Source organism: Typopeltis vanoorti, chromosome 20, assembly GCF_054136105.1.
Source record: "Typopeltis vanoorti isolate ZY-2024b chromosome 20, IOZ_Tvanoo_1.0, whole genome shotgun sequence".
Lineage (NCBI taxonomy): Eukaryota > Metazoa > Arthropoda > Arachnida > Uropygi > Thelyphonidae > Typopeltis > Typopeltis vanoorti.
The window spans coordinates 69,584,418-69,638,551 of NC_143568.1; the positions used below are offsets into that span (position 1 = coordinate 69,584,418).

General features: G+C 36.1%; 1 protein-coding gene across 4 annotated transcripts; it reads left to right on the plus strand.

Annotated features, from left to right (window-relative positions):
- Window positions 1-289: 289 nt before the first annotated feature.
- On the plus strand, window positions 290-36,122 carry LOC150095547 (guanine nucleotide-binding protein subunit gamma-1-like). Of its 4 annotated transcripts, XM_090410146.1 has the most exons (4): window positions 290-458; window positions 19,372-19,452; window positions 19,771-19,869; window positions 34,970-36,122. In XM_090410146.1, the coding sequence occupies exons 2-4, from the start codon at window positions 19,438-19,440 to the stop codon at window positions 35,069-35,071; spliced, it is 216 nt and encodes a 71-aa protein (XP_090266272.1). In that variant the 5' UTR covers window positions 290-458; window positions 19,372-19,437; the 3' UTR covers window positions 35,072-36,122. The 4 variants fall into 4 exon arrangements, with proteins under 4 accessions (XP_090266272.1, XP_090266276.1, XP_090266275.1 ...); XM_090410150.1 differs by lacking the exon at window positions 19,372-19,452 and having other exon boundaries at window positions 290-480; XM_090410149.1 differs by lacking the exon at window positions 19,372-19,452 and having other exon boundaries at window positions 292-458.
- Window positions 36,123-54,134: the final 18,012 nt, after the last annotated feature.

Genomic DNA, 54,134 nt, shown 5'->3' on the forward strand with positions numbered 1-54,134 from the left:
AACAGCAGTGGACCCAAAACAGACCTTTGGGACACATCCCCACGTGTTTTTTTTTTTTTTTTTTTTTGTAAAGTTTTATTTTCTTTTGTTCAAATTCCTAAATTTTGGGTTACCGCAAAAGCAGGGTCACTGGAGTACTTGCACCCCGGCGCCTGAGATTATTTGTCATGTACACTCAGACTCACATTTAGAAAGATGAGAAGTAATTGTAATTTTCCAGGCTTGTTGTAGCTCAAGTTGGGCTACAAAAGGCGTTAGAATTACACTTTAGTGTTTCCTCCGTAACTTCAATAGTTGAAACTTGAAAGACTGAAACAAGTTTGGGGTTGTTCCTTGTTTCTTTATGTTATTATACTTTTATCATTTTTAAAGTATTTTTTGTGTATATTTGAAGAATTTTAGTCTGAAAATAGTCGTTTATTATTTAGGACTTTATTGGAGAATAATTTTAGCCCAAGGTATAAGGAGTTTTCGTTAAAAGTAATTTTGCTTATTAAAATTCATCAATGTTATCTGTATGTGGCATTCTAATTGTGTAAATTGCTAACCAATTGTCAAACTCATCATAATTTCCAAGTCTGTATAGAGCTATAAGGTATATCCGGAGAACTACTATAATCATGGTAATGGTTGTCACATCTCATCTTAAATTCGTTCTGTGTATTTCTACGTTTTTTTTTTTTTTTTTTTAAATTATAAATATATGATGACCCCAGATATGAAAGGTCACAAGGCGTAGAACACAACAGTTCCGTGTGTGGGCAAGTGATTAAGGAAAAAGAAGTATTTAATGATTCTTTCAAAAGTTTGGTGTTGTGAACATTGGAAAAAATAGTACTTAATACTATTTCCCTTATCCAAAATGTACATTTCACTCTAACTCTAAAAAAAGTTATATTTCTGGCAATGGTATTTCGTTCGTTCACTACCAGTCACCTCGTGAAAAATCTCCATTAAAACAACATACTTTGATGTTAAGAGTATTTTGTTTTAGATGCTGAATGAACTTGAAAAGTTATATTTGAAGGACAGCAACATTAAAATGTTCTTAATGATACGCATATTTGAAAGCGAAGAAAGTTGGTTTTTGTTTACTTGTAATTTTATTTTATTTTATTTTTTTGAAACATACTTTTAATTTCTTCCTATTATCACAGCCATGACCTGTCCCATATAACATGCCCACTTCCAAGAACATGTGCACTTTGTGAATAAATTCCTATTTTACCAAGCTCAGAAATTCACATGCCTTTCCTTCATAGTCAGTATTCCTTAATGTACATTCACAAACTCTCCCACCACCATCCCTCTCAACAATATGGCATTATTAAAACTCTTACCAAGAGAGCCCCACAATCTTTGTTCCAGTGGAACTGCTCTCACTACTGAGCTTAACTACATACACAACACTTTCCTCTCCAATGGCTACAGCGATCACAGTATCAAAAAAATAATCAGTTCCTCCCCCATTCCCTGTCCTTCCCGTCAACAAGAATTTAAAAATGCCATCACCATACCCTACATCCTTGGCACATCCGAAAAAATAGCCAAGATTCTAAAAAAGTACAACCTACACACAGCATATAAGCCCCACCGCAAACTTGCTACCCTTATTCGTTCTACGAAAGATCAGCTCCCTCCTATCTCTCTGCCTGGAGTTTACAAAGTACCCTGTTCCTGTAAGCTGGCATACTTTGGACAGACAGGCAGATCAGCATCCATCCACCTAGAGGAACACAAGTCTTACATCTGTAAACACAACTATGATCATTCAGGCTTGGCTGACTATGTCTTGGACACCACTCACAGGGTATTATGGAAGAAAACCACCATGCTCCATCACAGCAAATTCAAGAAAGAGAGACTATTCTTAGAAGCAGCAGCAGCAGCAGCTCTTAGAAATCAACCAAATCTTAATAAATATGGTTGCATTAAGCTTCCGAAGATTTGGGAAACACTCATCACCAGAGATCCCACCTTACATTCCAGATCACCTACAACTGCCCTTAGAGGGCGCTCCACCTAGATAGGAATTTAGTGTCACCCACGTGGTTGGGCTTAGTATTGTATGATATTTGTGTTATGTTACATTAGTTATTTTTGTAATCCCCGTAGATGTCCTAGTGACTAGGACAAAATATAGGAAGTATTAAATTCAATTTTAATTCTTTTTGAGTGTTGTAAAAAATCCATTAAGCCTCCAACATGATAACTTTTTCATCATCTGCAAACAACTGAATTCCTGATAGGTCCATTATACAGGGTGGCCATAAATTACCATTCCCTCTTTGGAAGTATTTGTAGCTAAAACTAATACACGGAATGAGACCACATTTTATATTGAGACTTTCAAAGGCATGGGGAGATGAATTCTTGAAAAAAAGATTTAGTACCAAAAGTCACCGATGGGGAAATTTTTGTGCTGGTGGAGCTGAAAGCAGTCAAATATTTGCAGTAAACGCAGGTAAAAAGGATTCATGCAAATTTTACTGCGTGTATGTTACAGCAGCACCACCAATTCCACTTTAAAAGGGATTGGGGACGTTCAGGCAGTTATTCGAATGACTGATGAATTGTGCTCAATATGCATCCTACCTTGCCTCAGCTTGCTTTACTTGTTGAGTTATTTTACCTTAAACAGTGCAATGCTGTAGCAGCCCTTCGGGAATTTAGAAGGCTTCATAACCTGCGTACAGGTCCTATGTCAGCTGTAGCACTGAGCTATGATTAAGAAGTTTGAAGAAACTGTATCACTAGGAGTTAGACCTGGCAGAGGACTGAAAGCAGTGCAAGAAGAGACAGTAACAGACATTGCTACTGCAGTGTTTGATGACACGGGGACCAGTACTGGTCCAAGTGCTTGTGCCATAGCTCACAAACTTTATATGGCTTATGATACAGTCTGGAAAATCAAATCTTACGGAAAATGCTTCGCTTCTATCCGTATAAGTTCATTCGTGTGCAGGCACTAACTACCACAGATTATGATAAGCGCATGACCTTTGCGCTACATTTCTTGCCCGAATGGAGATTGACAATGACTGGCCTTTCAGAATATTGTGCGGTGATGAGGCTCATTGTTTCTGAATGGGTCAGTCAACATTCACAACTGCAGAATTTGGGCATCTGAACATCCCCAAGCGATCCAGCAAGTACCACTGCATTCTCCAAAAGTAACCATGTGGTGTGGCTTCACAGCCAATTTCATAATAGGACCATACTTTTTTGAGCATATTACCCCTACAGGTCCTGTAACCTGCTCCATTACTGGAGAGATTTATCAACGAATGCTGGAAAATTTTGTCATTCCTGCATTGCAGCAAGGACAATGTTTGGACTCCATAATTTTTATGCAGGATGGAGCATGGCCACACATTGAACGTTCAGTACAGCGCTTTTTATGCCAGCATTTCAGTAATGAGAGGGTCATCAGTCAGTTCTTTCCGATGGCATGGCCACCTTGATTCCTGGACATCACTCCATGTGACTTTTGGCTGTGGGGGGTATTTGAAATCCGTTGTGTATGTTGGTGGCGTTCCCAACTTGCATATCTTGAAAGAGAACATAAAACAGGTTTTCATGAACATCCAACCGGCTCCTTATGCTCAGCTATAGAGCATGTTGCACACCAGATGCAATTTGTTGTATACAAGAAAAGTCAGCACATTGAAAATTGTGTGTGTGGTCCAGAGAACTATGATTCTGATGAATAAAACATTATTTCCTGTGAGTTCAATCACTACATTAATTTCTGTGTCTCTCACAAGTTGTTTTAGTTTTAATTATTATTATTCTTATTATCATTGTAACGTGCCACATATCCAGCTGGAATGAGTGAAGCGGCTGTCGCAATGTTATTATTCCATTTTATCTGCCTTTAATGTAATTATCCACTTGTTTTTGGCTCTGCCAGTGCCAAAATTTCCCCTATTGGCGATTTTTGGTACTAAATCTTTTTTTCACAGAAATCATCTCCCCATGCCTTCAAAAGTCTCAATAAAATTTGGTCTCATTCTGTTTATTGGTTTTAGCTACAGATGCCTCCAAAGAGAGAAAGTTATTTTATGGTTACCATGTATAATCAGGTCATAAGTTAAATGATAGTTGTCTAAACAGGATCCTCTGGCATAACTGCAGCTCACCTGTCTATAAAATTCTGAAACACCACAGAGCATGTGTTCTCCTGTCTCTTTTGAAAGAGGTGGTATCGTGTGTTGTAGGGAAACCTGTGTAATGGGGAAACATATCCATAACTAAAGGGAAGTGGTGGTGGGGGATTGAAAATAAAGAATATTCAACTAACTAAAGAAGAGTTAACAGATTTTGTGTTTTGAGGATTCAAAATATCAATGCATAAGATTGGGAATTTCTAATACAACTGATTGCTGTAAGAATGGTTAGCTGTTCCATATTTTTGTCAAAAAAAAATGTTCTGCACTATTTTGAAATAAGTAACCATAAAAATTTATCTGTTACAGTTCACAAATATATTTATGGTACAAATATGTTAATAATGAAATGATGATTGTGTGCTCATCCACTTTGGACTTAAGGATATGCAAAGAAATCTATATGAATAGAGATCTGAAAGTTGTCCAACTGAAAAAAGATCATGCAGTCTATAGAGGTGAGTATAGGGGAAAAAAGAGGGTGTTAACTTATGTCTGTACACAAATGCCAGCAGTATCATGCCTTGGTGAATACCTTGTGACCTCAGATTATTGGCATTATTGAGACCTCGCTCTCAGACAGATATACTAATTGGTATTAGGTGTAAATGACAGTATTTTTAGGATGGATAGACAAAATAGGAGAGCAGGAATGCACTGTTAAAAATATCTGATAATTTGAGTCCATTTAAGGCAGACACTATGATTGCAATACTAGTAACAATTTCTCCATGTAGCAGTGAGTTCAGGGCTATCTAGTATAAGTAATGTTATAGACCTAGCAGATCATTTCCTGGTTATGATGAAATGTATTATGAAATCATCCTGATGGGTACTAAACTAATAATCATTGTTGGTGACTTTGATTATCCAGACATTGATTGGGTAGCAGTGAAATCTCGTGAGAAGAATAAAGCTGTATTCATTGAGCTGTTGCAAGACAACTACCTTAAGCAGCATGGGACAAAGGCTAGGTCAAAGAGTATCAGACCTGATTATAGTGTCAGGGGAGTTTCCATCAAAGATGCAAGTGTTGTCCCCAGTTGGTGTAGTGAATATGCTGTACTGATTTGGGAAGTGGCTAAGTATATGGATTTTCCATTCAGTAAAATGTTATTACATGCTGAGCTAGGAAATTATGACCAATTGGGAATACTAGTTTGATCCCATGGTATCAGTTACCAGATGGGAAGGATATTGGCAGTACATGGGAAGTATTAAAAAAATACATCAATGATGTATTATTCCTTAGAGTTCGAAGAACAAATGAGGTAGGAGTGAAATGTGCAATCTTATTAAGCAAAAGATTTAAAAAAAAGAAAACAAAGAAAGAATATGGAAGGAATGCTGTGTGCATTAGGATGATATCAGTTATGAAAATTATAAGGTACAGGCAAAAAGAGTAAGTATTAGTATAAAAAAGAAACTGCCTTTAGAGACAGTCCAAAAGAATCAAATAGCTATGTTAGGTGAAAGAATAACTTAGGAATGCAGATGGTATGTTGGTGGCAGATGCAGAAGAAATTGTTTAACTAATGGGTGCCCATTTTGCTAAGAACCTCAACCTGGAGCTCTGTGCTACCTTTACACTGGATGAAAACTCTGGTGTATGAGGGGAGGGAGTACTAGTGCTGTTGCATAAAGTGAATAATAATTCAGCAGTATACTTGTAGATGGAATTTTTCATTTTATGGAGGGTGGGGAAGACATGCATCAGAGTTGAGATCGACTATTAGATCTCTATCATTTAATAATAATTATTATTATTATCATCAAGAGACTTCCACGGAGTTGAGAAACTCATCGTGGGAGCTCCCACTCTCACATGCACAGCTCATCATACCTCTACTTATATGCATTCACTACTTGCACTCATCATGCTCTCAGGCAGTGCATTCCAATCACCCACCATTCTCCATGCAAAAAATCAATTCCTCACACCCACCTTATACAGCTTCCAGGGATTGCCTCTCGTTTTCCCCCTGTCTTCAGATAGTCTATGAAAAATCTCATCTACACTAATCTAGTAATTATCTCTTACAATGCATACATCTTGACCATGTCTCCTCTCTCTTCCTTTTATCCACTAGGCTCTGTAATATGCATTCTCTCACTCTGTCCTCATATTCCAGAGACCAAATTAGTGAATCGTTTATGGACCCTCTCCAACATCTCATCATTCTTTTGAAAAAAAAAACTGGCAACTAAATCTGTGCACAGTAAACCATATGCGGCCGGATCAAAGTCTTGTACAATGGAATTAAAACATCCTGACTTCTACATGTCAGTGTTCTCTGTATCACTCCCATAATCCTCTGTGTCATCCTCACAATTTTAGCAAAATGTCCATGAAATTTCAAGTCTCTATCTGCCACAACATCCAAATCCTTTATCTTCTCCAAAATATCCCCACCAATCCTATATTCTGCATCCCATCTTTGCTTCCCAGTTTTATACTCGTCTATTCAGACAGTCTAGTTAGGTCCTCTTGCAAAATTACATCTGCTCTACTTATAACTCTCTCGAATTTTGCATCATTTGCAAACAACTGTATATCACCATTTAGGCCTTTTCAGTGTCATTCCACCCCTCCCCACCCCCCATATACAACCTGTTGTTACCTATCAGACAGCCAATCTCCAATCCAATGCACTAATCTACTATCTCACCCCATCTTTTTCAATTTAACTACTGGTTAGTCATGTGGTAATCTATTGAAAACCTTTGCAAAATCTAAATATACTACTGTATATGCATCCCCTTTGTCCAGTGCATTTATCACCTTGTTATAATAAGTAAGCAGATTGCTAAAACACAATCTTCCTTTAGCAAATCCATGCTGTCCATTAAAGAGTATTCTACTGCAGTCCACCCAGTTCTGAATCCATCTGCTCACTAGCTTCTCCAACACCTGACTACAATTCCAGACAAACAGATTGACCTATAATTTGAAGCCTTAGTCTTATGAAGTCCTTTATGAAGTGGAACCATTTTCCCATCTTTCCTCCATTCTTTTGGTACCTGGGCTAATCTAAGACGCGTTGAAAATGTACGTTTAATGTGTTAACTCCCTGGAACATTCCCTCAAGACACATGATAATATACCATCAAGTCCCATGGCCTTGTTGACATCAAGTTTACTCAATTCCTCATATATCTCCTGCTTGCTCACTATCAGTGTTTTCTCCCCATTTCTACTACTCTCAAGCATTATGCATTATGTTACAATCACAAGGATGGAATACTTTAATGAACTGCTCATTTAACACCTCTACTATATCCTCCTTGGTATTTATCATTCTTCCTTTTATTGGCCATATATCAAAAAAACTCCCTGGGATTTCTTTTAGTGTCATTTGCTAGCTGCTGCTCGTACCACACTTTTGTTACTCTTACTAAGCGAGTCACCTTCCTTGCTTGCTCTTGGTACTCTTCGTGTAACAGATTATCTCTACTCATCTTGTGCCATCTCCACAATGCCTTTTTCTTCCAGACTGACTACATGCTTCACCTCTTCAGTCATCCATTTCACACCTACTTTATTTAATCTCCTGACCTTTGGAATACACTGTCATTGCCTCTGCTAGATATTTCCTATGTAGAGACCAAGCAGCACTGATTTCCTTCCCATTCACTTCCTCATTCCATGATATTGCTGCAAGCTGCTTCCTGAGTTTGTCATAATTAGTAGCCTTATACTTCCACATATATATCACTTTCTCACAGAAGTCCTGAAATGGCTAGCCACCACGGAAGTGATCATTTCATAGTTACTTTTGCTGATTGGAGGGAAATTTGACACCTTGTTTACTATAACAGCATCTGATGAGATAATCAAATCCAAGATTTGCAATCTTTGTGCACCCTCTGTTGTGTACTACCTAAGATAGTTGACAAAAACTAAAGAAATCCATTCGCTTTGGTTTCAGATGCTGTCTCTTCATTCCAGTGTATATTACCATAATTGAAATTGCCCATAATGATCACCCTTCTTATTAGCCAGACCAATTTGTCTCAATGTGTCCTTCTCACTCTCTTCCACGTTACCAAGTCTGTAGCAATGCCCTACCAAATATTTCATCCTGTCCACCTCCACTTCACACCATACTGCTTGAAAGCCACTGTCAATATTTGCTCCTGACATCTCCACCCTAGTTGGGCACAACTCCTTTGCCATCATTAATAACACTCCTCCTCCTCCTTTTTGCTTTGTGTCTTTGCAAAAGACTACATATCCCTCCATCTCTATTCCTGTTAGAATGTCATCCTCTTTCAACCATGTCTCACTTATACCAACGATTTTTGGATGAACGAACTCTGTCAATGCTGCAATTTCATTCCCCTTGCTTTGAATATTTCTAGCACTTGTAAACATACACACAAGCTCATATATTTCTGTAACTAGTCCCACTAACCCCACTTCTTGGACATTGACTCCTCTACATTCTCCCCTGTCCATTCCTTTTTATCATCAAAATGTCATTCCCACATCTATGACTCATAATCCTTTCTTGTGCACTCACACATCTACTCATGAAACCATCATCTACACTTTTTATGCAGTGTCCCCTTGTTCACACAGTTTCTTCAACTGACTCACACCAAATCCATTCAAATATATCCCATCTCTTTTATACAGCTTTATCCGATCCTCACTCATCCCACACATTCACAAAATGAACTCCTTTCTCCTCTCACAACTTTTAGCATACCATTCAAAATCTTTGCTCACCTTCTCAACTCATCATTATCATATCTGAGCAACATGCTGACTACCTTACCTACCACACTGTTATCTATCACTCTCCTTAACAGCCTCATGCCATGCCTCCTTACATTCTTTTTGTTGCCAGTCAGATGATTTGTGCCAACTACTGCTACCAGCTCTTGTCTTACGGCTCATCACCTCTAACTCACCTCAAGCTTTCTTACCACCACTAACTCGCTATCATCTATGCATGCTGTCTTACCAATCAACATGGCTAACTCATCGCAACTTTCACCCACGGTTGTACTATTACAGGTCGAGCACTGAGCCGCACTGTCAACTCCTCTTACACTCCCCTAGCTACATCCATTCACTCATGCTCAAAGCTACACATAATGAGCAAAAAAAAAATAAAAAATATGGAATTATAACTACACCAAACATTGCCTACCGATCACAACTATCATACACAATATTTAAAAAAACTAACTATTGCTAATACCCCACACAATATCAAAATTTAAACTTATCTTTTCACAGCAATCTCAATGAACACAGCTTTCTCTTCACCAAGCAGTGGGAAACATCCAGGAGTTTAAAATGTCTGTATCAGTTCATAATTAGGATGCTACTCTCTGGATAAGTCATTTCGTGTTGGAGGTTTAATGGAATATTTCCAGCACTAGGAAAGGATTAAAAACTACTTTTAATGCTTCCAATATTTCATCTGCCACTAAGACAACTTCAGGGATTACAAATAATAACTCTTGTAATACACAAAGACAACACAATACTAAAGGAAACACGTGGGTGACTCTAAAGTTCTATCTAGGTGGTATGCCCTCTATGGGTTTGTAGGTGGCCTAGGATGTAAAGTGGGACCTCTGACAATTATTGTTTCCCAAATTTTGGGAAGTTTTATGTATCAGTATTTTTTTAAGTTGGGTTGATTTCGGAGTGCCACTGCAGATTCTAAAGACAGAGATCCTATGGGTTGTATCCAATACATGGTCTGCAAGGCCAGATTGACCAGTTGTAATTGCATATATATGATTTGTGTTCTTCTAAACTGATAGTCACTGATCTGCCTGTCTGTCCAAAGTAAGCCAACTTGCAGGAACAGGGTACTTTATAAACTCCAGGCACTGAGAGAGCTGATCTTTGGTAGAACGGATAAGGGTAGCAAGTTTCTGGTGGGGCTTAAAAGCTGCGTAGAGGTTGTACTTTTTTAAAGACCTGGCTATTTTTTCCGATGTTCTATGGATATAGGGGATGGTGATGGCATTTCTGAAATCCTTCTGAAGCGATGGCCAAGAGATGGGGAAGGAACTGGTTATTTCTTTAATTCTGTAATCACTGTAGCTATTGGAAAGGAAGAAGTATAGGCTCTATTAGTTAGAGTTTTAATAATGCCATATTGTTTAGAGGGGGGGGGTAGTGGGAAAGCTTGTGAATGTATCTGCCTGTGTAAGAGTGGATTTTCTATATACAGTGAAGGAAAGGTTATCATTAGGAAGGTGTGTTATTAAGGTGTCTAGGAAGGGTAAACTATTGTTATAGTTATGGAGCTTGCTCCACCTTGCTCCGAGTTGCCCTAGTGTTGGTACCACCCAGGTGTTGACTTCCACTTGGACTCACTGATAATTCTTTGGCATGAAACTCTTAGATTTTGATCTCCGAGTTTCGTATCCGGCTTTTAAAATAATGAGGGATTTATTATCCCCTTAACTTTATTGTTATTTTCCTTTTCCATTGTAAACTATTCTTGAATTGAGGTGACTGAGGTCTTTCTTAAAAACAATATCTTGTCCATTGCATGTAGGTTTACTTTAGTTTTTTGTTATTATTATTATTATGGGCTACTCAACAGAGTCCTTAGACTCATCGAGGGAGGCCCTAAACCTCATGCCAAGCACTATCCAACATTTGTGCAGTATCTATCATACTTTGCTTTGAACTCATTCACAGTCATGGCACCCACAACAGATTTGCAACCTATTCTACCCATTAACCACTCTCCAAGCAAAAAAAACTTAGTTCTCCTACCACCACCACCAGACCCGTTCTGGAAAATTTCCTCTGAATTAATCTTGTAAAAACCCTCAGTAATTTATGTCTCAATCATATCACCCCTTTTCCCCCTGTCTGTACCCTGTACCACACAAATCTTCAACCTGTTAAGGTTCATTCCATAGACCTGCTACCAACTTGGCTCTGGATCCTCATCACCAAGAAATCCTGACACCCAGATCTGTGCATAGTAGTTAAGATGGGATCTTATTAAGGCTTGATAAAGAGGAACAATAACCTGCTTGTCTCTGCTCGTCGAAGTATCGTCTTCATCTCATCTTTTTTTACTCTCTTTTACCTTGCGGTGTCGAGGGTTTATTAATCATCAGACCTCAAGCCATTCACAGGATAAGGTGGTCAGCCCTATGCCCCAGTGTATCCTATGTCCTGTTGTGTTGAGTTCTCAAGGCCGGATTGCCTGCTTTGTGAGATGAAAAACCCCAGAATAAACTGGGGGAAAAACCCTACTATCCACTCCCAAGACTGGATAACTTGGCTATGGCTGAGGAAGATCCTTCAGCTCCCCACATCACCGATGGGAATTGAACCTAGTACACTCCTTCCCCAGGCATATGGTTGCGAAGCGCACAGCCACTAGGCTAACCATGCAGACCTTGAAGTATTCTTCGATAACCAAGTAATCTGATGAGTTGCTTTAGCCACTTTTGCTATATGCCCTCTAAACGTTCACATCCTATCCATTAACACTCCCAAATCTCTGGCTTCATCAATTTCCTGGAGTACAGTTCCATCAATGTGGTATACAGCTGGTTATCTTTTCACCCCAAAATGCATAACCTTTCACTTCGCCACATTAAACTGACATCCATTCTTCTTTGCCTAGACTGCAAATCTATCCAAATCATCCTGCAAAATTTTAACATCATCTGTATTAACTATTGCTCTATTCAACTTTGTGTCATTGGCAGTTCCTCTCAGAACTTTTCCTATATCATTAATGTACAAATTAAACAGTAGTGGTCCAAGAACAGAGCCCTGCAGTTATGCCACTAGTTACAGGTCTTCTTCTGCACTCTACTCCTGAAACTGCTCTCTGATATCTCTTCATCAACTACCCTTTTATCCACCTCACCAACCCTATATCCATCTGCATGTGCTGCAGTTTACTACTGATTAGAATTCCACGTAGTATCCTATCAAACGCTTTTGCAAAGTCCAGCTGTATCACTGTAAACCCATTACCTTTATCCGACTCATCTGTCACTGTATTATAAAATGTGAGCAAGTTACTGAGGCATAACCTATCCTTCACAAAACCAAGTTGCCACCTATGTAGTATCCAGGGGCGAATGCTGGTCTTGAAATTCACGCTTGCTCTTGTTATCATTCAGGGAGTGAGAGGTGTTTGAAGTCTGATTAGCGGAATAATGAATTACTGACCATTTAAAACTATATATTTAGAAATTTATGTACATTTAATCATACAAATACAACATTTATTTTACAAATGCTATCTTTTTCAATTTACCTACTTGAATACGAATTCTACCCTATGGTTCTTCTTTATGAACTGGTCAATAACATCGTCATAAAAAGTTGGTTGTAACTTAATTTTCCCAAGCAACACGCACACTTGTGAAGGCTGGCTGAAGCTCACTGGCTAGAGCTACTTTCACTGCGTATGGCCTGTGTTTAAGACGACGTGTAGGGAGTGGAAATGGCTATGCGTGTGCATGAAATCATAGTGCGGTAGTGAGGACCTGGAAGCTCACACGACCAAGTAAGCCAAGATAGCTTTGACTAGACGAGCAAGCATCGGCCTTCAATACACAATCTTTCTTCTTCTGCAGCTTCTCCCACTTAAGTGGGGTCACTGTTGATGATGAGTCTCCTCCACATCCTTCTGTCTTGGGCTGTCACCGCATCCAAGTTCTTCATCCTCAAGTCCTCTTCTACCAGCTCCATCCATCTCTTCTTTGTCCACCCACACTTCCTTGCAAATCCATCTGCATGACCCTTCTTCCCACATATTCGTCCTCCCTCTTCATCACATGACCAAACCATCTCAACCTTGCCTCCTGTATCTTCGCTGCTAAGGTCGTAACTTTCACTGTTCCCCCTACATAGTCATTTCTCAGATGATCCTTTCTGGTCACACTGCACATCCACCTAAACATTCTCATCTCTGCTACTTCCATCCTGCTGATGTTATTTTTCCTCAGGGCCACAGTTTCTATAGAATACATCATAGCTGGCCTCACTACTGTCCTATAGATTTTGCCTTTCAGATTGATCGGCACCCTCTTATCGCATAACACTCCAGCCATCTCTCTCCAGTTCCTCCAACCCGCTTGTATCCTGCATCCCACTTCCTTCTCAGCTCCTCCATCTTCTTCCACTGTTGAACCTAAATATCTAGTCCCTCACCTTCCTGATGACATTTCCTTCCAGCTCCAGATCTGTCTCCTGGCCACCGCCCACTGTGCAACACATATACTGTGTCTTACTTCTGCTCAGTCTCATACCTCTCTCTTCCAATACTTTTCTCCATCTTTCCAGTTTAGTTCCCGCTTCTCTTGAATCAGCATACAACATTATCCAAGGCTTCTCTCACCACCTCCGTCACCACCTCCATTACAATGTTAAACAGAAACGGACTTAATGCTGACCCTTGATGCAAGCCAACTGTTACTTGAAAACTTTCTGTCTGTCCCAGACAGGTCCGAACACTTGTCTTCACATTTCTGTACATCTCCTGCACCAACCTGACATATTTTCTCCCTCATACACCTCCAGACTTCTTGCCTTGGCACTCTATCGTATGCCTTCTCCAGATCAATAAATGCCAGATGTAGCTCCCGTTGTTTCTCTCGAAACTTTTCCATCAACTGCCGTAACCCAAAGATAGTATCTGTTGTTGATCTACCAGGCATGAAGCCAAATTGTTCCTTTGCAATCTCCACCTCTTTCCTCAATCTTCCATCAAGAACCCTTTCTAGGATTTTCATTGTGTGGGACATCAACTTTATTCCTCTGTAATTTTTACAGTCTTGTGCATTCCCTTTACCCTTGTAGATGGGGACAAGGGTACTCTCCCTCCATTCCTCAGGTATATTTTCCTGTTGGCAAACTTTCATGAACAGGTCCCACAGCAGGTCGATTCCCTCTTCCCCCAGTGCCTTCCATGCCTCCACTGGAATCCTGTCGGGGCCCACCGATTTTCCATTCCTCATCCTCTTCATGACCTCTCTCATTTCCACTCTACTGATGTTCTGCACCATCCCCTCAGAAGGCTGCCCATCTTCTCTGTGAGTCCTTGCATTTTCCTCATTCAAAAGTCCCTCATAGTATATTCTCCATCTGTTTCTTATGTCCACATCCCTCCATAATACTCTTCCTTCAGCATCTTTGATCTGCCTCACATGTAAGATGTCCTTTGCTGCTTTATTTCTACATTTCGCTAGTTGGTAAATTTTTCTCTGTCCTTCCTTTGTTTCTAATTAATCGTACAGATCTTGATATGCCATGGCCTTTGCCTGTGCCACAACTCTCTTGGCTTCTTGCTTTCTCTCTCTGTACACCTCTCTATCCTCTTCCACTCTTGACTCATCCCACTTCTGCTTTGCCTTCCTCTTAGCTGTCACTGCCACTTGTACATTATTATTCCACCACCAACCCTCCTTTTGCTCTCTAATCTTTCCAGATGTCTCACCAAGCATTGCACAGCTCAGGATTACTTTTGAATTATGTTTCCACCAATCTTGTACACTTTCTAGTCCATCCGAAATCCTCTCAAACACCCTCTCCCTAAAACGATCCCTCACACACTCTTCTTTTAAGCGAAGCCACTTAATTGTCTTCATCCCATGGCTTCCAGAGGTTCTTATCTTCGATCTTATTTTAACGTCTGCACACAGCAGTCGGTGTTGCTGTGCCACTTGATCTATTGGAATTATTTTACAATTTGTCACAACCTTAAGATGTTTTCTTTTAGTCAAAATGTAGTCAATTTGTTAACTGTTGTTACCACTCCTAAATGTTATCAAATGTTCTTTCCTCTTGTAGAAAAACAAGTTCAAAATTACCAGATCAAACGCTACTGCAAAGTCCACAACCCTCTCTCCTTCCTGGTTCATCATTCCCACTCTGTGGCCACCATGCACTCTTTCACAGTCTCTATTCTGTTTCCCTGTGTCCGTTCAAGTCTCCTCTGACAATTACCATCTCATTTTCTTCCAGTTCCCTCATTTCTTCATCTAACACATTCCAGAACTCATCTTTCTCCTCTGCTGTACAGCCAACTTGCATGGCATATACACATAATACGACCACCTGCTCTTCTCCAAGACCATAATTCTTCAATACACAATGCAAAGCTCAATTATTGCTGTGCAAGCTTAAGGTGTCTTCTGTCTACAAAAATAAAAGTCTAAATGGAACGCTTATAAATGCATGCATTTATTAACAAATAAATATTACTTCTTTCTCAAGTAAAGAGCTTGTGTAGCAAGCATGGAGAATTCATCCCTGGTAGTATCCCATCTCGGTATCTTGACAACCATGCTGATCAGTCAGTAATTTGCTACATCAGTATTGAAGCCTACTTTATGCAATGGAACTATTTCCACCCCCTTGGGACTAACCCAGAGCTGCAACTTAGATTAAGCAATGTGGTCAAGGGTACTGACAATTCCCTAGCTTCTTCATGTAACACTTGAGCTGCTATACCATTTAATTCCATAGCTGTATTTACATTAAGGTTCTGTAATATGCTATGCACCTCCATTTCATTTACCTCTGTTCCCATATAAGTCTTTACCTTGCTCGTTACTGCAACATCTTCGCCTGGACGATATACTCTTGCAAAGTCTTCACTTAGTAATTCTATTTCGACTGATTCAGTTATCTCTACCATTAGTATTCATTAAAGTCTTTCTACCATAACCATTCTTCCTTTTACATGCTACAGCATATTGAAAGAACTGTTTGAGATTATCTTTGACCTGCATTGCTAATTTTCTTTCATACTCTGCTTTTTCATTGTTCAGTATTTTGGAATTTGCTAGAAAAGTAAATACTATTTTTTGTGAATTAGTTTTTCAGAATTTGAGAAAATATTTTTAGTATAGAGTTTTAAATTGCATCCTTCTGGTCTGTGCTTCTTACTGCTCATGTGCCTGCTGGTCACCTTTCTCCTTGAATTCTCTCCACAATTTTTTCTTTTTTTGCAGCTCCAGCTTAATGATAATATTCATCCATTTAACTCCCACTTGATCTACTCTTCTGACTCTACGTAAACAGTCTGCCATTACTTCCCTCAAACACTCCTTTACCACTTCCCATGCACTATCAACATCCATCCCTTGCAGTTTTACATGCCATGGCACTGATCCAAGCAATCTGCTAAGTTTGTCATACTTACCAGCCCTTTAATTCCACATATACTCCCTTTAACTGAAAATTCCACACATTTAGCCACCTCCCAGGTCAATTATGCTGTTCAGTATTTTGGAATTTGCTAGAAAAGTAAATACCATTTTTTGTGAACTAATTTTTCAGAATTTGAGAAAATATTTTCAGTATAGAGTTTTAAATCACATCATTAGTCAAAAATTTTGCTGTAATCACTATCAGTTGTGAAATAAGTTAATGAAGGTAGAGTAGTACTTTCTCACAATTAACTCTTTTTAAATAGTTCATCTGCACTTGCAGGTATTTTGAAATAGCTTCATGAAACAAGTTAACTTTGCTTAGGAATATCTTGCATCTCATCTTATTTTTTAAAGTTTTTTTTTTTAATTTATTTGTAATATTTATGTTCATTTTTACTTTTGATATTACTGTTGGAAAGTTTAACATTTGTGGGTGCTGACATCCCATAGTTAGTACTCCCAAAGTCTTTTTTTTGCTTTAAAATATATAGAACTTTAATGGCTCATATAACTGAAGATATTCTTTGGCTGAAAATAAAGACTGCCATTTAGTTTTGATATTATAGAAGTCGTCAGGATTCAGTTTTGCAGTTAGAAACTTCTTTTAATGCTTTAGTTCTTACTGTATAAATAGCAAAGTAATGTTTTATAATAATAGATTCTTGTCAGAAGGTAATCTGTTATTTCCATTATGAGCACGAATTCAAGACACTACACAGGACAGCTGACACAAGTTGGAGATTTTGTGCTGTTTTCAGTTTGATAAACACATTCTCAGTTTTCTTCTTGAGACCTGAATTGGTTAGTTATCCCCCTCTAAAAGCCACATTTTGATGCGATTCCATGTTCATTTAATACATCTAAAAATACTTATTACTGTTTCAGATATTTCATTTTGGACACTTTTTAATGCAAGCAAATGCACATAAGTTTAAATAATTACACCTTGATTACTCATATCAGTTTGAACACCAGTATATAAAATATTTTAATTTTATATAATTTTAAATACTGTCACACGTAGTAAAATATTTTACTACGTGTGACACTTTGTGAGTCCCACCAACCAAAGGTAATAAATTTATTGTTGTACTTATAGCACAATGGTTGGCTTATGATAGAAACATTAAATTCCTGAACAGAAATGAATATTGTCAATTGGATTAAAGTGATTGAATTATCAGTTTACTAGACATTGATGCAGTAGATTTTTGCATAATGACAATCCTCATTATCAGCAGTCCTGTGTTTTAGTTGTACCCTAATACTTTAGGTATTATAGATGCTAATTGCCTAATGACTTAGAAAATATTTTTGTGATAATATCACAGTGGCAGTAGACTTACATTATGCATCATTGAACTGATACATCACTTAAGTTAACAGCAGTATTTCATAATTTATAACTCCTCTCCATATATTAAACTTATTGCTATGCACTCTTGTTATTTATCACATGCACTTTAATTTGATTTTGTCAGTTTGGAAACTTCAACAAATTCTGCTGTTAGAGTACATGTACTTCCTTTATCAACTGTCATTATCTGTTTATAAAATATAATTAGAAAACAGTTTTCTCTCCTGCTTGCTTCTTATATAGAATTTTATCCTCCTCTACCCTAGCCTGCATTTTAGTCTTTGATAACACCCTTTGATATCATTCATTGTCTAAAACCTTAATTTACTGCTACTACTGATCAGAATACAAACTGATCTGTAATTTTATTCTTTCTACTTTTACCCTTTCGGTTGCAAGACCTTTCATTAAACAAAGTTTGGTGTGTGTTATTTCCTGCATATTTCCTTAAAACTCATTCAAAACTGGTAAACTCTCGTCTACTACCTTAGATCAGTCGGGGGAAAAAATAATAATAATAAATTTCAGTTTTAGGTGTCCACAATCTGTAAAAAAAATAAATAAATATTCATAAAAATATTAAGAATTTTCCACAAAACATTTAAGGAATGGTTTTAGAAAGGTTCCCTCCAGGGAACCTTTCTAAATATAATAATAATATAATAATAAGCTAATGCCTTTTATTCCCTTATAGGGAATAGACGAGGCCTATAAACCATATCTAGCTTTGAGACTGGGTGAGCAGATCAGTCTTCACTGGTAGCCAATCAGAGATAGCTGACCCATGTCTATCACTAATTATAGGCACCAACCGATGGAGAGACTGGGAAACAAGTGCTGCCATCTCTTGGTACCTAACCCTAACAGGATATGTTACTGTCTGAAATAATGTGGGTTCTATGGTCAATTTTCTTGAGTTTACAGGATGAAAAACTTGAATTTCTTGGAGAAAAAAACCTGCTTGCCCATGCCAGAGATCGACTAACTCGGGAACCGGTTGAAGAAAGGCTTAGAAAAAGTTCCTCCAGTTGGCAACTAGACTTGAACTATCAGTCTATCTTCGTGCAGCCTAACACAGAGGATGAAGCATCACTTCCAATGAGCTACCCAGGCCTCCCTGGAGGGATGAAAAATTATAATATAATTTGTCATGTATAACACACAGCATTCAACCAAACAGAATAAAAAACTTTCTGTGACTATTTCATCAAGTTCAAATATCATCTAGGATATCAAAGAACTTTTATAAGGAGACTTTTCAATTAAGGTGGATTAGTGTTTTTTGTGAATCCCATCTACAAAAGCCATAAACCTTATTAGGCTATGGATTAAATAATCTGAGAACCTAGTCTAGAAACTAAACATGGAACTTTTTCAGCTACTTTAGGTTTCTGATAAGCAGGGTAGTAGTATAACACACGGGAAGGGGGGGGGGGACCTGCTACCTACACAGTGGGATTAGAAGACATGCAAATTTATTTTTAGTTATAAAGCGAGTATTTGGTTATATTTATTTCATTGTCAAACTTTGAGAACATTTTTTGCTGTTAATTATTTTATGTATCCAAAAATATGCAAGTTTGCCATTAATAGGCTTGCCTTTATTAGATTGCACGCTACTAAAAATTAGAACTCTGCATGATTGACTAAAGCATGCATGAAATTTTTTTTCAGCTTTTAGCTTGACCTACATCCTTCAGTTGTAGAAAGGCTGGCTCTAGCATAACTTCACAACATACAATGAATAGTAAGCAGGTAACTGCCAGTCAGTCATTTTTAATCTACATGTAATTCATGGCAAAATTAAATGTAACTATGCACACAGCTGCAAAAATTAAGATGCCATTTTATGCACCACTAGTTGGCTTTATATATTTTAATGCTTATTCATTTGTGGAATTTTTAATTATGTAGTTTTTTTTTTTTTTTTTTTTTTTTTTTTTTTTTTTTTTTTTTTTTGCAGCTGTAATAAAGCTTATGCATGGAATGTTAAAATAAGCCATAATTGAATGCATAAATATTTTCTGTTTCATGTATGCAGTTTAATATATGTATATATTTATTTTTTTGCAGATGACTACATTGCAGCAACAAAGAAAGATAGTTGAACAACTCCGCCGTGAAGCATCCATTAAGAGACTTACAGTATCCATTGCTGTTGAAGAAATGAAGGTAGTTATTCCAAAATACTTTAAAAGTGATTGATTTTATTGAAGTTATTTTATTCTCTTAAATGGAGTAGGTTTTTCTGTTTGGTAAGTTTCTTATAATTCTACATTGGCACTGAGCGTCCTCTGGTTGCTTCACCAAATACTTTTCGGTGGTAGATTAATTTCATAACTTGACAAAACAGTATCTCCTTGCTTCTTGCAGGTTTGAAGTGGCTGTTGCCATCTGGCATCTCATCTTACATGTAGTGTAGGTGATGCTCTTCAGGAATGTGCCAAATACACTGTAGGGACCCAACTCTTCCCTATTATGTACTCTATGAAGTAGAGCAGTAAAGTGATTCCACATAATATTCACTAGATAGTACATAGGACTGAACATGATGGTAGCAAATCAGCAGGCTTTCCAAGCAGTTAAGAATAATCTTATTGCCACTTTGCTAGATCAAACCTGGAAGGAATCCAAGTATGATGGTAATCAGAAGTTAAGCCCTGCATGGTTAGCAGACTTGGTTTCTTCTATGTGGATTTTTCCCACAGCCCTTTATTTTTTTTAATTCTTCATCTATATTAACAATCCTAAAAAATCTTTAAAAATTAACAAAAATCAAACAAAAAAAAAGCTACATCCACTTCATCTATATTCATGGCCTTGACACTAACAAAGTGCATTGCTACTTACATCATCCAGATATAACTTATTATTTCTAACAGAACCTCATCTGGCAACCTGAACAACTATCATCTGTCTTAACTTCCAGATCACACTTTACACAATTTGTTTTGTTACAAAGAGTAGTAAATATGTGTGCATTTGTCAGATCTGATATAACATTTCAGATAATGCCAAACCTAGATTCCCATTATTTGACTTGCTCTTTTGCAAATTTCTTGCCATGCACACATGTTGCATTCATTTGCTGTCTTTATTTATTCAAATTCTGATAACCACTCTGATCTCTTTATTTTTCTCTAAAGCTTAACTTTCTGCAGTCTGAATATCCAATTCTCTGATACTGCCCAAATATTTCCTGACAGCACTAACACAAATAGACCATCTACCTTACTAGATAGCCATCATTCATGTGAATACCTGCTCTGATCAAATAACTGAAATAATTCTAACTGGAATGAAACTCTTCATTCCATCCTAAATTCCTGACCATTCTCTGAAACCTGGATTATTCAAGTGTGCTAAGACAGACAGACAGACACACATACACAACCATGTTAAGTGACTCTAGAACAAAAAATACCAGCTTCATACTCACCAAAAAAAAAAAAGAGAGAGAGAGAGTGAGAAATCCAAATCCTCATTTTCATGGGATCAAATGTTAGTAACTTCCAATGCAGATTCTGTCCTTGTGCTTACACATCCAGATAGTACAATCATGGCATTGCCTAAAGATAAGGTAGACCTGGCATCATTCTTCTAACCTCCTGCATAAATGACCATGGCAGGTTATACTAGGAATAGTTTATTCTATGCATCTCTTTCAAAAGGAGGAAAAAAAAAAAAAACAGAATCGTGTAACTTAAATACCATCAGATCAGCTAGTTGTGATACTATTATGCTAAATACTTGTGCTCTAGAATTAACACCCTATATTGAATTTGCAATATTTTTTTCCTGCTTGTCAGGCATGGAAACCAGCTTATGTTCAGTCGATTGGGGGGAGGGGCATGCAGTAGCTATTATTTCAGTTCTCAAAACTCGTGTAGATGGTATCAACAGCTAACTTATCTATCACTGTTTTTATTATTTATATATACTGTATATCACTGGTGTCTTGTACCCATTTAAGTGTGGTGTGCAGTCATGTGCTTATGAACTCTGCACTATGAAATTCACATCAATTTGACTGTATGATTGCATTTTTATTGATGTATAAGTTTTAAGAGTGCATAGTGCATTAGTGCTCATCTTAATTGGTCCATTAAAATTAAATGTAAGATAACTTTGAATATTTTCATTTATCAATTAATATAAATCTGTGTAGCTCAGTGGATGTGGCGTTTGCATACCACGGCGTTTGGCCGCACGAAGGAAGACTTCGTTTCGAGTCTAGTCGGCGACTAGAGGAAATTTTTCTAAGCCTTTTTTCTACCAGTTCCCAAGTTAGTCGATCTCTGGCACGGGCAAGCGGGTTTTTCCTCCTGGAAACTCAGGTTTTTTGTCCCATAAACTCAAGAAAATCGACCGTAGAACCCACGTTATTTCAGACATTAAATATATTGTGTTAGGGTTAGGGACCACGAGATGGCAGCACATTTGAGCCATCTCTCTTCACTGTGTACTGCTTAATTAGTGATAGCCTTGGGCCATCTATCTCTGATTGGTACCAGTGGAGATTGAACTGCCCACTCAGTCTCCAAAAGTTAGATAGGGCTAAATGGCCTCGCCTACTCCCCATATACGGGAATAAAAAAGGGCGTTAGCTGATTTTTTTTTTTAAATATGGAAAGCATAAAGATAAAATGAACAATAGGTATGCTTCGTGTGCAACACTTATGTAATATGCACAAAGGGTTTATGCTTCGTGGTGAGATTAGATCATCATTGGCAAATATTATAGTGAGACACGGATCATTTTAATTTTGATACGATTTTTAAATACAGCCATCGTCAACACTGTTTCCCATTGTAAATATGGTAAAAAATTATAAAATATTTATAGAAAATTATATATTAAAAACTTGTCTATATCGGCGTACTAAACACGTGACTTCACACGAGAAAAACAAGATGAAACGCAGAAATGACAATGCTCAATTGGATTGCTTCACACAATAACTAATCACAGCCCTAATGACTTCTGGATGCTATTGTCTCAGCACGCATCCTGCCTCACTTTCTGGGCCTTTAAAACTATTAGAATGCTAAAAATTTGACATGTTGCATCATCTACACATCTGTTTAAAGGGCTAAAAGGTGCCAGTATTTGTGACTTCACACACTAAAAAGCACAAACTAGTAGAAGAATTGGATAAGTACCAAATCGACATAAGAGGGGTGACTGAAACAAAAAAGACAAAAACTGATAAATTCTTTTTAAGCAGTAAATACAAAATGTTATATTCAGGCAATAATAATCAGGGAAAAGAAGGAGTAGCTATAGTATTCAACACTAAATACGAAGCTAATGTATGGCAGGCAATAACAAGGAGAAAAGAGCAAAGCTACTAATAATGGCAAATGCTTTTTGATTTCTGCTCAGGATATGTAAGAAAGCATGGACTGGTTATTAATAACACAATGTTAGAACATAAAAATGTGCACAATTCACATGGAGAAAAGAGACAAGGAATAAGAAAAGTCTCATTGATTATGTTATTGTTGATAGTGATATTTTCTCACTGGTGCAGACAACAGAGTGTATAGAGGATTTGAAATGGGAAGTGATCATCATTTAGTCTTGACCAGGATAAAATTGAATTTCATATTGAAAAAAAGAAGAACTTGTAAGAAAGTTTTAAAGTGAATAAAAGTTGAGCAGCTCTCAGATATGAACTGTATACTAAAATACACAAACGTTATTCAAAAAAAAAAATAATAATAGAAGAGTTTGAGAATAGACACCAAACCTTGGAGATTCAGTAGCAAATCCTGAAGAAAACATTGAGGCATGTGGTGAGGTTGTCTGCAAGAATAGACAAATCAGAACTCCATGGTGTACGCAGGAAGTTAACGAGCCAGTGAAGTGAAAGAAGAAAGCATATCGAACGTTCCTGGTGAATGAGTCAGCTTGTGCTCTTAGAAAATACAGACACATGTAAGAAAGCTAAACACTGTAAAACTAGCTAAAGAAACATCTGGGGAAGACTTTGGTAAGAACATAGAAAATAAATATCTGAAATGTGGCAAGATATTCTGGTGATTGTTGAAAAAGCTCAGAAATGGAGAAAAGAGTGCTGTAAAAGGAATTAAAAATGATAAAGGTGACATGAAAACTGGAGAAAGAGATATCCTTGATGTATGGAGTAATTACTTCAAAAAATTGCTAAATGAAACAATTAGTGACAGTACAATGGTAAAAAAAACACTCAACAGACACAATTAGGAATACCTATTCATACTTGAAGTAGAAAAAGTCATCAAAAGCCTGAAATGTGGAAAGGCAGCTGGAATAGATTGTATTCGACTAGAAATGTTAAAGTACGGAAATATAAAAGTGTTGCAATGGCTGCACTGCATAGTTCAGAAGGCCTTGACAGATGGATGAATTCCAGATGATTAGAGTAGAGCTCTCATAGTACCCATATATAAAAAGGGATATAAAACAATGAGAATTACAAAGGTATTTCCCTACTGAGTGTTTCTGATAAGATTTATGCAAGTATACTTGAGCAACGGTTGAGAAGGATTGTGGAAGGGAAGCTTGGTGAAGAACAAGCTGGATTCACCACAAATAGAGGCTGTCAGGATCAGATTTTCACTTTACAACAAATAGTTGAGAAATCAGGGGAATTTAACAAAGATCTGTATTTAAGTTTTGTAGATCTGGAAAAGGCATATGACAAGGTGCCGAGAGAAAAGCTATTCAAAATGTTACAGTTGTATGCTGTCAGTTGGGCATTATATATCAAGAATACTTAGTCTTTATCTGAGTTATAAGTGAGCAGTTAGAATTGAAGGAAATACAGGAAGATGGTTTAATGTTAAATCTGGTGTCAGACAAGGATGTACATTATCCCCTTTGTTGTTTATTATCTATATGGATCATATTATGAAGGAAAGTAGTGTTAAACCTGATATCAAAATCAGAGACGTTAATCTCAGCACTTTACTTTATGTGGATGATGTTATACTTCTAAATAAATCTGGTACAAGTCTGCACAACATTCCCTGACTAAATTAATTAACTGTTGTAACAGATATGGTATGAAGGTCAGCAATAACCACTCAAAGACAATGAAAATAGGCAGAAGCATTGAAAATATCAACTGCATTGTGAATGGAGAACCTATAGAACAAGTAAAACATTTCAGCTACTTAGGCACGGATTTGTGTGAAGATGGTAAATTAAATATGGAAATGGACAACAGAATCAGCAAAGCTGGTATGGTAGGAAGTCAACTGAATACATTTATATGGAATAAGAGAGAAAGAAATTAGTCAAAACAATAAATTAGCTGTATATAAGACAGTGTTCAAACCAAATTTAATTTATGGATCTGGGTGCCAGATTAGAAATAAAACACTTGTGATCCATCATCATCAAATTCTTGCCATGTACCCTCAAGGGGTGTACAGGATATGATAGTACTACATGAAAAAAATTACATCATTACTAACTTTCTATCTACAATTTTCCTCCAAATCAGTCTGTTACTTGTCAAGACTCCAACATTATCAGATCTTATATTTCTATCGTCTAAGGCACTTTGTACCGTATCAATCCACCCATATCTTGGTCTTCCTCTGGGTCGTTTTGCTGCCAACCTGGCAGAGAACACTTGTTTTGCTAATCTTTCTTCACCCATTCTGTTTAAGTGACCATACCACCTGAGATTAGCTCTGCTATTGCATTCCTGGATGCTGACAATGTCAAGTTCTTTCCTAATATCCACTTTTTAATATGATATTGCCATTGATGCCATCTGTTCACACCCATAATCTTTCTCAGGACTCTCATATCGGTGGTCTCTAGTCTTTGGTCAAGTGTTTTACTTCTGACCCAGCTCTCAGATCCATAAGTTAAAACTGGTTTGAACACTGTCTTGTATACAGCTAATTTAGTGTTTTGACTAATTTCTCTCTTATTCTATGAATTTATTCAGTCGACTTCCCACCATACCAGCTTTGCTGATTCTGTTGTCTATTTCTATATTTAATTTACCATCTTCAGTAAAAATCGTGCCCAAATAGCTGAAATGTTTTACTTGTTCCACAGGTTCTCCATTCACAATGCAGTTGACATTTTCAATGATTCTGCCTATTTTCATTGTCTTTGCCTATTTTTATTGATTCATACTATATCTATTACAACAGTTATTCAATTTAGTCAGAGAATCTTGCAGACTTGTAGCGGATTTATTTAGAAGTACAACATCATCTGCATAAAGCAAAGAGCTGACATTAACGTCTCCAATTTTGATATCATGTTTAATACCACTTCCCTTTATAATGTGATCCATATAGATAATGAATAACAGAGGGAATAATGTACATCCTTGTCTCACACCAGATTTAACATTAAACCATCTTCCTGTATTTCCTTCAATTCTAACTGCTCACATGCAACTCAGATAAAGACTAAGTATTCTTGATATATAATGCCCAACTGACAGCATACAACTGTAACATTTTGAATAGCTTTTCTCTCGCCACCTTGTCATATGCCTTTTCCAGATCTACAAAACTTAAATGCAGATCTTTGTTATATTCCCATGCTTTCTCGACTATTTCTTCTGCAATTCTTCTCAAGTATACTTGCATAGATCTTGCTAGGAACACTTAGTAGGGAAATACCTCTGTAATTCTCACATTCAGTTTTATTTCCCTTTTTTATATATGGGTACTATGAGAGCTCTACTCCAATCATCGGGAATTCGTTCCTCTGTCCATGCTTTCTGAACTATGCAGTGCAGCCACTGTAAGACTTTTATACCACCATACTTCAGCATTTCTGGTCAAATATCATCTACTCCTGCTGCCTTTCCACATTTCAAGGCTTTGATGGCTTTTTTTACTTCAAGTATGGATATGTATTCCTGACTGTATGCCTTGTGAGTGTTTTTTACCACTGTGCAATCACTGCTTGTTTCATTTAACAATTTTTTGAAGTAATTACTCCATACTTCAAGGATACCTTTTTCTCCTGTTTTCATGTCACCTTTATCATCTCTAATTCCTTTTACAGCACTCTTTCCTCCCTTCCTAAGCTTCTTCAACAACCTCCAGAATATTTTGCCACCTTCTTGATATTTATTTTCTATATTCTTGCCAAAGTCCTCCCATGAGTTTTGTTTAGCTAGTTTTACACAGTGTTTAGCATTCTTGCAGTGAGCCTAGCATATAAAATATAAAAAAAATACTCCATTTCCTTGACATACAAGATCACAGCAAAACTACAAAACTCCTATAGGGAATTTGTGATACATCCAGAATTCATCTCTAAATATTACATGTATTTAGCAAAATTCTTAATAAATGTTAAACTTCACACCACTTAAACTATTACATCATGCTAACAAGGATCCAGGTTAAGTACCTTGTATAACTTAGCTTACAAAGACTAGAGGCCACAGATGTGAGAGTCCTGAGAAAGATTAGGGGCATGATCAGATAGCATTAATGGCAATATCATATTTCAAACAAGAATATTAGGAAAGAACTTGACATTGTTAGCATCTAGGAATGTGCTAGTAGAGGTAATCTCAGGTGGTATGGTCACTTAAACAGAATGGTAGAGGAAAGATTAACAAAACAAGTGTTCTCAGTTAGGTTGGCAGGAAAACGACCCAGAGGAAGACCAAGATATAGATGGATTGATATGGTACAAAGTGCCTTGGAAGACAGAAATATAAGATCTGATAATGTTGGAGTTCTTGACATTTAACAGATTGATTTGGAGAAAAATTGTAGATAGGAAGTTAGCAATGAAGGAAGTTTTTCATGTGGTACTATCATATCCTCTACACCTCTTGAGGGTACATGTCAGGAATTTGATGATGATAAAATAGAAAAAATACTCCATTTCCTTGACATACAAGATCACAGCAAAACTACAAAACTCCTATAGGAAATTTGTACAGGTAGATACATCTAGAATTCATCTGTGAAGATTACATTTATTTAGCAAAATTCTTAATAAATGTTAAACTTCACCAGTTAAACTATAGATCCTGTTAGCAAAACCCAGGTTCAGTACCTTGTACAACTTAGCTTACAATGGACAACAGTAAGAATTATTAACATCTAACTTGAACAAGTTAAGAACTACATGTGCTTCTATAATTATGGCAGCTTCTAGATGATTTTGGATACCCTTTCAAAAGGATTAAGTGAAAGAAAACCCACAGTACTACAGATAAGCCATTACAACTAAAACACTACCTAAACCTCAACAGATGTAGCTTTGTTAATTTGCCAAAAAAATTTTTTTTCGAGTTATTTTAAGATTACCTTCAGCCCAGCAGCTGTAAATGACTTTAAATCCATCAATACAATGCAAAAGCTAAAGGCTGTCACTAACTACATGTAATACTTATTAAAAGAGAACTTTGCCAACTTAAATCAGTCTGTCCATTGGGATTTTCAAGATCTTTCTCTACCTAGAATATTGATTTAGCATTGAGAGCTGTAAAAGGTGGGAAGGCACCAGGTTTTGATTCCATCCATATGCAATTTCTCCTTAACATCAGAATAATTGCCAAAAAATGGCTTGCATGATTCATTTTTGATATTTTGAAAACTGGAATCCTACCAAAACAGTTTAACAAGACAAAAATCATTGCTCTACTAAAACCTGGTAAATCAAAGATCAACCTGAGAGCTACATATCTGTAGTGCTACTTAGCTTATATAAACTTCTAGGAAGGCTTATTTTCAAAACAACTGCAGTTATTTTGTTGAAATGGCTACCATTAATTGATCTTACAGCAGCTTTATACAAGCTTATTAAGGTCATTCCTTGCCTAACTACAATCTGCCTATTGAATAATATAAGCAATAGATATTTTCAAGTGACTCTAGGGAGAAAACAAAAATCAGCAAACAGAAAAACTACAAAAAAATGGTTTACTCCAGTCACGTGTTAGTCCCTCTGCTTTTTTTTTAATATGTATATTGCAGACCTCCCTGATATGCAAGCCTGAAAATTCTGTTAAGCAGGTGATATTGCTCTTGCTACCAGACATGTTTTATTTAAAAATATAGAAGAAACATACATCTTACCTAAGAACCCTAGGTGGATTTAAGGAACGGAGACTGTGTCTAGTTGTAGATAAAATGTCCTCTGCTTCTGCCTGAACAGGATGGACAACACAGAACTTCAGATCACTTTAAATGATATTACATTATGACATACGTTTCCAAAGTATCTTGTTACACTGGACTAGGCAGTATGCTCTTCTATAAGTGGCATTGGTGAAACATGGCTGACGGAAGATGATACAGTTAGTGGGATAGAATGTGTAGGTTATAGTGTGTTTAGGAGGGACAGAGAGAATAAAATGGGAAGGAGGAGTGTTATTGATGATAGCTGATGAACTGCAGTCAAGGAGAATTGAAGTTGTATTGCAGGATAGTGAAAAGAGCTCATTGGAGGTTATTTGGTATGAAATTGAGACTGGCAGAACAAAATATACAGTTGGGTGCTGCTATAGACCAGGTGATGGAATAGATGATGGAGATAGTATGCATAAGCAAATAGATGCAATGAGTGGAAGGAGGGTAATTATTATGGAGAATTTCAACTATGGTAACAATGATTGTAAGGAGGGTAATTATTATGGGTAATTTCAACTATGGTAACAATGATTGGAAGGAGGAGAGGACACGTGAGGAAGGAACTGGATTTTATTCAATTATTAAGGGATAACTATCTGAGACAGCATGTAATTGAAAATACTAGGGGGTTTGAGAGTGCTTGACCTGGTAATAGCATCTGAGAATTTGACTGTAATGAATATGACCATGTTGCCACCTATTGGTGAGAGTGATCATAAGGTCTTGACCTGGGAGGTGGCTAAAGGTGTGGAATTTTCGATTAAGACAGAGTATATGTGGAATTACCGTGCTGGCAAGTATGACAAGCTTAGGAGATTGCTTGGTTCAGTGCCATGGCATGTAAAACTGTAAGGGCTGGATGTCGATAGAGCATGGGAAGTGGTCAAGGAGCATTTACATGAGGTTATGGCTGATTGCATACCTAGGGTCCGAATAGAAAACAAGTACGGGTTAAATGGATGAATAACACCATTAAGATTGAGCTGCAAAAAAATAAACAACTGTGGAGGGAATTCAAAGAGAAAGGTGACCTGCAGGCACACAAATGGTATAAAGTGCAGACCAGAAGGGTAAAAGCAAAAGCAGATTATGAAAGGAAACTAGCTATGCAAGCTAAAGAGAATCCCAAACAGTTCTTTCAATATGCTACAAGCAAAAAAAAAAAAAAAAACTGTACACGAATGATTTTGAGGAATGACGATGTTAAGGAGGTCACTGAATCAGTTGATATAGTGGAATTACTGAGCGAGCACTTTGCAAAAGTATATCATCCAGGTGGTGACATTGAAAAAATGAAGGAACCATTAGTTTATACAGGAATTGTGATGAATGAAGTGGAGGTGAATAGTCTATTACAGAACCTTAATGTGAATACATCTGTGGGATTGGATGGTATACCAGCACGGATCTTATGTGAAGCGGCTAAAGAATTATCATTGCCCTTGACCATGTTGTTTAATCTGAGTCTCGGGTCTGGTTTAGTCCCGAAGGTGTGGAAAGAGAGGAAAATAGTTCCACTGTATAAAGGAGGATCCAAGACTACTGTTGCAAATTACCGACCGATCAGCATATCAGGAGTCATTCTCAGGGTCTTGGAGAAAGTAGTCAAGGGAAAAATACAGGAATGGATTGATGAAAATGAGATACTGTATGGGGGACAGCATGGCTTTGTGAAGGGTAGATCATGCCTCAGTAACTTGCTCAAGTTTTATAACACAGTGACAGCTGAACTGGATAAGGGTAATGGGTTTACAGTGTTACTGCTGGACCTGGCTAAGGCATTTGACAGGATACCATATGGAATTCTAATCCGTAAATTACAACATATGGGAATGGATATAGGGTTGGTGAGATGGATAGGTGGGTGGTTGATGGAGAGAGATCAGAGAGTAGTTTATTCAGGAGTAAAAGATGGCCTGTGACTAGTGGTGTACTGCAGGGTTCTGTTCTTGGACCACTGCAGTTTAATTTGTTCACTAACGATATAGGGAAGGATCTAAGAGGAACAGTTCATTTGTTCGTTGATGATGCAAAGTTGGGTAGGGCAATAGTGAATGCAGAAGATGTCAAAATCTTGCAGGACGACTTGAATAGATTGGAGTTCTGGGCTAAGGAGAATGGATGTCAATTTAATGTGACAAAATGTAAGGTTATGCATTTTGGGGTGAAAAGATTAGCAGCAGTATACCACATTGGTGGAACTGTACTTCAGGAGATTGATGAGGCCAGGGACTTGGGAGTGTTGGTGGATAGGGAGATGAAGTTTAGGGGGCACATTGCAAAAGTGGCTAAATTAGCTCATCAACTCACTTGGTTGTTGAAAAATGCTTTGATGAGCAGAGACAAGCAAGTTATTGTACCTCTGTACCGAGCCTTGATAAGACCTCATCTTGACTACGATGCCCAGATTTGGTCACCTAGGTTTCTTCATGATGGGGAGGAGGTGGAGAGGATCCAGAGGCGAGTGACCAAGATGATAGCAAGTCTATGGAATGAACCTTATGAGAACAGGTTGAAAATTTGTGGGTTGCAGAAATTAGTTGATAGGGGAAAAGGGGAGATATGATTGAGATATTCAAATTGCTAAAGGGTTTCTATAGGATTAATTAAGAGGATATTTTTGAGATCAGGACTGGTGGTGGGAAAACTAGGGGAGACACCTATGGAAGCTGGGCAAGGGTGTTAGAGCTGGGTTCTCTACTTTTAGAGTGGTAAATGAGTGGAATAAGCTGCCAGAGTCTGTTGTGGGTACTATGATGGTGAGTGAGTTCAAGGCAAGGTATGATAGATACTGTGAGAATGTCGTATAGTTATGTGGACATGATGTTTAGGGCCTCCCTCGAGGAGTCTAAGGACTCCCTGGAGTCGCCCATAATAATAATAATAAGAAGAAACACAATTTTACCTGCTGGAAAATATAGCATGTAAAATTCAGACTCATAATAACATGATTCAAAAACTTTAGGGATCATCTGCTACTATCTTATTGGTCATACTATATTGTTCACTTGTTTGCTTTTGCAAAAATGAGCTCATCTGATACTAAAAGGCTGGGTGAGTGATGAATAATCATTACTACTGATACAAAGTGGTCAAAATATTAGGCATTTCACACTAAATGTAATTTAGCGGTAGAGTGTAATTAGTGACAATTGCATCAACAGTTCACACACACACACATAAAGCTTAATAACACCTTGTGGCTGATATCTGGTGCATTTAGATCCCCTAATACTTACTATGGGCTTCCTGCCTTGAGTAATATGTTACCATCATTCCTCTGGAGAACTGATGTCCTCCTACTATAAGATCAGCAACAATCCACTTCTCTCCCCCAAGTGGACATTCCAGACTTGAGGATTAGCCAGTTAAAATCTAGATGACCACCAATTTGTGAAGAGAAAATTTTGTCACTGATAATTTCATCTCTAGAGAAGAATGAATAAGATGGTGGGATACAAACACTGATGATCCTCAAATACAAATGTGGTTTCGAGGCATTAATAACCAGTCTTCTGTTCTTTAACTTCCCTTTAAGAAGTGTAACCTTGAACTGGATTCACACAAACCATGGAATATGTGCAGACTTTGCTGGAGAAAACAGCTTTCTTCTCAGTGTGACCCTGGTGCTCTTAAATAATTCATCACATAACTACTGACTGCTGCCTGCATCAAGGGTGACTGGTGATTTAGCATTGATTGGTATTATTTCTCTGACTTTCTCCAACAAGTGGAAATTTATCACAAAATTCTTGTTTGCCATATGTCACTAATTACACTCTACTGCTAAATTACATTTAGTATGAAATGCCTAATATTTTGACCACTTTGTATCAGTAGTAATGATTATTCATCACTCACCCAACCTTTTGGTATCAGGTGAGCTCATTTTTGCAAATTCACTGAGTATTTCATTTTGAAAATATGTATTACAGGAATTTCTATGCCTAATGATAATATGTATGTTTGCATAAAGGAGAGGCAATTTTGCAATTTTTTTAGCTGCTGAAGGAATATAGGTTTCTCATCACTACAAAAGCCATCAAAAATACAACAAAATTATGATTGCATTATTTATGTGCATATACTTTAAACGTAAAGGCCTGTGTAGCTCAGTGGAAGTGGCACTTGGTCACTCAAAATTAGACTTAGGTTAAAGTCTAGTCGCTGACTGGAGGAACATTTTCTAAGTCTATTTTCGACTGGTTCCCAAGTTAGTTGATCTCTGACATAGGCAAGCAGGTTTTTCGTCCAGTAAACTCAAAAAAATCAGCCGTAGTACCCACAGTCTTTCAGACAGTAACATATCCTGTTAAAATTAGGTACCAAGAGATGGCAGCACTTGTTTGCCAGCCTCTTCATCAGTGGCTGCCTATAATTAGTGCTAGACATGGGCCAGCTATCTCTGATTGGCGACAGAGATTGAACTGCCCACTCAATCTCCAAAAGCTAGATAGGGTATAAAGGCCTCGCCTACTCCCTATGAGGGAATAAAAGGCATTAGCTGATTTAATTATTTTTTTTACTTTAAACATTCCAATACCTTCTTAGAATAATGAGATATATTCTTTGAATTCATTTGCCAAAGAAATATATCCAACTCTGAATTCTCTAATATCACATTATTTTAAATTAGATAGTCTTTGACACGTTTGGTTCTTTAAAATGCAGATTTTTCACACTTCTGTCATTTATTTTATCTACTTAGAGTAAAAAAAAATTTCAAAAACTAATAAAAATAGCTAACTTAGTACTAAACTTCCAAAACTGCTAAGGAATTTCATTTTCTTTTATTAGCCAAGAAGATAAAGGAAATAACATTTCACATGCTGTACATTGATTTCATTTATACTAATGATATAAAATCAGCACAATTGTTGATTGCTTTGGACACTGAGCACCAATGAGTGTGATTCATATCGAGGTCGGTGGTCTTGTTATACAGTGGTTTGAGTGTGATGATACTAAGCTCAGAATATATACAGTCAGTCTTTTGCCTAAGTCCATCATGCATGCATTATAAGACGTGTAATTTTGTTCCATCCTGTAACTTAGATTTGTTATAGAAAAAAACAAATTTTCTTATTATACTTGACAAGAAATTATAACCTAGTGAAAAAAAACTTCTTACAAGTCTGCCTTTTCTATATTTGTACTCATTGATTCATATGCTGTCAATACTGTAGGTTAACATGTAACTCTCTCCACAAAAATATAGAAATCCTCTTAATTACTGAATACATATCTATTCTTAAAAAAAAAAAAAAAAATGCAATCTATATAGCTTTAGTTTTTTCAATGGAAAGCACATATGCCACAAATGGAATATATAACTAAATATGCAAACAAAAGTATGAACATTGGAAGCATGGCTGAAGCAACTAAAACTGTGAAATCAGCATATGAAAAGATGTTAATATGCACAGATATAGTAAATATGTGTGTAGACACTCCTAGCTAGCTTGGTTCCTTTACAACATGAAAAATCCAAGTTGCCAGGAAGGGGGGGGGGACCCTACTACTTTCATATAAGACACTTATCTTCATTTGAAAAACTCTTTACGTCCTAGATTGGATTCAAATCTTGGTCTTCCCAACCAACAGAAATTGTTGATACTGACCTGTAGAGGCTGTTTTAGTACATGATTCATTCATGTTTACCGTGAACAAAAAATGGATGTTAGCAAGTCTGCAGCAGGGTACAGCGATACCAAATAAAAAAATATAATTTATCAACACCAAGAAAAAATAGTTATCATATTGCATTTGACACTTCTTAAATTTTGCTAAACATACAAAACAATTCACTTTCACCTCTGCTGCTTAAAAAGACCTTATATTTTTCTAAAACCAACCCCAGAAAGTTCTCATGTGTTACAATAAGAAACCATAGTAATCATAAAAAATAAAATCCTTAACAGGCCTTTACAGCTTTGAGATGAGAGGAGCTTTTTAGAGATGTAGGTAAGTCTGAAGATGGGTGGATATCTGGCAATTTATGTGTAATATTAATTGTAATAAATTCATGACAAACTACCACCTATTCTTTCGCATGTATTTATTTATTGCTAAAGGAATATAGAAGAATATATATAGTTAAGAAATTGAATATCTATGGGATGCTTAATTTAATTTTCTCTTCTGTTTCTAGAAGTACATCCGGGAACATGAAAATGATGATTATCTGCTGGTAGGCTTCCACTCCCAAAAAGCAAATCCTTTCAGAGAAAAAAGCTCATGCACAATTCTCTGAGCTCTACAGACATTCCTTCACTGTTCTCCAGATTTCTTCCATAAAAAAAAAAAAAAAAAAAAAAAAAAAAAAAAAAAAAAAAAAAATGAATTAGTTATTTAAAATATTAGAACTGGAGAATTGTTAAATAATACCAAATTGCTATACTTTTTACCTTTTTGAAGTGCATTGGTCATGTATTATTTTTCTGAATATTCCAGATGTAAAATGAAATTATGGATCAGCCAGTTTGTAATGGTTTTAAGGAAAGTGCTGTCCTATGTTTTAATAGTAGCATCACTTCATATAATTTGACTTCAACATAAATAATATATTAAAATTATTTTCTTAATTTATTTTATATATACATAAGTATTTTATTAGTTGTATGCTAATTAGTGCCTGACAGCTTTGTTATATCCAGGAACAACATTTGTATGGAGATAAACTATTCCAAAGAAGGCATCCAGAACTTAGCAGTCAGGTCAATATATTAACAGGAATGTGATACTTTATTTCTTGCACATTTACTTAATTTTTTTTTTTTTTTTTTAAGTTTTTGGTGAAGTTTCAGGAACTCATTTCTGAAATATAAGAACAAACAAAGGACTTGTCCAAAGAAAAACTGTTGCCAATACTTTCCAGACTTGTCAGAAAATAAACATGCTGAAACAGAACTGCAAGTCATATGTTAATTAGCTGGGACTAGTTTTCCAGCAGTGCCAGATTGGCTTGTATTTTTTACAAATGTTAGCATATTTGTCCAGTAAATGCCTTGTTCTTAAAAGCTGCTATCATGTCAGAGATATATATGAGAAGGGAGGGGGGGAAGCAATATTTGTGCTCAGCTATGATTATATACAGACCTTAAAACAGTAATGTAGTATGTAGGTGCACAAGCAAGTGTGTTAGGTAGTCATGGAAGAGCCCCACTGTGGCTACTATACCTCATGCTTGTCACTTGTTCTCATCCTTTGCTGATTCATTATTGTATTGTGATTTGTACTAAGATTGCTTATAGTCTGATACTTTGTATTGGTCTAATGTAATCAAATAAAAGCTTGCCTTGTTAGTTTGCATTAATTATTTACCAGTACTTCATTGCATTCTGTGACTTATTATAGAAGAATCTTGCCAAAATAGGATAAAAAAACTGAGTCGTGTTTTAATTCTGTGAAGGCTCATATGGTAGAAATATGTTTGAACTTGGATTTCAAGAGATTTTTCCATAAATCTTCATGGTATGTTAGTACCATGGGTGGGTTAATAATCTGAAACCCCTGCTATAGACCCAACATGAAATATAACATAGCAGTCAACATGCTATGTTATGAAACCAATTATTCTTATGTTCATATATATTTTATATAATAAAATATATAGATGAAAATTTTCAAATAAATATACATGAAATTATATTCATGACTAAACTTTTAATATATACCCAAAGGATATATAAATATATGGTAGTTGGGTCTCTAAGAAACAAAATTTATCTGATACCTTAATGTTCACAAAATATCCATGCCTACAGAAATCTGAACTCGACCTGTTGTGGGTGGAGAGCAGATGTGCCATTGACTTGGCTGACAAACCTAAGTCAATCTTGCACCTGTGTGTAAGAACTTCAAGCCGAGTGGGTAGTGTCTCCTCTCCACAACCACCTATGAATCCAAATTCCATTATGGCATCAATGTTTGTGCATATTTGGATGTAGTAGACTATTTTTGTTGTCCAGTGCAAGGCCACAACTTGTTTATCGAAGGTCTTAAAGTGACTGGAAAAAAGTACTGTGTTAGTTGATCTCTACAGCAATGTCCCAGATTAGCTGACCCTCAGCCCACCAACAGTACTTAAAATAAGCAATCTTTCATGGGACTCACATTAAAAAACGTTTGAAATAATAAACAGGGAAAGCTCCTGTTTTAGAATGTATTACTGTCATCACACACACACAAACAGCCTATATTATTATTATGTAACACCTCCAGGGAGTCCAAAGACTCATTGAGGGAGGGTACCTACTCTACAACTCTCTGTCTCAATGAAGTGCGACTACCATCATCATCTACACCAATGCCATCTACCGCCCATCATCACCACTAGTATTTTCACAGACGATCACAAACATCCATGCCCACACTGGGATTCGAACCTGCAGCCTTTTGGCTGGAGATCAGATACACTGACCACTCAGCCAACGAGGCTGGCAACGTAATAGCCTATATACATATATATAATCATCGATTTCTTGATATGTACTTTAAAGATACATATGACCACACTACATGATTAAGTTTACATTATTATTAATTTCCTATCCACAATTTTCCTCCACATTAGTCTATTACTCATCAACACTCCAATACTGTCATATCTAACATTTCATGCTTCTAGGGCACCTCTGATTGAATCAGTCTGCCTAGACCTTGGTCTATCTCTGGGTCTCTTTCTTCCATCTTGGCATCAAACACCTTTCCTCAGCCATTCTATTCAAGTGGCCATACCATCTTAGATTAGCTCTGCTTACACTTTCTTGAATACTAACAATGTCAACTTACTTTTGAATATGTTCATTCTTTAATATGATTCTACCATTGATGCCATTTGTTTCACTCTCATAATTTTTCTCAGAACCCTCATGTCTGTGATTTCAGTCTTTGATCAAGTGCTTTATATCTAACCCAAATCTCAGATCCATAACTTAAATTTCGTTTGAACACTGTCTTGTATATATACTGCTTTTTTTTCTCCTAACTACTCTCTTATTTCATATAAATTTATTCAGCTGGCTACCCACTGTACTTGCTTTGCTTATCCTGTCATCCATTTTCAGATTTAATTTGTCATCTTCACTAAATAACTGAAATATTTTACTTGTCTATAGGCTCTCTATTCAGATTGCAGTTGATGCGTTCAATGCTTCAGCCTATTTTCATAGTTTTGGTCTCTTTCTATTGCTGATTTTCTTGCGAAATTTGTTACAGCTGTTATTCAATTCAGTTAGAGAAACCTGAAGACTTGTACTAGATGTTTAGGAGTACATCATCTACATAAAGCAAAGTTTGACATCTCTAATTCTAATATCTCCAAATTCTAATATTTCCTCCAAATCAGTCTGTTACTAAGTAACAGACTGATTTGGAGGAAAATTGTAGATAGGAAGTTAGTAATGATGTAAATTTTTAATGTAGTACTATCATATCCTGTACACCCCTTGAGGATACATGACAGGAATTTGATGATGATGATGATAATACCACCAACTGGTCTATAAATTGTTGAAGTCCAGCTGATCTGGGTGAGTGGCAGTGCCCAAGTGCATCATCCCAACTGTGAAAGCATAGTTGTATTGTTGTAGTACCTAGAAGATGAATGCAGTTAATGCAACATAGTATAAGAAATTTCCTGTGCAGAATCCTGATTACAACCAAACTGAACACCTTTAGGATGAACTGCAACATCAGGGTAGGCAGTGTATCCAGCAACAGTGCAACTGGGATCATAATGAGGTAAAATAGTGTAAAAATGCTTGCGGTGACAGGTATGCCTGAAAAAGTAGAACCAGGACAAAAGGAGATCCTACACACTAAAGTGGAATTTAGTCTCACTTGAAATAGTGCCGTTCCAATATTTATTTCAACATAGTGTATTTAAGCCTGTAAAGATCTAACTTCATAATCACCAAAGCTTTTCTGTAACTCTTACCACTGTCTTTTAACTCCCTAACCGGCCATGACGACTTAGACTTCCGGCTAAATCTGGATATGATTCTGTAACACCCGTTGAATAACATGGATAAGAAGTGCATTTAGTCTCACTATTTCATCCACCTTGGCCAGTAGGAAGGATAAACCATCTTCCTGTACTTCAGTTCTAACTGCTGACTTACAACTCAAATAAAAACTAAGTATTGTTTGATATAATGCCCCATTAACACCATATAACTGTAGCGTATTGAATAGCTTCTCTCTTGGCATGTGCCTTTTCCAAATCGACAAAACTTCATCCACCTCAGCTGATAGGGAGGTAAATTTTTATTATTAATGGGAAATCCCATTAATAATAAAAATACAATTGGAAGTTAAGTTTTACCATAAAAGCTACAATCAAGTGTAAAAGATGCTACAGAGTAATAGCTTCATTGAAATTAGCAAATACTTTACAGTTGTTTTACATACCAGCTTAAACCCCCATACCATCAATGCAATTCTAAAGGAAATACTCTCAAGTTTACCTTCCACTAATAATTACTTTAGTTCCTAGTTTGTTTTAGTTCTTGTATTTAAATTATATATGCATAACCTTATTCTTAAAAAAAAAAAAGAATACCGATACATTTTTTTTTTTTTTTTTTTTTTTTGGCATTTATTATTATTTATATACAAATCATCAAATCAAAAGCCTCCCAACTACTTATTTTGGACTTCTGCATGTTGAATCATTTATTTTTTCCTGCAGGGCACCAATATCCTATTTTAGATTTTTGTATATCTTAGTGAGATATACAAAGTTAGCACAAATTATGAAAACTCAGAATTCTTACAGGTAGTTTTTCTCTAAATTAATCTGTTATGTCTCAGGACTCCAGGAGTTTCATATTTTACAATTTGGTTTCATATGATACTTTTTACTTTATCAAATACCTGTTTTGCTAACTTTTCCCTTTCATTCTTTTTAAGTAAGCATAACCACCTGAGATTACTTCTACTCACACATGCCTGAATGAACACCATCAAGGTTTGTTCTTAATATCCCTATTTTTAATATGGTTCTGCCAGTGATTCCATTATGTTAAACTCGATTTTTCTCCAAAACACATATCTGTGGCATCCAGTCTTTGATCAACTTTTATTTCTAACTTAATTATCAGGTCTTAAGTTAAAAATTTATTTGAGCACTTGTCTTATATGTGGCAACTTGAATGTTTAACTAATTTCTCTGACTACATAAATTTATTCAGCTACCTCCCCACAGCATACGTATTATTTATTCTATTATCTATTTCCATATTTAATTTGTCATCTTCACTATTAAAAAATTCTAATTTGGTCGTCCTGTTTATTTTCAGTTCTGTCTTTTCATCCCTGATCTTCATGCCAAATCTATTAGAGCACTTACTCAAGTTTAGTTAAGATTACCTCCAGAATTGTACCAGGTTGATTAGGAGCATGACATTATCTGCATAAAGAGCAGAGTTGAATATCTCGTTTGGCATCAGGTTGCCAGTGATCCATACAAGATAACAGGAGAGAGATTTAAATGTGCACACCCCATTTTATAAACTATCTTCTTCTACCTTTAGTTTTATCTGCTTTAATTACAATTTCAATAGAGATTACTGCTCAATATGATGTCTCTGTACAATTATAGCATTTTGAACATTTTTCTCTTGCCACTTTGTTTTGTATGCCTTTTCACAAATTACAAAACTTAAATACAGATATTTGTTATATTCTCATGATTTCTCAACTGTTTGTCTTAAAGTGAAAAGCTGGTTCTGTATAGCTTTCATTAGTTTGAAAACTCTCCTGGTTTTGGTCTGGTAACTCTGATTACAGTGACCTGGTACCTTGTTAGATTTTGTTTAATATTCACTTCATTCTGTTACTGTTTTAATGCCGTATTTTCAGGTGTTGAGCAACAAAACTTGACAGCCATCAATTTAACTATGAACTTTCTGCTATACAGCAAGCTGCTACCTGGCTTCTGACGTCTTAATTCTGGGGTGGGGGATTAGAATGATTGCATGCAAAATAAACAGATATCAAAACAATTTTCCAATGTTAAGTAATTTTCTGGGGTGCTTAAGGGTCAAAGCTGTATAACTGAGAGGAGACCTCCACATAGCCTTTAAAGGAATGCGGAGAACCGACCAGGGCTTCTGACCTAATGTCCAATCCTCACCTTCTCATGGTGCACCCTGTTGGGTATCTACTTGGATACTGAAAGGACGAGGATGGGCTGGCAATTTGGGATTTAGCCGACCAAATTGTATTCTTATTGGTTAAACCAAAATATAGAATGATGGTACAACATGACAAAATTTCATGCCGGCTGGGGCGTCGCCCGGTTAAACAAGGCCCTCGTTGTTTTCTCCAGGGAACCAGGGCGAACAGCGAAAAGTCAGCTACTGGAACAAATCTGAAAATAAACCCCAACTCAACATCACCAGAGTTAAAGATCGGTACTATCAACGTAAGAAGCCTGAATGGCAAAGAAATGGAGCTAGCTGAGGAATTAGATAAGTACCAGATCGACATAATAGGGGTGACTGAAACAAAAAAGACCAAAACTGGTGAGATCTTTCTGAGCAATAAATACAAAATGTTATATTCAGGCAATGACAATCAAGGAAAAGAAGGAGTAGCCATAGTATTCAACACAAAATACGAGGCTAATCTTCTTGAATGGCAGTCAGTCTCAAGTAGAGTAATGTGGGCAAATACGAGAATGGGGAACTGGACAATGAGACTTATTTGTGCCTATGGTCCCACAGAAGGTTCTACTAAGGTAGAAGTGGAGGAATTTTTTGATGCTTTAGAAAAAGCAACTGACACAATGAAAAATGAAAAGTTGGTCCTTGTTGGGGATCTAAATAGCAGAGTAGGAAATGATTGTGAGACATACAAAAATATTTTGGGAAAATTTGGAGAAAAGAGCAAAGCTAATAATAATGGCAAATATCTGTTGGATTTCTGCTCAGGACATGGACTGGTTATTACTAACACCATGTTCCAACATAAAAATGTGCACAAATTCACATGGAGAGAAGAGGCTAGGAATAAGAAAAGTCTCATTGACTATGTTATTGTTGATAGTGATGTTTTCTCCCTGGTGCAGGACACCAGAGTGTACAGAGGATTTGAAATTGGAAGTGATCACTATTTAGTCTTGAGCAGGATAAAATTGAGTTTCATATTGAAAAGAATAACATGTAGGAGGGTTTTGAAGTGAATAAAAGTTGAGCGGCTCTCAGATGTGAGCTGTAGACTGAAATACACAAAGATTATTGAAGGAAAAATGAAAGCGTTTGAGAACAGGAATCAAACCTTGGAGATTCATTGGCAAACTCTGAAGAAAACATTGATTGATTCTGCCAGAGAGGCATGTGGTGAGGTTGTTTGTAAGGATAAAAAAATCAGAACTCCCTGGTGGACACAGGAGGTTAAAGAGGCAGTGAAGGAAAAGAAGAAAGCATACCAAAAGTTCCTGTCAAATAAGTCAGCTTGTGCTCTTAGAGAATATAGAGACAAATGCAAGAATGCTAAACACTGTGTAAAACTAGCTAAACAAAAGTAATAGGAGGACTTTGGCAAGAATATAGAAAATAAATATCAAGAAGGTGGCAAAATATTCTGGAGGTTGTTGAAGAAGCTTAAGAATGGAGGAAAGAGTGCTATAAAAGGAATTAGAGATGATAAAGGTGACATGAAAACGGGAGAAAAAGATATCCTTGAAGTATGGAGTAATTACTTTGAAAAACTGTTAAATGAAACAAGCAGTGATGACAGCACAGTGGTAAAAAACACTGACTAGGCATGCAGTCAGGAATACATATCCATACTTGAAGTAGAAAAAGCCATCAAAGGCTTGAAATGTGGAAAGGCAGCAGAAGTAGATGATATTCGACCAGAAATGCTGAAGTATGGTGGTATAAGAGTCTTACAGTGGCTGCACTGCATAGTTCAGAAAGCCTGGACAGAGGGACGAATTCCCGATGATTCGAGTAGAGCTCTCATAGTACCCATATATAAAAAGGGAAATAAAACTGCATGTGAGAATTACAGAGGTATTTCCCTACTGAGTGTTCCTGGCAAGATCTATGCAAGTATACTTGAGAAACGGTTGAGAAGAATTGTGGAAGAAAAGCTTGGTGAAGAACAAGCTGGATTCAGGCCAAATAGAGGCTGTCAGGATCAGATCTTCACTTTACGACAAATAGTCGAGAAAGCATGGGAATATAACAAAGATCTGTATTTAAGTTTTGTCGATCTGGAAAAGGCATATGACAAGGTGCCAAGAGAGAAGCTATTCAATACGCTGCAGTTATATGGTGTCAATGGGACATTATATCAAGCAATACTTAGTCTTTATTTGAGTTGTAAGTCAGCAGTTAGAATTGAAGGAAGTACAGGAAGATGGTTTAATGTTAAATCTGGTGTGAGACAAGGATGTACATTATCCCCTCTGTTATTCATTATCTATATGGATCACGTTATGAAGGAAAGTGGTATTAAACATGATATCGAAATTGGAGATGTTAATGTCAGCTCTTTGCTGTATGCGGATGATGTTATACTTCTAAATAAATCCGCTACAAGTCTGCAAGATTCTCTGACTAAATTGAATAGCTCTTGTAATAGATATGGTATGAAGGTCAGCAATAAAAAGACAAAGACAATGAAAATAGGCAGAATCATTGAAAATGTCAACTGTGTTGTGAATGGAGAACCTGTGGAACAAGTAAAACATTTCAGCTATTTGGGCACGATTTTTACTGAAGATGGTAAATTAAATATAGAAATAGACAACAGAATCAGCAAAGCTGGTATGGTGGGAAGTCGATTGAATAAATTCATATGGAATAAGAGAGAAATTAGTCAAAACACTAAATTAGCTGTATACAAGACAGTGTTCAAACCAGTTTTAACTTATGGATCTGAGAGCTGGGTCAGAAGTAAAACACTTGACCAAAGACTAGAGACCACCGATATGAGAGTCCTGAGAAAGATTATAGGCGTGAACAGGTGGCATCAATGGCAGTATCATATTAAAAACGAGGATATTAGGAAAGAACTTGAAATTGTCAGCACCCAGGAATGCGTTAGCAGAGCTAATCTCAGGTGGCATGGTCACTTAAACAGAATGGGCGAGGAAAGATTAGCAAAACAAGTGTTCTCTGCCAGGTTGGCAGGAAAACGACCGAGAGGAAGACCAAGATATAGGTGGATTGATACGGTACAAAGTGCTTTAGACGATAGAAATATAAGATCTGGTAATGTTGGAGTCTTGACAAGTAGCAGACTGATTTGGAGGAAAATTGTAGATAGGAAATTAATAATGATGTAATTTTTTTCATGTAGTACTATCATATCCTGTACACCCCTTTGGGGTACATGGCAGGAATTTGATGATGATGATGAAGTAATTTTCTGTAAATGAAAAGGATCTGCTGAACTTGAACCACTTTTATTTCATCTACTTGTAGTTTACAAATAGAATTCAAACATCAGAACTAACAACTTATTGAATCACACTCATTTTCTCCCATGATATGCAAATATATGTGGAAAAACTAAGGAAATTTGAAATTTTTTAAAGTAAAATTTACTAATTTAACAAGTTCAAAATCAACTAATGTGTTGTCTTAAGGAATCATCACCCTTTTGAATCATCTCACAAAATCCACTACAATTGAAGACAAAGTATTTCATACATAATACTTCTGTGTGTAGATTAGTTAGGTCTCCAAGGAATATCTCTACTTTCAGTAGCCAGAACTAAGTATTACTACTACTTATCCTTTTCATGCCTCATGGTGGCAGCCAAGGCTGAGAAGTGATAAGGAGTAATGTAAAAGCTGGGTGCTGTATTACATTGATTCCAAGAGACTAAACTACAAAATAAGCATTACTGCTTTAAAACGTGAACAACAGAATAGTTTCATGTATTAGCATTTTCAAAACTAAAGGAAATATATTGAATCCTGTGCCAAAAAAGAAAACTTGTAAACTGAAGCTAATTGTCCTAAAAACAAGCTATCATTTTAAAAAGGAAAACACATGCTCTGAATATAAAAATACTGATACAAGTTATAATAAAATGAATGTAAGCATGAACTAAGATAGTCTTCCTATGTGAACTATATTATTAAAAAAAAAAAAAAAAATTGCAAAATTTGTGATTCAACCAGAGTACTTGATGTTATGCACTATATATATATACACCACTGGCAAAAGGTTTTTCACCCAAAAGAATAAGCACCATTATTTTCTAGTGAGTAACCCTTGAAGTCAGAGGCGTAGTGAGGCTATGGCCAATGTGGCCCCGGCCATAGGTGCAAAAATTGAGATTTTTAAAGTTTTTTTTTTAGAACGGCGCAATTTTCTTTCCTGGTCATAGGCACCAAAATTCCTCACAACATCTCTGCTTGAAGTAGGAAATATACATCAGTCTAGCACAATTAAGATTTTATGATTAATTTCCATAAACAATTTCTTATATTTATTTAAATTTTCTAACCTATTCCAAACTGCATCAATTCAGCTATTGCTTCTGGCTGATCTTTCACCTACCTTTCTTCTTTTTTTAAATGATAATACCATTTCAGATTAGCTTTAATTAAACATTTTTGAATGTTAAATGTCAAATTCAAGAATCAGTTTCATAGTTAAATTATCAGTCTTTAATGTTTTTTAGTGTTGTATCTTTATTACCAAGCTTGATTTCTAGAAAAAATGATGTACAATAGAACAGAACTGTATTAAAACAATTATTCATTTCTCTAGAGAAATCTTGGCTGTAGTCTTCCATTTGTTAAGTTGTTTCTAATCCCACTACCCAATCCACTGTTAAAATCCGTTTTGACACTGTCATATGTTACTTCCAGCTTTCCATCTTCTATATACTCAATTTTCATAGTCTTCAGTTTGTATGTTTTCTTCACTACAAAAAGTGCTGAAATGTGTAACATATTCTATTCAATTACAAGCATGCAGTTGTTTTTTTTTTGCTTATTTTTATGGCTTTCTTTATTGCTGATTTTCATACAAATTTGTCAACAACTATTTAATTTTAAAGAGTCTGGTATTCAAATAAAATTGTTTAAATCAAGTAATTTTTTTCTTTGGTGTATTATCACATCCTTTTTTAAGTGATGAAGATTTACCAGATTATTATATTCCAATGATTTCTCATTTGCTTGTCTTGGCAATCTTATTTGGCCTAAATCTCTATTTTTCTTCAATTTTTCCTGGCACAGCACACTCAGTAAGGAAATTCCTCTGTATTTCTTATATTCATTTAATTTATAAATTGAGAACATGTATCAATACTAATCATTGCATTCCTTCTGAATACTTTCTACCAATGTACTAATGCTATACCATTCAGAACTCCTTATCATTACTCTAGAATATCTTTAATCTTCAGGTTTTATATAAACTTTTATAGTACTCTTTTTCCTCTACTTCTAAACCTTCTTTATTAGTGTCGACAAGCATTCACGAATTTTCTCCTGGAAAACGTGTTCATCAGATTTCTTAATTTTTCAATCTCTGCATTAAAGCAGCTTGACTGTGTCAATGTATTCAGAATTTTACCCATTAAGTTTGTCCTCATTTTTATTTTTTCTCAAATATTTGTATACCTACGTGTATATGGTTCACACCTGGTAGCTGTTGAATATTAATTCTTTTTGAAACTTTTTTTTTTTTTTTGTTCTCAATGTGATGTTTATTTTTATCCTGCTCAACACTAGATAGTGGTCACTTCATTTCAATTCCTTATATGTTTGTTATCAATCCAAGATCACTAGCCACAGTAACAGAAGACTTTGTGAATTTTCTCATGTGAATTTATGCACTTCTTTTGGAACATGGTTCTGATATGTGTTTTAAAGCAGGTCTAGTAGATACTTGTCGTTAGCATTAACTCTGCTGCTTGGGTCTGTAACAACCCAAAAAACACCACAGCATTTTTCTTAAACTGATCATTGTCTGATTTCCCAAGTTGAAATCTGCATACATCACTACCTAAAATTCAAGAGGTTTATCTTCATGTCTAATGTTGAATATTATGGTTATTCCCTTGAATACATCATTTTATACTTAACTAGAACACTAACCTGTTTGCTCAGTAACACTAGGTATGGTGTTATGTACTACACTATCTCAGGGCTTCCCAAACTTTTATGGGTCGAGACCCACTTTCGAAAATGGTAATTTTTCACAACCCACTCACTTGTATGCATACTTTAAAAGGGTGGGGGTTGAATAAAAAATATTGCTTTTACTACTTTTCAATTTTTTATTGAATACACTTAATTATATAAATTTATTAATCAGATACATAATGAGGTGTATTTGAAGAATGGTTGTTTTCTATTTTTGCTGATGATGTTCACTGATAAGTGTTATTTTCAGATGCAAGGTGTTTGATAATTGAAGTTTATTTTAAAATTTGTTTTTAATTCCTATCATTGCTGAAAATCCAACTTCACACATGTACAAAGTAGTAAAAGGAATCAGCACTCTTAAAGCTGCAGTAGAAAGAGCTGGAATGTGTTTTGAACTGACAGCCAAAACGGTATCAATTTTTTACCAAAATTCATTTCAAATACATCTGCCAAATAAGCGAACTTCAGAACAAACTTCTCATCATGCAAAGATTTTTGCATGTGATCTTTAACTGAACGGACTTTGAATCTGACAATTTTTAATGAGTAAAACTCTCTTAATGAACATGTAAACTACTCCAATAATTAACATGGCCCACAAAATCAATTCACGACCCACACTTTGGGAATCTGCATTATCAGATCAAAAATATCCAGATACCCATTTGTAGTGGCAGATATGGCTATATACATCACAACCATGGTTCAAAGAGGTATGAAAGGAAGCTCGTTGTCTTGCAATCTTCGTAGACATTAACAGTACAATGGCTGTATTGAAGAGCTCAGTGACTTTTTATGCAGCAATATCATAGGATGCCACTTTTGCAGCAACTTTTTTTTTGGAAATTTCTGTCCTCCTGCAGCTGCTCCAATCAACTGTAAACAATATTATTGTGAAATGCCTAGGAGCAACAATACAATCGCTACCTGATAGGATACATAAAACCAGAGCAGGACTGCTAAGTGCAACATGCTGAAATATTTGCTACTGTATTCTGAAATGTCTCTGCAAGCTGGTATCTCTTTCTTTATACCACATGGGGTGGTGTAAAGCTTACTTCCATTGAACTCCGGAGCAGTGGAAATGGAATCATGCTTTGCCACATGGCAGTCTGATGGACAAGTTTCAGTTGGGCAGAGGACAACACTGCTTGCTGGAATGTGTTGTGCCAACTGTGAAAGTTTAGTGGAGGTGGCATCATGGTCTGAGGTTGTGTTTTCATGCTTTAGGCTGGGCCCCTTAGTTTCTGTGATGAAGAATCTATACATAGCCTATAATGACATTCTAGACAATTCTATCCTAACTGTATCTCAACATTTTGGAGAAGACCCTTTCCTGTATCAACATAGCAATGCCTCTGTCTACAAAGTGAGGAATAATTTGATCAGTGGGTGTTGAAGAAGTTGACTGGCCTGCACAGAATCCTGAATCTCAACCCCATTAAACACTTGGGGGCACTTGGAAAGCCAATTGCAAGCCAGGCTGAATTGACAGGCATCAGTAACCTTCTCACTAATGCTCTTCTGACATAAGGAATTACTGCAGCAACACACCAAAATCTATTAGGCCTTCCCAGGAGATTGAAGTTATGGACAAAAGGGTGAACTAACTCCATGTTAATGACTTTCATATTGGATTAGATTAGAGAGAGCTGGGATGAGCAGGTGTCTAGATATTTTTGTTCAATTTATTTTTTCAATTCTTCTGCTCATTTCTTTTTAAAATTGCTTATTATGTTGATAGTGTAGCTTCAATTTTGTTAAAGTTGCTTCAATAGCCTGACTTTTTGTTATCCTAATTCCTGGACAAAAACAGCAGGGCTTCATGTAACTGACGAGTATGCCAGCTGCATGACATTTTATTATGGTCTACCATCTTCAATGTAGTTTAGTTTCAGCCAGCTTATCCTCATATATTTGGCATGCATTACAGAAAGGTGTGGGTATTGAGTGGTTTCAATATTTCAGAGTATCAGTGTTCTCTAGCTTTGCTTCAACCTTTAAGTAACTCATATCAATGCTTCCCTTAAAAATAAATCTGAATTTAGAGATAATTAAAAAAAGTTACAGGTAGCTGAACTAATGAGGAATTTGAAAATTGTAACACACTTGTTTAATCATCTTAAAGTCATTTCCATTAGAACACATTTGATGGGTTGATATTTCTAAGGTCAAAGAAAATGTCCATTAACATGACCACATACTTAAAACAAACAAAATTGTATTTTGAAGCTTCTGTCTTACTATACAAGACCAATAACTGATTTAAATTAAAATATCTGAAATTTTATAGAAATTAAAGTAGTGCATTAACTTTCATCTTTATGATTACAATGTGATACCTCATACCTGCAGGGACTCATCATGGGACAGCATTTTAATCTACATTGGTATGTACATCTTGTCTCCCCTACTACTTATTATTATCCAATCGCAACACAATGACACTGCTACCATCAACATCACCTACCTCCCACTGCCACCAAAAGTATTTTTTGTCTGTAAATTACGTCTCATGCCCAATTTGCCTGTAGGTAGGATGAAAAACCTGAGTTTCCAGGAAAAAGCTTGCTATCTTCATATGAGATCAACTAATCTTCAGTTGAAAAAGCCCATACAAAGACTCATCACAATGAGAATTGAAATTATATCTTTTCCAATTAAAGGGTGCAATGTTCCATTGTGCTATGGAATTAATGTAACTGAGTTCTCATTCCTAAACTCCCATCACAAATACATACAGCATTAAAGGTAGGATGCAAAACAATTCTATTCTATATGAGCAATCAATTAAGCTATAGCTTTTTAAAATAACCTTTTGTTTTTCAATACACAAAGAGGAAACATATGTAGACATTCAAAACTCAACCATTCTAATACTTTGTCATTAAACTTCAGGCAGTCAGAAAATTCAACTAGTCTTTTCATACCTGATGTTTATAACAGCATGGAATACATACGAGCATATGCAAGAGTTCACTAATAATATGTCAGTGAACAGATGTGAAGAAAATTCTTCACACTTCAAAAATGGCTTCAAATTATATCAAAATATAAACCAACCATTGTAGAGGAATGCAACAACTGTATTATTATTATTATAAACGCATTACATAGCTTCATAACAATAACAAGAAATTTAAGAAGTGCATTGAAAAATTGGATAAATTTAACTTCTTGTGATCAATAAATTACACTGATGATCTATTTCTTAAATTGTAAAATAACCTGGAGGGAAAAAAAAATTCCTGATGTATTGTATTGAAATTTTTTGATAACAAGTTTACAAAAGATTGTATACTGATCACCCTTATTCAATTTAGCAAATGCTTGAGACACAGTTGACAAAATGGTATACTATTCATGCAGCTTATTTTAACATTACCAAAAAAAATCAAACCGCTGCAGCTGTTCACTGTAGAAAGACTGGAATGAACCACTTCCACTGCAAATGCTGTTACTTTCTATGTAGGAAATGAAAATTGAAAGTATGTAAGATTCCAATGAAATTAAAATTCTTTTGAATCGAGATGTTTTAATATGCTAAAGTTACAATGTGTCTCTAACTCACTTTTATTCTTGTAACGCACGTTAATGTGTACAAAAAAGTAACTGCTTTGGAAGACACAGAATCCTTAGTAATATTTCAGTGAAGAAATCTGATACAAGTACACTTGCTAGATACTGTATTAGACTGCTCTTTGATGTCCTACAACCATGTTTATGTATTTCATGTTCATGAATTTGAGACAGGAATAATTAGAAATCGAGCTTCTATTTGGCTCCTATGAGCTTCACAGAAATTTAATATTTCAGGAAAAAACTGCCAAGCAGTTTTAGTTTGTTAAAACAACCTTGCACAAACTTTTTTCACTATGTTAGTGATGTCAATATCTTTGATGGAATGGAAGAATGACACAAATGACAATCGCACACACTGTTCATCCTTTTGTTTAATGTGTGTGTGTGTATATATATATATATATATATATATATATAGTATAGTGAGGGCTTGAAAAATGCACTCCTGCTCATCCCTGAGTGAGAATTTTTAGTTAAATAAAAAAAAAATATCAGTTTCAGCTTTATTTTACGTTTTTTTGTGTAGCTTTTTTTTTCCTTATCATATCTATTGAGGAATGTTACCCATTATAGTATGCCCACGCTTTTGAGATCTCCACTTGGAAACTTGCTGAGAATAGTCGATTCATGCTGAAGAGAAGACAGAAATGAAGGACGTATGAATTGGTCACCAACATGCGAAATCACGTGCTTTATAGGTAAATTTTTCCACCTGTTATACAAGCAACATAGTTAACTACAATGATCATGAAACAGAAGTTAATTTTCCGATGTGTAATAATAAGCAACTCATCCCGCAATACGAATTGATTACCCTATTACCGTAATGGATTCTCCTTTTTGTCACACACACACAGAAGTGTCGAAGGATCTCTAATCGGTGGGCGAACTATATGAATACTTGTTTTATCGATAATCATTGATGCTGTGGTAATGGAATATGACATACACTGCAAGTACTAGATAACCAGTTAATTGCAATCTAATTATTTCTAACCTACTGATAGCATATGCAGAATTTGACCATTAATAATGGGTATTAAAACTTGAACAGTTGAGAAAGAAGCATTTATATTTCTAAAATATTTTATTTCATTATATTGATTCTAACTTTAATGATTTTCAACTGTTTTTTTTTAAGTTGCATGACTTCCCTAGCCCTGTCTTTCCAATAATATTTCAAAGCCAATCAGAATTCAGAAATGCACTAATGTAGAGTTGGTGTTATTATTATTGAGTTTTTATGATACTTGGTATGAATATTTTCAATGTTTGTTTATAATATCAGAAAAGAAACATTTTTTCCATAAAAATCATTCAAGACATTTTAAGTATTAGAAGCAGATATGTAACAAAAAATGGTATTATTAGAAAAAATAAATGGTCTCGTATCATATAAAATGCATGAATTCACAGTAGCATTCACAAAAGCTCATAAAATTCAGGAATAAACACCAGAATATGATAGGCAACTATCCGATGAGTGAGATATTTGCTGAACTGGTGAACCAAATTAAAATTGCCAAGAAATTATTCTATTGTTTAATCCCTTATCCAAGTGTACACAAGTCTGCATGTGAAGCTTCTTCACGACTAGACTACTTATATAGATGCTAATGACTTCACATTAATTGCCCTAGTATCCCATAACACAATACACACATCGTTTCTAGTATATGATGCTATGCATTAAAGGGCCAATACCTAGACCAGTTTTGACCTTTGAGGTTTCATCAGTGGAAGCTTGATCCAGAAGAGATACCAAGATTGAAGTAATTGCAGAAATCATATATATCACATATACAAGTAGTCAAAAGGTGCACCACGTTATTAAAACTCTAGATTAGAGCAAGTTGCAGAAAGTTTTTCTATTTGGTTATAAATAAATAAAAATTAAAAAGGCTCAAGAAAATATATATTGTTTAATCCTTTATCCAAGTGTAAGCAAAGTGTATGAAGTTTCTTCACAACTAGGCTACTTGTATATAGATACTAATGAATTCACAGTCAGTATTTTCTTGGTATTTTTAATTTAATAACCAAGTGGAAAACTTTCAGCTTGCTATAATCCAGTGTTTTAATAAGGTGTTGCACCTTAATATGGGATATATATATATATATATATATATATATATAGGGTTATCATAATTAAAGTATCCCTGCGTAAAGCTTGTGGAGTACTATTCAGTGATCCAAATGCTGCAAAACTTTGCAGGAATACATTGTGTGCCATCCAGAAGACAGTGTTTATAAAAATCACCACCCCTGGTGGTGATTTTTATAAACACCAAATGCATGGAATTTGCATATCACACTACTTGGCAGGTGCCAGGATCATTTAAACAGGGGTGGGGCCCCTCATCCACGAGCAAAATTTTGCCCGCCAGTCTATTTCAATTCGCCCCTTTGCTGATGTACTTGTATGTACGTGTAAATAAAATTTTATAATTTATATTATAATTAAATTTAATTATAAATTTTAAATAAAATAAATATAGCCTTTGCTTGATTGTTATAATTATATGTCTACACAATTGTAATTAAAAGATACCATATCAGATGAGAATGTTGCACATTTACTTATTGAGATATATATTACACACTACATACACTATATATGAGTTAAAATTTGTCAGTCGCCCGCAGAAGTTTTTAAATTAGCAATTATCGCCCTTGATAGTAAAAAGGTTCCCTACCCCTGATCCACAGTGATAGCGCTTTGCTTGTGAAGGTGTACTACCTAAACAAGTGCAATGCTGTTGCTACACTCCATAAATTTCTTCACCTGAACAAATGTTGAGATCTACTATCTCAATGTGCTCTGTGACGAATGATTAGTTGCTTGGAAGGAATGGGATTGTTTGGATTAGACCTGAAAGAGGGCACAAACCAATCAGTTCACGAAATTGCTACTGCTGGTGTGGAGTAGGCCGGTTCTTGCAGCGCACATGCTGTATCAAGATATGTGGATGCACCTTACACAACTGTCGGAAAATTTTATGGGAGATTCTGCATTTCTATCCATTCAAGATAACCCTAACATAGGAATTGTGTCCGCCAGACTTTGAAACTCAACTGACATTCCTTCCTTGAGCGAAGTTGGACAATGCATGGCTGTGGATGATTTTGTGGAAAAATGAGGCTCACTTTCAACTGAATGTAGCTGTGAATACCCACAACTTCCAGGTATGGGCTATGCAAACCCTCATGCAATCCAACAAATTCCTTTGTTTTCACCCAAAATTGCTGTCTGGTGCAGGTTAACAGCTTTGTTAATTATTGGGCCATTCTTCTTTGAGAGTCCTGTGACATGCTCAGTTACTGCCGAGAGGTATCGCGATAATACGATAAACGGTTCTACTGTGCCACAGCTACAGTAGAAACCATGCATGGATTCAGTCATTTTGAAGCAGGATGGGGCCCTTTCACATTGGTTGATATAGGAGAGGTTCTTTGAGAATATCTCGCAAAAGTTAGTGATCGGCCATGCATTTCCCACCTCGTTCATCTGATCCCCTGTGACTTCTGACTCTGGGGATTTATTTCTCCAACACAAGGTTTATCAGGATCATCCTGATAACTTTCTAGCACTGAAAGAGAGCA

Coding starts and splice junctions, on each gene's coding strand:
- LOC150095547 (XM_090410146.1), top strand. Junction 19,870..34,969: donor TTGCTGTTGAAGAAATGAAG/GTAGTTATTCCA, acceptor TTCTGTTTCTAG/AAGTACATCCGGGAACATGA.